Here is a 71,364-nt window from a genome sequence, read left to right as displayed (position 1 = left end):
TTTACTCTGTATCCAACCCGTGCTGTACCTGCCCTGGTAGTGTTTGATGGGATAGTGTCGAGGGAGCTTTACTCTGTATCTATTCCATATTCTGTATCTAATCCATGCTGTACCTGCCCTGGGAATGTTTCATGGGACAGTGTAGAGGCAGCTTTAATCGGTATCTGACTCATGCTGTACCTGCCCTGGGAGTGTTATATGGGACAGTGTAGAGGGAGCTTTACTCTGTATCTAACCCGTGCTGTACCTGCCCTGGGAGTGTTTGATGGGACATTGTAGGGGGAGCTTTACTCTGTATCTGACCCGTGCTGTACCTGCCCTGGGAGTGTTTGATGGGACAGTGTAGGGGGAGCTTTACTCTGTATCTGACCCGTGCTGTACCTGCCCAGGGAGTGTTTGATGGGACAGTGTGGAGGCAGCTTTAATCGTTATCTGACCCATGCTGTACCTGCCCTGGGAGTGTTTGATGCCACATTGTAGAGGGAGCTTTACTCTGCATCTAACCCGTGCTGTCCCTGCCCTGGGAGTGTTTGATGGGACAGTGTGGAGGGAGCTTTACTCTGCATTTAACCCACAATGTACCTGCTCTGGGAATGTTTGACGGGACATTGTAGAGAGAGCTTTAGTCTGTATCTGACCCGTGCTGTACCTGCCCTGGGAGTGTTTGATGGGATAGTGTCGAGGGAGCTTTACTCTGTATCTATTCCATATTCTGGATCTAATCCATGCTGTACCTGCCCTGGGAATGTTTGATGGGACAGTGTAGAGGGAGATTTACTCTGTATCCAACCCGTGCTGTACCTGCCCTGGTAGTGTTTGATGGGATAGTGTCGAGGGAGCTTTACTCTGTATCTATTCCATATTCTGTATCTAATCCATGCTGTACCTGCCCTGGGAATGTTTCATGGGACAGTGTAGAGGCAGCTTTAATCGGTATCTGACTCATGCTGTACCTGCCCTGGGAATGTTTGATGGGACAGTGCAGAGGCAGCTTTAATCGGTATCTGACCCATGCTGTACCTGCCCTGGGAGTGTTTGATGACACATTGTAGAGGGAGCTTTACTCTGAATCTTACTTGGGTTGCACCTGCCCTGGGAGTGTTTGATGGGACGGTGCAGATGGAGCTTTACTCTGCATCTAACCCACACTGTACCTGCTCTGTGAATGTTTGACAGGACAGTGTAGAGAGAGCTTTAGTCTGTATCTGACCCGTGCTGTACCTGCCCTGGGAGTGATTGATGGGACAGTGTAGAGGGAGCTTTACTCTGTATCCAACCTGTGCTGTACCTGCCCTGGCAGTGTTTGATGGGACAGTGTACAGAGAGCTATACTCTGTATCTAACCCATGCTGTACCTGCCCTGGGAGTGTTTGATGGGTCGGTGTAGAGGGAGCTTTACTCTGTATCTGACACATGCTTTACCTGCCCTGGGAGTGTTTGATGGGATAGTGTAGGGGGAGCTTTACTCTGTATCTAATCCATGCTGTACATGCCGCGGGAGTGTTTGATGGGACAGTGTAGAGGGAGCTTTACTCTGTATCTAACCCGTGCTGTATCTGCCCTGGGAGTGTTTGATGGGACAGCGTAGAGGGAGCATTGCTCTGCATCAAAGCTATGCTGTACCTGCCCTGGGAGTGTTTGATGGGACAGTGTAGGGGGAAATTGAGGAGCAAATATGTAAGGAGATTACAGACAGCTGCAAGAAAAATAGGGTGGTAATAGTAGGGGACTTTAACTTTCCCAACATTGACTGGGACAGCCATAGCATTAGGGGCTTGGATGGAGAGAAATTTGTTGAGTGTATTCAGGAGGAATTTCTCATTCAGTATGTGGATGGCCCGACTAGAGAGGGGGCAAAACTTGACCTCCTCTTGGGAAATAAGGAAGGGCAGGTGACAGAAGTGTTAGTGAGGGATCACTTTGGGACCAGTGATCATAATTCCATTAGTTTTAAGATAGCTATGGAGAAGGATAGGTCTGGCCCAAAAGTTAAAATTCTAAATTGGGGAAAGGCCAATTTTCATGGTATTAGACAGGAACTTTCAGAAGTTGATTGGGAGAGTCTGTTGGCAGGCAAAGGGACGTCTGGTAAGTGGGAGGCTTTCAAAAGTGTGTTAACCAGGGTTCAGGGTAAGCACATTCCTTATAAAGTGAAGGGCAAGGCTGGTAGAAGTAGGGAACCTTGGATGACTCGGGAGATTGAGGCACTAGTCAAAAAGAAGAAGGAGGCATATGACATGCATAGGCAGCTGGGATCAAGTGGATCCCTTGAAGAGTATAGAGATTGCCGGAGTAGAGTTAAGAGAGAAATCAGGAGGGCAAAAAGGGGATATGAGATTGCTTTGGCAGATCAGGCAAAGGTGAATCCAAAGAGCTTCTACAAATACATAAAGGGCAAAAGGGTAACTAGGGAGAGAGTAGGGCCTCTTAAGGATCAACAAGGTCATCTATGTGCGGAACCACAAGAGATGGGTGAGATCCTGAATGAATATTTCACATCGGTATTTACGGTTGAGAAAGGCATGGATGTTAGGGAACTTGGGGAAATAAATAGTGATGTCTTGAGGAGTGTACATATTACAGAGAGGGAGGTGCTGGAAGTCTTAACGCGCATCAAGGTAGATAAATCTCCGGGACCTGATGAAATGTATCCCAGGACGTTATGGGAGGTTAGGGAGGAAATTGCGGGTCCCCTAGCAGAGATATTTGAATCATCCACCGCTACAGGTGAGGTGCCTGAAGATTGGAGGGTCGCAAATGTTGTGCCTTTGTTTAAGAAGGGCGGCAAGGAAAAGCCTGGGAATTACAGACCAGTGAGCCTGACATCTGTAGTGGGTAAGTTGTTAGAGGGTATTCTGAGGGACAGGATCTACAGGCATTTGGAGAGGCAGGGACTAATTAGGAACAGTCAGCATGGTTTTGTGAGAGGAAAATCATGTCTCACGAATTTGATTGAGTTTTTCGAAGGGGTAACCAAGAAGATAGATGAGGGCTGTGCAGTAGACGTGGTCTACATGGACTTCAGCAAAGCATTTGACAAGGTACCGCATGGTATTGTTGTTACATAAGGTTAAATCTCATGGGATCCAAGGTGAGGGAGCCAATTGGATACAAAATTGGCTTGACGACAGAAGACAGAGGGTGGTTGTGGAGGGTTGTTTTTCAAACTGGATGCCTGTGTCCAGCGGTGTGCCTCAGGGATCGGTGCTGGGTCCGCTGTTATTTGTTATTTATATTAATGATTTGGATGAGAATTTAGGAGGCATGGTTAGTAAGTTTGCAGATGACACCAAGATTGGTGGCATTGTGGACAGTGAAGAAGGTTATCTAGGATTGCAATGGGATCTTGATAAATTGGGCCAGTGGGCCGATGAATGGCAGATGGAGTTTAATTTAGATAAATGTGAGGTGATGCATTTTGGTAGATCGAATCGGGCCAGGACATACTCCGTTAATGGTAGGGCGTTGGGGAGAGTTATAGAACAAAGAGATCTGGGAGTACAGATTCATAGCTCCTTGAAAGTGGAGTCACAGGTGGATAGGGTAGTGAAGAAGGCATTCAGCATGCTTGGTTTCATTGGTCAGAACATTGAATGCAGGAGTTGGGATGTCTTGTTGAAGTTGTACAGGGCATTGGTGAGGCCACACTTGGAGTACTGTGTACAGTTCTGGTCACCCTATTACAGAAAGGATATTATTAAACTAGAAAGAGTGCAGAAAAGATTTACTAGGATGCTACCGGGACTTGATGGTTTGACTTACAGGGAGAGGTTAGACAGACTGGGACTTTTTTCCCTGGAGAGCAGGAGGTTAAGGGGTGATCTTATCGAAGTCTATAAAATAATGAGGGGCATAGATAAGGTCGATAGTCAAAATCTTTTCCCAAAGGTAGGGGAGTCTATAACGAGGGGGCATAGATTTAAGGTGAGAGGGGAGAGATACAAAAGGGTCCAGAGGGGCAATTTTTTCACTCAAAGGGTGGTGAGTGTCTGGAACGAGCTGCCAGAGGCAGTAGTAGAGGCGGGTACAATTTTGTCTTTTAAAAAGCATTTGGACAGTTACATGGGTAAGATGGGTATGGAGGGATATGGGCCAAGTGCAGGCAATTGGGACTAGCTTAGTGGTATAAACTGGGCGACATGGACATGTTGGGCCGAAGGGCCTGTTTCCATGTTGTAACTTCTATGATTCTATGATTCTATGTATCTAATCCATGCTGTATCTGCCCTGGGAGTGTTTGATGGGACAGTGTGGAGGGAGCTTTAATCTGAATCTGACCCATGCTGTACCTGCGCTGGGAGTGATTGATGGGACAGTGTAGAGGGAGCTTTACTCTGTACATAACCCGTGCTGTACCTGCCCTGGGAGCGCTTGATGGGACAGTGCAGAGGGAGCTTTATTCTGTATCTAAACCCGTGCTGTACCTGCCGTGGGAGTGTTTGATCGAATAGTGCAGGGGGAGCATTACTCTGCATCTGACCCGTGCTGCACCTGCCCTGCGAGTGTTTGATGGGACGGTGTAGATGGAGCTTTATTCTGCATCTAACCCATGCTGTACCTGCCCTGGGAATGTTTGATGGGACAGTGTAGAGGGAGCTTTACTCTGTATCTAACCCGTGCTGTACCTGCCCTGGGAATGTTTGTTGGGACAGTGCAGAGGGAGATTTACTCTGTATCCAACCCGTGCTGTACCTGCCCTGGTAGTGTTTGATGGGATAGTGTTGAGGGAGCTTTACTCTGTATCTATTCCATATTCTGTATCTAATCCATGCTGTACCTGCCCTGGGAATGTTTCATGGGACAGTGTGGAGGCAGCTTTAATCGGTATCTGACTCATGCTGTACCTGCCCTGGGAATGTTTGATGGGACCGTGCAGAGGCAGCTTTAATCGGTATCTGACCCATGCTGTACCTGCCCTGGGAGTGTTTGATGACACATTGTAGAGGAAGCTTTACTCTGAATCTTACCTGGGTTGCACCTGCCCTGGGAGTGTTTGATGGGACGGTGCAGATGGAGCTTTACTCTGCATCTAACCCACACTGTACCTGCTCTGCGAATGTTTGACGGGACATTGCAGAGAGAGCTTTAGTCTGCATCTGACCCGTGCTGTACCTGCCCTGGACGTGATTGATGGGACAGTGTACAGAGAGCTATACTCTGTATCTAACAAATGCTGTACCTGCGCTGGGAGTGTTTGATGGGTCGGTGTAGAGGGAGCTTTACTCTGTATCTGACACATGCTTTACCTGCCCTGGGAGTATTTGATGGGATCGTGTAGGGGTAGCTTTACTCTGTATCTAATCCATGCTGTACATACCGCGGGAGTGTTTGATGGGACAGTGTAGAGGGAGCTTTACTCTGTATCTAATCCGTGCTGTATCTGCCCTGGGAGTGTTTGATGGGACAGCGTAGAGGGAGCATTGCTCTGCATCAAAGCTATGCTGTACCTGCCCTGGGAGTGTTTGATGGGACAGTGTGGAGGGAGATTTAATCTGAATCTGACCCATGCTGTACCTGCGCTGGGAGTGATTGATGGGACAGTGTAGAGGGAGCTTTACTCTGTACAGAACCCGTGCTGTACCTGCCCTGGGAGCGTTTGATGGGACAGTGCAGAGGGAGCTTTATACTGTATCTAAACCCGTGCTGTACCTGCCGTGGGAGTGTTTGATCGAATAGTGTAGGGGGAGCATTACTCTGCGTCTGACCCGTGCTGCACCTGCCCTGCGAGTGTTTGATGGGACGGTGTAGATGGAGCTTTATTCTGCATCTAACCCACGCTGTACCTGCCCTGGGAGTGTTTGATGAGACATTGTAGACGGAGCTTTACTTTGTATCTAACCCGTGTTGTACCTGCCCTGGGAGTGTTTGATGAGACAGTGTAGGGAGAGCTTTACTCTGTATCTATTCCATATTCTGTATCTAATCCATGCTGCACCTGCCCTGGGAGTGTTAGATGGGACAGTGTAGGGGGAGCTTTACTCTGTATCTGACCCGTGCTGTACCTGCCCAGGGAGTGTTTGATGGGACAGTGTGGAGGCATCTTTCATCGTTATCTGACCCATGCTGTACCCGCCCTGGGAGTGTTTGATGCCACATTGTAGAGGGAGCTTTACACTGTATCTAACCTGGGTTGCACCCGCCCTGGGAGTGTTTGATGGGACAGCGTAGAGGAAGCATTGCTCTGCATCAAAGCTATGCTGTACCTGCCCTGGGAGTGTTTGATGGGACAGTGTGGAGGGAGCTTTACTCTGCATTTAACCCACAATGTACCTGCTCTGGGAATGTTTGACGGGACAATGTAGAGAGAGCTTTAGTCTGTATCTGACCCGTGCAGTACCTGCCCTGGGAGTGTTTGATGGGACAGTGTACAGGGAACTTTACTCTGCATCTGAGCCGTGCTGTACCTGCCCTGGGAGTGTTTGATGGGATAGTGTAGGGGGAGCTTTACTCTGTTTCTGACACGTGCTGTACCTGCCCTGGGAGTGTTTGATGGGACGGTTAAAATGGAGCATTACTCTGCATCCAACCCACACTGTACCTGCTCTGCGAATGTTTGACGGGACAGTGCAGAGAGAGCTTTAGTCTGCATCTGACCCGTGCTGTACCTGCCCTGGGAGTGTTTGATGGGACAGTGTACAGGGAACTTTACTCTGCATCTGAGCCGTGCTGTATCTGCCCTGGTAGTGTTTGATGGGACAGCATCGAGGGAGCATTGCTCTGCATCTAAGCTGTGCTGTACATGCCCTGGGAGTGTTTGATGGGACGGTGTAGATGGAGCTTTATTCTGCATCTAACCCACGCTGTACCAGCCCTGGGCGTGTTTGATGGGACAGTGTAGACGGAGCTTTACTCTGTCTCTAAACCGTGCTGTACCTGCCCTGGGAGTGTTTGATGGGACAGTGTAGACGGAGCTTTACTCTGTCTCTAAACCGTGCTGTACCTGCCCTGGGAGTGTTTGATGGGACAGTGTAGGGGGAGATTTACTCTGTTTCTGACACGTGCTGTACCTGCCCTGGGAGTGTTTGATGGGACGGTTAAAATGGAGCATTACTCTGCATCTAACCCACGCTGAACCTGCCCTGGGAGTGTTTGATGGGACAGTGTAGAGGGAGCTTTATTCTGAATCTGACCCGTGCTGTTCCTGGCCTGGGAGTGTTTGATGGGACAGTGTAGAGGGAGCTTTATTCTGAATCTGACCCGTGCTGTTCCTGGCCTGGGAGTGTTTGATGGGACAGTGTAGAGGGAGCTTTATTCTGAATCTGACCCGTGCTGTTCCTGGCCTGGGAGTGTTTGATGGGACAGTGTAGAGGGAGCTTTATTCTGTATCTAACCCGTGCTGTACCTGCCGTGGGAGTGTTTGATGGGACAGTGTAGAGGAAGCTTTACTCTGTATCTAATCCATTCTGCCCCTGCCCTGAGAGTGTTTGATGGGACAGTGTAGAGGGAGCTTTACTCTGTATCTAACCCGTGCTGTACCTGGCCTGGTAGTGTTTGATGGGATAGTGTCGAGGGAGCTTTACTCTGTATCTAACCCGTGCTGTACCTGCCCTGGGAGTGTTTGATGGGACTGTGTAGAGGGAGCTTTACTCTGTATCTAATCCGTGATGCACCTGCCCTGGGATTGTTTGATGGGACAGTGTAGATGGAGCTTTACTCTGTACCTAACCGGGGCTGCACCTGCCCTGGGAGTGTTTGATGGGATGGTGTAAATGGAGCTTTACTCTGCATCTAAACCACGCTGAACCTGCCCTGAGAGTGTTTGATGGGACAGTTTAGAGGGAGCTTTACTCTGTATCTGACTCGTGCTCTACCTGCCCTGGAAGTGTTTGATGGGACAGTGTGGTGGGAAGTTTACTCTGTATCTAACCCGTGCTGTGCCTTACCTGGGAGTGTTTGATGGGACAGTGTAGAGAGAGCTTTACTCTGTATCTAACCTGTGCTGTACCTGCACTGGGAGTGTTTGAAGAGACATTGTAGAGGGAGCTACACTCTGTATCAAACTGGGGCTGCAACTGCCATGGGAGTGTTTGATGGGACATTGTAGAGGGAGCTTATATTCTGTATCTAACCCGTGCTGTCGCTACCCTGGATGTGTTTGATGGGACTGTGTCGATGCAGCTTTACTCTGCATCTAACCCACACTGAACCTGCCCTGGGAGTGTTTGATGGGACAGTGTAGAGGGAGCTTTGCTCTGCATCTTACCCACACTGTACTTGCCCTGGGAATGTTTGATGGGACAGTGCAGAGAGAGCTTCAGTGTGTACCTGACCCGTGCTGTACCTGCCCTGGGAGTGAGTGAAGGGACAGTGTAGAGGGATCTTTACGCTGTGTCTAACCCGTGCTGGACATGCCCTGGGAGTGTTTGATGTGACAGTGCAGAGGGAGCTTTATTCTGCTTCGAACCTGTGCTGTACCTGCCCCAGGATTGTTTGATGGGACAGTGTAGAGGGAGCTTTACTCTGTATCTAACCTGTGCTGTACCTGCCCTGGGAGTGTTTGATGGGACAGTGTAGAGGGAGCTTTTCTCTGTATCTCACCCGTGCTGTTCCTGGCCTGGGAGTGTTTGATGGGACAGTGTAGAGGGAGCTTTATTCTGTATCTAACCCGTGCTGTACCTGCCGTGGGAGTGTTTGATGGGACAGTGTGGAGCGAGCTTTACTCTGTATCTAATCCATTCTGCCCCTGCCCTGAGAGTGTTTGATGGGACAGTGTAGAGGGAGCTTTACTCTGTATCTAACCCGTGCTGTACCTAGCCTGGTAGTGTTTGATGGGATAGTGTCGAGGGAGCTTTACTCTGTATCTAACCCGTGCTGTACCTGCCCTGGGAGTGTTTGATGGGACTGTGTAGAGGGAGCTTTACTCTGTATCTAATCCGTGATGCACCTGCCCTGGGATTGTTTGATGGGACAGTGTAGATGGAGCTTTACTCTGTACCTAACCGGGGCTGCACCTGCCCTGGGAGTGTTTGATGGGATGGTGTAAATGGAGCTTTACTCTGCATCTAAACCACGCTGAACCTGCCCTGAGAGTGTTTGATGGGACAGTTTAGAGGGAGCTTTACTCTGTATCTGACTCGTGCTCTACCTGCCCTGGAAGTGTTTGATGGGACAGTGTGGTGGGAAGTTTACTCTGTATCTAACCCGTGCTGTGCCTTACCTGGGAGTGTTTGATGGGACAGTGTAGAGAGAGCTTTACTCTGTATCTAACCTGTGCTGTACCTGCACTGGGAGTGTTTGAAGAGACATTGTAGAGGGAGCTATACTCTGTATCAAACTGGGGCTGCAACTGCCATGGGAGTGTTTGATGGGACATTGTAGAGGGAGCTTATATTCTGTATCTAACCCGTGCTGTCGCTACCCTGGATGTGTTTGATGGGACTGTGTAGATGCAGCTTTACTCTGCATCTAACCCACACTGAACCTGCCCTGGGAGTGTTTGATGGGACAGTGTAGAGGGAGCTTTGCTCTGCATCTTACCCACACTGTACTTGCCCTGGGAATGTTTGATGGGACAGTGCAGAGAGAGCTTCAGTGTGTACCTGACCCGTGCTGTACCTGCCCTGGGAGTGAGTGAAGGGACAGTGTAGAGGGATCTTTACGCTGTGTCTAACCCGTGCTGGACATGCCCTGGGAGTGTTTGATGTGACAGTGCAGAGGGAGCTTTATTCTGCTTCTAACCTGTGCTGTACCTGCCCCAGGATTGTTTGATGGGACAGTGTAGAGGGAGCTTTACTCTGTATCTAACCTGTGCTGTACCTGCCCTGGGAGTGTTTGATGGGACAGTGTAGAGGGAGCTTTTCTCTGTATCTCACCCGTGCTGTACCTGCCCTGGGAGTGTTTGATGGGACAGTGTAGAGGGAGCTTTACTCTGTATCTAACCCGTGCTGTACCTGCCCTGGGAGTGTTTGATGGGATAGTGTAGAGGAAGCTTTACTCTGTATCTAACCCGTGCTGTACCTGCCCTTTGAGTGTTTGATGGGACAGTGTAGAGGGAGCTTTAGTCTGTATCTGACCCGTTGTGTACCTGCCCTGGGAGTGATTGATGGGACAGTTTAGAGGGAGCTTTACTCTGTATCTAACCTGTGCTGGACCTGCCCTGGGAGTGTTTGATGGGACAGTGTACAGGGAGCTTTACTCTGCATCTAATCCATGCTGTACCTGCCCTGGGATTGTTTGGTGGGACAGTGTTGAGGGAGCTTTACTCTGTATCTAACCCGTGCTGTATCTGCCCAGGGAGTGTTTGATGGGACAGCGCAGAGGGAGCATTGCTCTCCATCTAAGCTGTGCTGTACCTGCCCTGGGAGTGTTTGATGGGACGGTGTAGATGGAACTTTATTCTGCATCTAACCCACGCTGTACATGCCCTGGGAGTGTTTGATGTGACAGTGCAGAGGGAGCTTTACTCTGTATCTAACCCGTGCTGTACCTGCCCCGGGATTGTTTGATGGGACAGTGTAGATGGAGCTTCACTCTGTATCTAACCTGTGCTGTACCTGCCCTGGGAGTGTTTGAAGAGACATTGTCGAGGGAGCTATACTCTGTATCTTGCCAGGGCTGTACCTGCCCTGGGAGTGTTTGATGGGACAGTGAAGAGGGAGCATTGCTCTGCATCTAAGCTGTGCTGCACCTGCCCTGGGAGTGTTTGATGTGACAGTGCAGAGAGAGCTTTCCTCTGTCTCTAATCCGTGCTGTACCTTCCTGGGACTGTTGATGGGACAGTGTAGGGGGAGATTTACTCTGTATCTAATCCATACTCTGTATCTAATCCATGCTGTACCTGCCCTGGGAGTGTTTGATGGGACAGTGTGGAGGGAACTTTACCCTCTATCTGACCCGTGCTGTGCCTGCCCTGTGAGTGTTTGATGGGACAGTGTAGAGGGAGCTTTACTCTGCATCTGACCCGTGCTATACCTGCCCTGGGAGTTTTTGATGGGATAGTGTAGGGGGAGCTTTACTCTGCATCTAATCCATGCTGCACCTGCCCTGGGAGTGTTTGATGGGACAGTGCGGTGGGAACTTTACCCTGTATCTGACCCGTGCTGTGCCTGCCCTGTGATTGTTTGATGGGACAGTGTCGAGGGAGCTTTACTCTGTATCTAACCCGTGCTGTACCTGTCCTGGGAGTGTTTGATGGGACAGTATCGAGGGAGCTTTACTCTGCATCTGACCCGTGCTGCATCTGCCCTTGGAGTGTTCGATGAGACAGTGTAGAGGGAGCTTTACTCTGTCTCTAATCCGTGATGTACCTGCCCTGGGAGTGTTTGATGGGACAGTGTGGTGGGAACTTTACCCTGTATCTGACCCGTGCTGTGCCTGCCCTCTGAGTGATTGATGGGACAGTGTAGAGGGAGCTTTCCTCTGTATGTAACCCACACTGTACCTGCCCTGGGAGTGATTGATGGGACAGTGTAGAGGCAGCTTTACTCTGTATGTAACCAGTGCAATACCTGCCCAGGGATTGTTTGATGGGACAGTGTCGATGGAGCTTTCCTCTGCATCAAACCCACACTCTATCTGCTCTGGGAATGTTTGATGGGACAGTGTAGAGAGAGCTTTAGTCGGTATCTGACCCGTGCTGTACCTGCCCTGGGAGTGTTTGGTGGTGGATGGAGCTTTACTCTATATCGAACCCATGCTGTATCTGCCCTGGGAGTGTTTGATGACACAGCGTAGAGGGAGCATTGCTCTGCATCTGAGCTGTGCTGTACCTGCCCTGGGAGTGTTTAATGGGACGGTGTAGATGGAGCTTTATTCTGCATCTAACCCACGCTGTACCTGCTCTGGGACTGTTTGATGGGACAGTGTCGAGGGAGCTTTAATCTGTATCTGACCCGTGCTGCACCTGCCCTGGGAGTGTTTGATGGGACAGTGTGGAGGGAGCATTGCTCTGCATCTAAACTGTGCTGCACCTGCCCTGGGACTGTTTGATGGGACAGTGTAGAGGGAGCTTTACTCTGTATCTAATCCATGCTGTACCTGCTCTGGGAGTGTTTGATGGGACAGTGTAGAGGGAGCTTTAATCTGCATCTAACCCGTGCTGTCCCTGCCCTGGGACTGTTTGATGGGACAGTGTCGAGGGAGCTTTAATCTGTATCTGACCCGTGCTGCACCTGCCCTGGGAGTGTTTGATGGGACAGTGTGGAGGGAGCATTGCTCTGCATCTAAACTGTGCTGCACCTGCCCTGGGACTGTTTGATGGGACAGTGTAGAGGGAGCTTTAATCTGCATCTAACCCGTGCTGTACCTGCCCTGGGAGTATTTGATGGGACGGTGTAGATGGAGCTTTATTCTGCATCTAACCCACGCTGTACCTGCCCTGGGAGTGTTTGATGTGACAGTGCAGAGAGAGCTTTCCTCTGTCTCTAATCTGTGCTGCACCTTCCTGGGACTGTTGATGGGACAGTCTAGGGGGAGATTTTCTCTGTATCTAATCCATACTCTGTATCGAATCCATGCTGTACCTGCCCTGGGAGTGTTTGATGGGACAGTGTGGTGGGAACTTTACCCTGTATCTGACCCGTGCTGTGCCTGCCCTGTGAGTGTTTGATGGGACAGTGTAGAGGGAGCTTTACTCTGTATCTAACCCGTGCTGCATCTGCCCTGGGAGTGTTTGATGGGACAGTGTAGAGGCAGCTTTACTCTGTCTCTAATCCGTGATGTACCTGCCCTGGGAGTGTTTGATGGGACAGTGTGGTGGGAACTTGACCCTGTATCTGACCCGTGCTGTGCCTGCCCTGTGAGTCATAGATGGGACAGTGTAGAGGGAGCTTTACTCTGCATCTAACCCACACTGTACCTGCCCTGGGAGTGTTTGTTGGGACAGTGTAGAGGCAGCTTTACTCTGTATGTAACCCACACTGTACCTGCCCTGGGAGTGATTGATGGGACAGTGTAGAGGCAGCTTTACTCTGTCTGTAACCAGTGCAGTACCTGCCCAGGGATTGTTTGATGGGACAGTGTCGAGGGAGCTTTTCTCTGCATCGAATCCATGCTGAACCTGCCCTGGGAGTGTTTGGTGGGACAGTGCAGAGGGAGCTTTACTCTGTATCTGACCCGTGCTATATCTGCCCTGGGAGTGTTTGATGGGACAGTGTAGAGGGAGCTTTACTCTGTATCTGACCCGTGCTGTACCTGCACTGGGAGTGTTTGATGAGGCATTGTCGAGGGAGGTTTACTCTGTATTGAACCGCAGCTGCACCTGCCCTGTGAGTGTTTGATGGGACATTGTAGAGGGAGCTAATACTCTGTATCTCACCTGGGTTGCACCTGCCCTGGGAGTGTTTGATGGGACAGTCTAGAGGGAGCTTTACTCTGTATCTAACCCATGCTGTACCTTCCCTGCAAGTGTTTGATGGGACAGTGTGGAGGGAGCTTTACTCTGCATCAAACCCAAACTGTACCTGCTCTGGGAATGTTTGATGGGACAGTGTGGAGAGAGCTTTACTTTGCATCTAACCCGTGCTGTACCTGCCCTGGGAGTGTTTGATGGGACAGTGTCGAGTGAGCTTTACTCTGCATCTGAGCCCTGCTGTACCTGCCCTGGGAGTGTTTGATGGGACAGTCTAGAGGGAGCTTTACTCTGCATCAAACCCACACTGTACCTGCTCTGGGAATGTTTGATGGTTTAGTGTAGGGGGAGCTTTACTCTGTATCTAACCCGTGCTGTATTTGCCCTGGGAGTGTTTGATGGGACAGTGTAGAGGGAGCATTGCTCTGCATCTCACCTGGGTTGCACCTGCCCTGGGAGTGTTCGATGAGACAGTGTGGAGGGAACATTGCTCTGCATCTAAGCTGTGCTGCACCTGCGCTGGGAGTGTTTGATGGGACGGTGTAGATGGAGCTTTACTCTGTCTCTAATCCGTGCTGTACCTTCCTGGGACTGTTGATGGGACAGTGTCGGGGGAGATTTACTCTGTATATAATCCATACTCTGTATCTAATCCATGCTGTACCTGCCCTGGGAGTGTTTGATGGGACAGTGTGGAGGGAACTTTACCCTGTATCTGACCCGTGCTGTGCCTGCCCTGTGAGTGTTTGATGGGACAGTGTAGAGGGAGCTTTACTCTGCATCTGACCCGTGCTATACCTGCCCTGGGAGTTTTTGATGGGATAGTGTAGGGGGAGCTTTACTCTGCATCTAATCCATGCTGCACCTGCCCTGGGAGTGTTTGATGGGACAGTGCGGTGGGAACTTTACCCTGTATCTGACCCGTGCTGTGCCTGCCCTGTGATTGTTTGATGGGACAGTGTCGAGGGAGCTTTACTCTGTATCTAACCCGTGCTGTACCTGTCCTGGGAGTGTTTGATGGGACAGTATCGAGGGAGCTTTACTCTGCATCTGACCCGTGCTGCATCTGCCCTTGGAGTGTTCGATGAGACAGTGTAGAGGGAGCTTTACTCTGTCTCTAATCCGTGATGTACCTGCCCTGGGAGTGTTTGATTGGACAGTGTGGTGGGAACTTTACCCTGTATCTGACCCGTGCTGTGCCTGCCCTCTGAGTGATTGATGGGACAGTGTAGAGGGAGCTTTCCTCTGTATGTAACCCACACTGTACCTGCCCTGGGAGTGATTGATGGGACAGTGTAGAGGCAGCTTTACTCTGTATGTAACCAGTGCAATACCTGCCCAGGGGTTGTTTGATGGGACAGTGTCGATGGAGCTTTCCTCTGCATCAAACCCACACTCTATCTGCTCTGGGAATGTTTGATGGGACAGTGTAGAGAGAGCTTTAGTCGGTATCTGACCCGTGCTGTACCTGCCCTGGGAGTGTTTGGTGGTGGATGGAGCTTTACTCTATATCGAACCCATGCTGTATCTGCCCTGGGAGTGTTTGATGACACAGCGTAGAGGGAGCATTGCTCTGCATCTGAGCTGTGCTGTACCTGCCCTGGGAGTGTTTAATGGGACGGTGTAGATGGAGCTTTATTCTGCATCTAACCCACGCTGTACCTGCTCTGGGACTGTTTGATGGGACAGTGTCGAGGGAGCTTTAATCTGTATCTGACCCGTGCTGCACCTGCCCTGGGAGTGTTTGATGGGACAGTGTGGAGGGAGCATTGCTCTGCATCTAAACTGTGCTGCACCTGCCCTGGGACTGTTTGATGGGACAGTGTAGAGGGAGCTTTACTCTGTATCTAATCCATGCTGTACCTGCTCTGGGAGTGTTTGATGGGACAGTGTAGAGGGAGCTTTAATCTGCATCTAACCCGTGCTGTCCCTGCCCTGGGACTGTTTGATGGGACAGTGTCGAGGGAGCTTTAATCTGTATCTGACCCGTGCTGCACCTGCCCTGGGAGTGTTTGATGGGACAGTGTGGAGGGAGCATTGCTCTGCATCTAAACTGTGCTGCACCTGCCCTGGGACTGTTTGATGGGACAGTGTAGAGGGAGCTTTAATCTGCATCTAACCCGTGCTGTACCTGCCCTGGGAGTATTTGATGGGACGGTGTAGATGGAGCTTTATTCTGCATCTAACCCACGCTGTACCTGCCCTGGGAGTGTTTGATGTGACAGTGCAGAGAGAGCTTTCCTCTGTCTCTAATCCGTGCTGCACCTTCCTGGGACTGTTGATGGGACAGTCTAGGGGGAGATTTTCTCTGTATCTAATCCATACTCTGTATCGAATCCATGCTGTACCTGCCCTGGGAGTGTTTGATGGGACAGTGTGGTGGGAACTTTACCCTGTATCTGACCCGTGCTGTGCCTGCCCTGTGAGTGTTTGATGGGACAGTGTAGAGGGAGCTTTACTCTGTATCTAACCCGTGCTGCATCTGCCCTGGGAGTGTTTGATGGGACAGTGTAGAGGCAGCTTTACTCTGTCTCTAATCCGTGATGTACCTGCCCTGGGAGTGTTTGATGGGACAGTGTGGTGGGAACTTTACCCTGTATCTGACCCGTGCTGTGCCTGCCCTGTGAGTCATAGATGGGACAGTGTAGAGGGAGCTTTACTCTGCATCTAACCCACACTGTACCTGCCCTGGGAGTGTTTGTTGGGACAGTGTAGAGGCAGCTTTACTCTGTATGTAACCCACACTGTACCTGCCCTGGGAGTGATTGATGGGACAGTGTAGAGGCAGCTTTACTCTGTCTGTAACCAGTGCAGTACCTGCCCAGGGATTGTTTGATGGGACAGTGTCGAGGGAGCTTTTCTCTGCATCGAATCCATGCTGAACCTGCCCTGGGAGTGTTTGGTGGGACAGTGCAGAGGGAGCTTTACTCTGTATCTGACCCGTGCTATATCTGCCCTGGGAGTGTTTGATGGGACAGTGTAGAGGGAGCTTTACTCTGTATCTGACCCGTGCTGTACCTGCACTGGGAGTGTTTGATGAGGCATTGTCGAGGGAGGTTTACTCTGTATTGAACCGCAGCTGCACCTGCCCTGTGAGTGTTTGATGGGACATTGTAGAGGGAGCTAATACTCTGTATCTCACCTGGGTTGCACCTGCCCTGGGAGTGTTTGATGGGACAGTCTAGAGGGAGCTTTACTCTGTATCTAACCCATGCTGTACCTTCCCTGCAAGTGTTTGATGGGACAGTGTGGAGGGAGCTTTACTCTGCATCAAACCCAAACTGTACCTGCTCTGGGAATGTTTGATGGGACAGTGTGGAGAGAGCTTTACTTTGCATCTAACCCGTGCTGTACCTGCCCTGGGAGTGTTTGATGGGACAGTGTCGAGTGAGCTTTACTCTGCATCTGAGCCCTGCTGTACCTGCCCTGGGAGTGTTTGATGGGACAGTCTAGAGGGAGCTTTACTCTGCATCAAACCCACACTGTACCTGCTCTGGGAATGTTTGATGGTTTAGTGTAGGGGGAGCTTTACTCTGTATCTAACCCGTGCTGTATTTGCCCTGGGAGTGTTTGATGGGACAGTGTAGAGGGAGCATTGCTCTGCATCTCACCTGGGTTGCACCTGCCCTGGGAGTGTTCGATGAGACAGTGTGGAGGGAACATTGCTCTGCATCTAAGCTGTGCTGCACCTGCCCTGGGAGTGTTTGATGGGACGGTGTAGATGGAGCTTTACTCTGTCTCTAATCCGTGCTGTACCTTCCTGGGACTGTTGATGGGACAGTGTCGGGGGAGATTTACTCTGTATATAATCCATACTCTGTATCTAATCCATGCTGTGCCTGCCCTGTGAGTGTTTGATGGGACAGTGTAGAGGGAGCTTTACTCTGTATCTAACCCGTGCTGTACCTGCCCTGGGAGTGTTTGATGGGACAGTGTAGAGGGAGCATTGCTCTGCATCTAAGCTGTGCTGTACCTGCCCTGGGAGTCTTTGATGGGACAGTGTGGTGGGAACTTTACCCTGTATCTGACCCGTGCTGTGCCTGCCCTGGGAGTGATTGATGGGACAGTGCAGAGTGAGCTTTACTCTGCATCTAACCCACACTGTACCTGCCCTGGGAGTGTTTGGTGGGACCGTGTAGAGGGAGCTTTACTCTGTATCTAACCCGTGCTGTATCTGCCCTGGGAGTGTTTGATGTGACAGTGTAGAGGGAGCTTTAATCTGTATCTGACCCGTGCTGTACCTGCGCTGGGAGTGTTTGATGAGGCATTGTTGAGGGAGGTTTACTCTGTATTGAACCGCGGCTGTACCTGCCCTGGGATTGTTTGATGGGACGGTATAGATGGAGCTTTATTCTGCATCAAACCAACCTGTACCTGCACTGGGAGTGTTTGATGTCACAGTGTGGAGGGAGCTTTACTCTGTATCTAATCCGTGCTGGACCTGCCTGGGAGTGTTGATGGGACAGTGTAGAGGGATCTTTACTCTGTATCTAACCCGTGCTGTACCTGCCCTGGGACTGTTTGATGGGACAGTGTAGAGGGAGCTTTACTCTGTATCTGACCCGTGCTGTCCCTGCCCTGGGAGTGTTTGATGACACAGCGTAGAGGGAGCATTGCTCTGCATCTAAGCTGTGCTGTACCTGCCCTGGGAGTGTTTGATGGTACAGTGTAGGGGGAGCTTTACTCTGTATCTTACCCGTGCTGCATCTGCCCTGGGAGTGTTCGATGAGACAGCGCAGAGGGAGCATTGCTCTGCATCTAAGCTGTGCTGTACCTGCCCTGGGAGTGTTTGATGTGACAGTGTAGAGCAAGCATTACTCTGTCTCTAATCCGTGCTGTACCTGCATGGGAGTGTTGATGGGACCCTATCGGGGGAGATTTACTCTGTATCGAATCCATACTCTGTATCAAATCCATGCTGTACCTGCCCTGGGAGTGTTTGATGGGACAGTGTAGAGGCAGCTTTACTCTGGATGTAACCAGTGCAGTACCTGCCCAGGGATTGTTTGATGGGACAGTGTCGAGGGAGCTTTTCTCTGTATCTAACCCGTGCTGTACCTGCCCTGGGAGTGTTGGATGGGGCAGTGTATAGGGAGCTTTACTCTGTATCTGACACGTGCTGTACCTGCCCTGGGAGTGTTTGATGGGACAGTGTGGAGGGAGCTTTACTCTGCATCTAACCCACACTGTTCCTGCTCTGGGAATGTTTGATGGTTCAGTGTAGAGGGAGCATTGCTCTGCATCTAAGCTGTGCTGTATCTGCATGGGAGTGTTGATTGGACAGTGTAGAGGGAGCTTTACCCTGTATCTAATCCATGCTGTACCTGCCCTGGGAGTGTTTGATGGGAAAGTGTAGGGGTAGCTTTACTCTGTATCTAACCCATGCGATACCTGCCCTGGGAGTGTTTGATGGGACAGTGTAGGGGGAGCTTTACTCTGTATCTAACCCGTGCTGTACCTGCCCTGGGAGTGCTTGATGGGACAGTGTAGGGGGAGCTTTACTCTGTATCTAACCCGTGCTGTACCTGCCCTGGGAGTGCTTGATGGGACAGTGTAGGGGGAGCTTTACTCTGTATCTAACCCGTGCTGTACCTGCCCTGGGAGTGCTTGATGGGACAGTGTAGGGGGAGCTTTACTCTGTATCTAACCCGTGCTGTACCTGCCCTGGGAGTGTTTGATGGGACGGTGCAGATGGAGCTTTATTCTGCATCTAACCCATGCTGTACCTGCCCTGGGAGTGTTTGATGTGACAGTGTGGAGGGAGCTTTACTCTGTATCTAACCCGTGCTGCATCTGCCCTGGGAGTGTTTGATGGGACAGTGTAGAGGGAGCTTTACTCTGTATCTAACCCGTGCTGCATCTGCCCTGGGAGTGTTTGATGGGACAGTGTAGAGGGAGCTTTACTCTGTATCTAACCAGTGCTGTACCTGCCCTGGGAGTGTTTGATGGGACGGTGCAGATGGAGCTTTATTCTGCATCTAACCCATGCTGTACCTGCCCTGGGAGTGTTTGATGTGACAGTGTGGAGGGAGCTTTACTCTGTATCTAACCCGTGCTGTACCTGCCCTGGGAGTGTTTGATGGTGTAGTGTCGGGGGAGCTTTACTCTGTATCTAACCCGTGCTGCACCTACCCTGGGAGTGTTCGCTGAGACAGTGTGGAGGGAGCATTGCTCTGCATCTGAGCTGTGCTGTACCTGCCCTTGGAGTGTTTGATGTGACAGTGCAGAGGAAGCTTTACTCTGTCTCTAATCCGTGCTGTACCTGCATGGGAGTGTTTGATGGGACAGTGCAGAGGGAGCTTTACTCTGAATCTAACCAGGGCTGCACCGACCCTGTGAGTGTTTGATGGGACATTGTAGAGGGAGCTTATACTCTGTATCTCAACTTGGTTGCACCTGCCCTGGGAGTGTTTGATGGGATAGTGTAGAGGGAGCTTTACTCTGTATCTAACCCGTGCTGTACCTGCACTGGAAGTGTTTGATGGGACAGTGTAGAGGGAACTTTACTCTGCATCTAACCCACACTGTACCTGCCCTGGGAGTGATTGATGGGACAGTGTAGAAGCAGCTTTACTCTGTATGTAACCAGTGCAGTACCTGCCCAGGGATTGTTTGATGGGACAGTGTCGAGGGAGCTTTTCTCTGTAACTAACCCATGCTGTACCTGCCCTGGGAGTGTTTGATGGGGTAGTGTAGAGGGAGCTTTACTCTGTATCTAACCCTTGCTGTATCTGCCCTGGGAGTGTTTGATGGGACAGTGTGGAGGGAGCTTTACTCTGCATCTGACCCGTGCTGTACCTGCCCTGGGAGTGTTTGATGGGATAGCGTAGAGGGAGCATTGCTCTGCATCGAAGCTGTGCTGTACCTGCCCTGGGAATGTTTGATGGGACGTTGTCGATGGAGCTTTATTCTGCTTCTGATCCACGCTGTACCTGCCCTGGGAGTGTTTGATGTGACAGTGTAGAGGGAGCTTTACTCTGTATCTAATCTGTGCTGCACCTGCCCTGGGAGTGTTTGGTGGGATAGTGTAGAGGGAGCTTTACTCTGTATCTAACCCGTGCTGTTCCTGGCCTGGGAGTGTTTGATGGGATAGTGTCCAGTGGGCTTTACTCTGTATCCAACCCGTGCTGTACCTGCCCTGGGAGTGTTTGATGGGATAGTGTAGAGGGAGCTTTACTCTGTATCTAACCCATGCTGTACCTGCCCTGGGAGAGATTGAAGGGACAGTGTAGAGGGAACTTTACTCTGTATCTGACCCGTGCTGTACCTGCCCTGGGAGTGTTTGATGGGATAGTGTAGAGTGAGCTTTACTCTGTATCTAACCCGTGCTGTACCTGCCCTGGGAGAGATTGAAGGGACAGTGTAGAGGGAACTTTACTCCGCATCTAACCCACACTGTACCTGCCCTGGGAGTGATTGATGGGACAGTGTAGAAGCAGCTTTACTCTGTCTCTAATCCGTGCTGTACCTTCCTGGGACTGTTGATGGGACAGTGTAGAGGGAGCTTTACTCTGTATCTAACCTGTGCTGTGCCTGCCCTGTGAGTGTTTGATGGGACAGTGTCGAGGGAGCATTGCTCTGCATCTAAGCTGTGCTGTACCTTCCCTGGGAGTCTTTGATGGGACAGTGTGGTGGGAACTTTACCCTGTATCTGACCCGTGCTGTGCCTGCCCTGGGAGTGTTTGATGGGACAGTGCAGAGTGAGCTTTACTCTGCATCTAACCCACACTGTACCTGCCCTGGGAGTGTTTGGTGGGACCGTGTAGAGGGAGCTTTACTCTGTATCTAACCCGTGCTGTATCTGCCCTGGGAGTGTTTGATGTGACAGTGTAGAGGGAGCTTTAATCTGTATCTGACCCGTGCTGTACCTGCGCTGGGAGTGTTTGATGAGGCATTGTTGAGGGAGGTTTACTCTGTATTGAACCGCGGCTGTACCTGCCCTGGGATTGTTTGATGGGACGGTATAGATGGAGCTTTATTCTGCATCAAACCAACCTGTACCTGCACTGGGAGTGTTTGATGTCACAGTGTGGAGGGAGCTTTACTCTGTATCTAATCCGTGCTGGACCTGCCTGGGAGTGTTGATGGGACAGTGTAGAGGGATCTTTACTCTGTATCTAACCCGTGCTGTACCTGCCCTGGGACTGTTTGATGGGACAGTGTAGAGGGAGCTTTACTCTGTATCTGACCCGTGCTGTCCCTGCCCTGGGAGTGTTTGATGAGGCATTGTAGAGGGAGCTTTACTCTGTACCTAACCGGGGCTGCACCTGCCACGTGAGTGTTTGATGGGACATTGTGGAGGGAGTTTCTTCTCTGTATCTCACCTGGGTTGCACCTGCCGTGGGAGTGTTTGATGGGACAGTGTAGAGGGAGCTTTACTCTGTATCTAACCCATGCTGTACCCGCACTGGGAGTGTTTGATTGGACAGTGTAGAGGGAGCTTTACTCTGCATCTGACCCACACTGTACCTGCTCTGGGAATGTTTGATGGGACAATGCAGACAGAGCTTTACTCTGTATCTAACCCGTGCTGGACCTGCCCTGGGAGTGTTTGGTGGGACAGTGTAGATGGAGCTTTACTCTGTATGTAACCCGTGCTGTATCTGCCCTGGGAGTGTTTGATGACACAGCGTAGAGGGAGCATTGCTCTGCATCTAAGCTGTGCTGTACCTGCCCTGGGAGTGTTTGATGGTACAGTGTAGGGGGAGCTTTACTCTGTATCTTACCCGTGCTGCATCTGCCCTGGGAGTGTTCGATGAGACAGCGCAGAGGGAGCATTGCTCTGCATCTAAGCTGTGCTGTACCTGCCCTGGGAGTGTTTGATGTGACAGTGTAGAGCAAGCATTACTCTGTCTCTAATCCGTGCTGTACCTGCATGGGAGTGTTGATGGGACACTATCGGGGGAGATTTACTCTGTATCGAATCCATACTCTGTATCAAATCCATGCTGTACCTGCCCTGGGAGTGTTTGATGGGACAGTGTAGAGGCAGCTTTACTCTGGATGTAACCAGTGCAGTACCTGCCCAGGGATTGTTTGATGGGACAGTGTCGAGGGAGCTTTTCTCTGTGACTAACCCGTGCTGTACCTGCCCTGGGAGTGTTTGATGGGAAGGTGTAGAGGGAGCTTTACCCTGTATCTAATCCATGCGATACCTGCCCTGGGAGTGCTTGATGGGACCGTGTAGAGGGAGCTTTACTCTGTATCTAACCCGTGCTGCATCTGCCCTGGGAGTGCTTGATGGGACAGTGTAGGGGGAGCTTTACTCTGTATCTAACCCGTGCTGCATCTGCCCTGGGAGTGTTTGATGGGACGGTGCAGATGGAGCTTTATTCTGCATCTAACCCATGCTGTACCTGCCCTGGGAGTGTTTGATGTGACAGTGTGGAGGGAGCTTTACTCTGTATCTGACCCGTGCTGTCCCTGCCCTGGGAGTGTTTGATGAGGCATTGTAGAGGGAGCTTTACTCTGTACCTAACCGGGGCTGCACCTGCCACGTGAGTGTTTGATGGGACATTGTGGAGGGAGTTTCTTCTCTGTATCTCACCTGGGTTGCACCTGCCGTGGGAGTGTTTGATGGGACAGTGTAGAGGGAGCTTTACTCTGTATCTAACCCATGCTGTACCCGCACTGGGAGTGTTTGATTGGACAGTGTAGAGGGAGCTTTACTCTGCATCTGACCCACACTGTACCTGCTCTGGGAATGTTTGATGGGACAATGCAGACAGAGCTTTACTCTGTATCTAACCCGTGCTGGACCTGCCCTGGGAGTGTTTGGTGGGACAGTGTAGATGGAGCTTTACTCTGTATGTAACCCGTGCTGTATCTGCCCTGGGAGTGTTTGATGACACAGCGTAGAGGGAGCATTGCTCTGCATCTAAGCTGTGCTGTACCTGCCCTGGGAGTGTTTGATGGTACAGTGTAGGGGGAGCTTTACTCTGTATCTTACCCGTGCTGCATCTGCCCTGGGAGTGTTTGATGGGACAGTGTAGAGGGAGCTTTACTCTGTATCTAACCAGTGCTGTACCTGCCCTGGGAGTGTTTGATGGGACGGTGCAGATGGAGCTTTATTCTGCATCTAACCCATGCTGTACCTGCCCTGGGAGTGTTTGATGTGACAGTGTGGAGGGAGCTTTACTCTGTATCTAACCCGTGCTGTACCTGCCCTGGGAGTGTTTGATGGTGTAGTGTCGGGGGAGCTTTACTCTGTATCTAACCCGTGCTGCACCTACCCTGGGAGTGTTCGCTGAGACAGTGTGGAGGGAGCATTGCTCTGCATCTGAGCTGTGCTGCACCTGCCCTTGGAGTGTTTGATGTGACAGTGCAGAGGAAGCTTTACTCTGTCTCTAATCCGTGCTGTACCTGCATGGGAGTGTTTGATGGGACAGTGCAGAGGGAGCTTTACTCTGAATCTAACCAGGGCTGCACCGACCCTGTGAGTGTTTGATGGGACATTGTAGAGGGAGCTTATACTCTGTATCTCAACTTGGTTGCACCTGCCCTGGGAGTGTTTGATGGGATAGTGTAGAGGGAGCTTTACTCTGTATCTAACCCGTGCTGTACCTGCACTGGAAGTGTTTGATGGGACAGTGTAGAGGGAACTTTACTCTGCATCTAACCCACACTGTACCTGCCCTGGGAGTGATTGATGGGACAGTGTAGAAGCAGCTTTACTCTGTATGTAACCAGTGCAGTACCTGCCCAGGGATTGTTTGATGGGACAGTGTCGAGGGAGCTTTTCTCTGTAACTAACCCATGCTGTACCTGCCCTGGGAGTGTTTGATGGGGTAGTGTAGAGGGAGCTTTACTCTGTATCTAACCCTTGCTGTATCTGCCCTGGGAGTGTTTGATGGGACAGTGTGGAGGGAGCTTTACTCTGCATCTGACCCGTGCTGTACCTGCCCTGGGAGTGTTTGATGGGATAGCGTAGAGGGAGCATTGCTCTGCATCGAAGCTGTGCTGTACCTGCCCTGGGAATGTTTGATGGGACGTTGTAGATGGAGCTTTATTCTGCTTCTGATCCATGCTGTACCTGCCCTGGGAGTGTTTGATGTGACAGTGTAGAGGGAGCTTTACTCTGTATCTAATCTGTGCTGCACCTGCCCTGGGAGTGTTTGGTGGGATAGTGTAGAGGGAGCTTTACTCTGTATCTAACCCGTGCTGTTCCTGGCCTGGGAGTGTTTGATGGGATAGTGTCCAGTGGGCTTTACTCTGTATCCAACCCGTGCTGTACCTGCCCTGGGAGTGTTTGATGGGATAGTGTAGAGGGAGCTTTACTCTGTATCTAACCCATGCTGTACCTGCCCTGGGAGAGATTGAAGGGACAGTGTAGAGGGAACTTTACTCTGTATCTGACCCGTGCTGTACCTGCCCTGGGAGTGTTTGATGGGATAGTGTAGAGTGAGCTTTACTCTGTATCTAACCCGTGCTGTACCTGCCCTGGGAGAGATTGAAGGGACAGTGTAGAGGGAACTTTACTCCGCATCTAACCCACACTGTACCTGCCCTGGGAGTGATTGATGGGACAGTGTAGAAGCAGCTTTACTCTGTCTCTAATCCGTGCTGTACCTTCCTGGGACTGTTGATGGGACAGTGTAGAGGGAGCTTTACTCTGTATCTAACCTGTGCTGTGCCTGCCCTGTGAGTGTTTGATGGGACAGTGTCGAGGGAGCATTGCTCTGCATCTAAGCTGTGCTGTACCTTCCCTGGGAGTCTTTGATGGGACAGTGTGGTGGGAACTTTACCCTGTATCTGACCCGTGCTGTGCCTGCCCTGGGAGTGTTTGATGGGACAGTGCAGAGTGAGCTTTACTCTGCATCTAACCCACACTGTACCTGCCCTGGGAGTGTTTGGTGGGACCGTGTAGAGGGAGCTTTACTCTGTATCTAACCCGTGCTGTATCTGCCCTGGGAGTGTTTGATGTGACAGTGTAGAGGGAGCTTTAATCTGTATCTGACCCGTGCTGTACCTGCGCTGGGAGTGTTTGATGAGGCATTGTTGAGGGAGGTTTACTCTGTATTGAACCGCGGCTGTACCTGCCCTGGGATTGTTTGATGGGACGGTATAGATGGAGCTTTATTCTGCATCAAACCAACCTGTACCTGCACTGGGAGTGTTTGATGTCACAGTGTGGAGGGAGCTTTACTCTGTATCTAATCCGTGCTGGACCTGCCTGGGAGTGTTGATGGGACAGTGTAGAGGGATCTTTACTCTGTATCTAACCCGTGCTGTACCTGCCCTGGGACTGTTTGATGGGACAGTGTAGAGGGAGCTTTACTCTGTATCTGACCCGTGCTGTCCCTGCCCTGGGAGTGTTTGATGAGGCATTGTAGAGGGAGCTTTACTCTGTACCTAACCGGGGCTGCACCTGCCACGTGAGTGTTTGATGGGACATTGTGGAGGGAGTTTCTTCTCTGTATCTCACCTGGGTTGCACCTGCCGTGGGAGTGTTTGATGGGACAGTGTAGAGGGAGCTTTACTCTGTATCTAACCCATGCTGTACCCGCACTGGGAGTGTTTGATTGGACAGTGTAGAGGGAGCTTTACTCTGCATCTGACCCACACTGTACCTGCTCTGGGAATGTTTGATGGGACAATGCAGACAGAGCTTTACTCTGTATCTAACCCGTGCTGGACCTGCCCTGGGAGTGTTTGGTGGGACAGTGTAGATGGAGCTTTACTCTGTATGTAACCCGTGCTGTATCTGCCCTGGGAGTGTTTGATGACACAGCGTAGAGGGAGCATTGCTCTGCATCTAAGCTGTGCTGTACCTGCCCTGGGAGTGTTTGATGGTACAGTGTAGGGGGAGCTTTACTCTGTATCTTACCCGTGCTGCATCTGCCCTGGGAGTGTTCGATGAGACAGCGCAGAGGGAGCATTGCTCTGCATCTAAGCTGTGCTGTACCTGCCCTGGGAGTGTTTGATGTGACAGTGTAGAGCAAGCATTACTCTGTCTCTAATCCGTGCTGTACCTGCATGGGAGTGTTGATGGGACACTATCGGGGGAGATTTACTCTGTATCGAATCCATACTCTGTATCAAATCCATGCTGTACCTGCCCTGGGAGTGTTTGATGGGACAGTGTAGAGGCAGCTTTACTCTGGATGTAACCAGTGCAGTACCTGCCCAGGGATTGTTTGATGGGACAGTGTCGAGGGAGCTTTTCTCTGTGACTAACCCGTGCTGTACCTGCCCTGGGAGTGTTTGATGGGAAGGTGTAGAGGGAGCTTTACCCTGTATCTAATCCATGCGATACCTGCCCTGGGAGTGCTTGATGGGACCGTGTAGAGGGAGCTTTACTCTGTATCTAACCCGTGCTGCATCTGCCCTGGGAGTGCTTGATGGGACAGTGTAGGGGGAGCTTTACTCTGTATCTAACCCGTGCTGCATCTGCCCTGGGAGTGTTTGATGGGACGGTGCAGATGGAGCTTTATTCTGCATCTAACCCATGCTGTACCTGCCCTGGGAGTGTTTGATGTGACAGTGTGGAGGGAGCTTTACTCTGTATCTAACCCGTGCTGTACCTGCCCTGGGAGTGTTTGATGGTGTAGTGTCGGGGGAGCTTTACTCTGTATCTAACCCGTGCTGCACCTACCCTGGGAGTGTTCGCTGAGACAGTGTAGAGGGAGCATTGCTCTGCATCTGAGCTGTGCTGTACCTGCCCTTGGAGTGTTTGATGGGACGGTGTAGAGGGAGCTTTACTCTGTCTCGAATCCGTGCTGTACCGGCCCTGGGAGTGTTTGATGTGACAGTGCAGAGGAAGCTTTACTCTGTCTCTAATCCGTGCTGTACCTGCATGGGAGTGTTTGATGGGACAGTGCAGAGGGAGCTTTACTCTGAATCTAACCAGGGCTGCACCGACCCTGTGAGTGTTTGATGGGACATTGTAGAGGGAGCTTATACTCTGTATCTCACCTTGGTTGCACCTGCCCTGGGAGTGTTTGATGGGACAGTGTAGAGGGAGCTTTACTCTGTATCTAACCCGTGCTGTACCTGCACTGGAAGTGTTTGATGGGACAGTGTAGAGGGAGCTTTACTCTGTATCTGACCCGTGCTGTCCCTGCCCTGGGAGTGTTTGATGAGGCATTGTAGAGGGAGCTTTACTCTGTACCTAACCGGGGCTGCACCTGCCACGTGAGTGTTTGATGGGACATTGTGGAGGGAGTTTCTTCTCTGTATCTCACCTGGGTTGCACCTGCCGTGGGAGTGTTTGATGGGACAGTGTAGAGGGAGCTTTACTCTGTATCTAACCCATGCTGTACCCGCACTGGGAGTGTTTGATTGGACAGTGTAGAGGGAGCTTTACTCTGCATCTGACCCACACTGTACCTGCTCTGGGAATGTTTGATGGGACAATGCAGACAGAGCTTTACTCTGTATCTAACCCGTGCTGGACCTGCCCTGGGAGTGTTTGGTGGGACAGTGTAGATGGAGCTTTACTCTGTATGTAACCCGTGCTGTATCTGCCCTGGGAGTGTTTGATGACACAGCGTAGAGGGAGCATTGCTCTGCATCTAAGCTGTGCTGTACCTGCCCTGGGAGTGTTTGATGGTACAGTGTAGGGGGAGCTTTACTCTGTATCTTACCCGTGCTGCATCTGCCCTGGGAGTGTTTGATGGGACAGTGTAGAGGGAGCTTTACTCTGTATCTAACCAGTGCTGTACCTGCCCTGGGAGTGTTTGATGGGACGGTGCAGATGGAGCTTTATTCTGCATCTAACCCATGCTGTACCTGCCCTGGGAGTGTTTGATGTGACAGTGTGGAGGGAGCTTTACTCTGTATCTAACCCGTGCTGTACCTGCCCTGGGAGTGTTTGATGGTGTAGTGTCGGGGGAGCTTTACTCTGTATCTAACCCGTGCTGCACCTACCCTGGGAGTGTTCGCTGAGACAGTGTGGAGGGAGCATTGCTCTGCATCTGAGCTGTGCTGTACCTGCCCTTGGAGTGTTTGATGTGACAGTGCAGAGGAAGCTTTACTCTGTCTCTAATCCGTGCTGTACCTGCATGGGAGTGTTTGATGGGACAGTGCAGAGGGAGCTTTACTCTGAATCTAACCAGGGCTGCACCGACCCTGTGAGTGTTTGATGGGACATTGTAGAGGGAGCTTATACTCTGTATCTCAACTTGGTTGCACCTGCCCTGGGAGTGTTTGATGGGATAGTGTAGAGGGAGCTTTACTCTGTATCTAACCCGTGCTGTACCTGCACTGGAAGTGTTTGATGGGACAGTGTAGAGGGAACTTTACTCTGCATCTAACCCACACTGTACCTGCCCTGGGAGTGATTGATGGGACAGTGTAGAAGCAGCTTTACTCTGTATGTAACCAGTGCAGTACCTGCCCTGGGAGTGTTTGATGGGGTAGTGTAGAGGGAGCTTTACTCTGTATCTAACCCTTGCTGTATCTGCCCTGGGAGTGTTTGATGGGACAGTGTGGAGGGAGCTTTACTCTGCATCTGACCCGTGCTGTACCTGCCCTGGGAGTGTTTGATGGGATAGCGTAGAGGGAGCATTGCTCTGCATCGAAGCTGTGCTGTACCTGCCCTGGGAATGTTTGATGGGACGTTGTAGATGGAGCTTTATTCTGCTTCTGATCCACGCTGTACCTGCCCTGGGAGTGTTTGATGTGACAGTGTAGAGGGAGCTTTACTCTGTATCTAATCTGTGCTGCACCTGCCCTGGGAGTGTTTGGTGGGATAGTGTAGAGGGAGCTTTACTCTGTATCTAACCCGTGCTGTTCCTGGCCTGGGAGTGTTTGATGGGATAGTGTCCAGTGGGCTTTACTCTGTATCCAACCCGTGCTGTACCTGCCCTGGGAGTGTTTGATGGGATAGTGTAGAGGGAGCTTTACTCTGTATCTAACCCATGCTGTACCTGCCCTGGGAGAGATTGAAGGGACAGTGTAGAGGGAACTTTACTCTGTATCTGACCCGTGCTGTACCTGCCCTGGGAGTGTTTGATGGGATAGTGTAGAGTGAGCTTTACTCTGTATCTAACCCGTGCTGTACCTGCCCTGGGAGAGATTGAAGGGACAGTGTAGAGGGAACTTTACTCCACATCTAACCCACACTGTACCTGCCCTGGGAGTGATTGATGGGACAGTGTAGAAGCAGCTTTACTCTGTCTCTAATCCGTGCTGTACCTTCCTGGGACTGTTGATGGGACAGTGTAGAGGGAGCTTTACTCTGTATCTAACCTGTGCTGTGCCTGCCCTGTGAGTGTTTGATGGGACAGTGTCGAGGGAGCATTGCTCTGCATCTAAGCTGTGCTGTACCTTCCCTGGGAGTCTTTGATGGGACAGTGTGGTGGGAACTTTACCCTGTATCTGACCCGTGCTGTGCCTGCCCTGGGAGTGTTTGATGGGACAGTGCAGAGTGAGCTTTACTCTGCATCTAACCCACACTGTACCTGCCCTGGGAGTGTTTGGTGGGACCGTGTAGAGGGAGCTTTACTCTGTATCTAACCCGTGCTGTATCTGCCCTGGGAGTGTTTGATGTGACAGTGTAGAGGGAGCTTTAATCTGTATCTGACCCGTGCTGTACCTGCGCTGGGAGTGTTTGATGAGGCATTGTTGAGGGAGGTTTACTCTGTATTGAACCGCGGCTGTACCTGCCCTGGGATTGTTTGATGGGACGGTATAGATGGAGCTTTATTCTGCATCAAACCAACCTGTACCTGCACTGGGAGTGTTTGATGTCACAGTGTGGAGGGAGCTTTACTCTGTATCTAATCCGTGCTGGACCTGCCTGGGAGTGTTGATGGGACAGTGTAGAGGGATCTTTACTCTGTATCTAACCCGTGCTGTACCTGCCCTGGGACTGTTTGATGGGACAGTGTAGAGGGAGCTTTACTCTGTATCTGACCCGTGCTGTCCCTGCCCTGGGAGTGTTTGATGAGGCATTGTAGAGGGAGCTTTACTCTGTACCTAACCGGGGCTGCACCTGCCACGTGAGTGTTTGATGGGACATTGTGGAGGGAGTTTCTTCTCTGTATCTCACCTGGGTTGCACCTGCCGTGGGAGTGTTTGATGGGACAGTGTAGAGGGAGCTTTACTCTGTATCTAACCCATGCTGTACCCGCACTGGGAGTGTTTGATTGGACAGTGTAGAGGGAGCTTTACTCTGCATCTGACCCACACTGTACCTGCTCTGGGAATGTTTGATGGGACAATGCAGACAGAGCTTTACTCTGTATCTAACCCGTGCTGGACCTGCCCTGGGAGTGTTTGGTGGGACAGTGTAGATGGAGCTTTACTCTGTATGTAACCCGTGCTGTATCTGCCCTGGGAGTGTTTGATGACACAGCGTAGAGGGAGCATTGCTCTGCATCTAAGCTGTGCTGTACCTGCCCTGGGAGTGTTTGATGGTACAGTGTAGGGGGAGCTTTACTCTGTATCTTACCCGTGCTGCATCTGCCCTGGGAGTGTTCGATGAGACAGCGCAGAGGGAGCATTGCTCTGCATCTAAGCTGTGCTGTACCTGCCCTGGGAGTGTTTGATGTGACAGTGTAGAGCAAGCATTACTCTGTCTCTAATCCGTGCTGTACCTGCATGGGAGTGTTGATGGGACACTATCGGGGGAGATTTACTCTGTATCGAATCCATACTCTGTATCAAATCCATGCTGTACCTGCCCTGGGAGTGTTTGATGGGACAGTGTAGAGGCAGCTTTACTCTGGATGTAACCAGTGCAGTACCTGCCCAGGGATTGTTTGATGGGACAGTGTCGAGGGAGCTTTTCTCTGTGACTAACCCGTGCTGTACCTGCCCTGGGAGTGTTTGATGGGAAGGTGTAGAGGGAGCTTTACCCTGTATCTAATCCATGCGATACCTGCCCTGGGAGTGCTTGATGGGACCGTGTAGAGGGAGCTTTACTCTGTATCTAACCCGTGCTGCATCTGCCCTGGGAGTGCTTGATGGGACAGTGTAGGGGGAGCTTTACTCTGTATCTAACCCGTGCTGCATCTGCCCTGGGAGTGTTTGATGGGACGGTGCAGATGGAGCTTTATTCTGCATCTAACCCATGCTGTACCTGCCCTGGGAGTGTTTGATGTGACAGTGTGGAGGGAGCTTTACTCTGTATCTAACCCGTGCTGTACCTGCCCTGGGAGTGTTTGATGGTGTAGTGTCGGGGGAGCTTTACTCTGTATCTAACCCGTGCTGCACCTACCCTGGGAGTGTTCGCTGAGACAGTGTAGAGGGAGCATTGCTCTGCATCTGAGCTGTGCTGTACCTGCCCTTGGAGTGTTTGATGGGACGGTGTAGAGGGAGCTTTACTCTGTCTCGAATCCGTGCTGTACCGGCCCTGGGAGTGTTTGATGTGACAGTGCAGAGGAAGCTTTACTCTGTCTCTAATCCGTGCTGTACCTGCATGGGAGTGTTTGATGGGACAGTGCAGAGGGAGCTTTACTCTGAATCTAACCAGGGCTGCACCGACCCTGTGAGTGTTTGATGGGACATTGTAGAGGGAGCTTATACTCTGTATCTCACCTTGGTTGCACCTGCCCTGGGAGTGTTTGATGGGACAGTGTAGAGGGAGCTTTACTCTGTATCTAACCCGTGCTGTACCTGCACTGGAAGTGTTTGATGGGACAGTGTAGAGGGAGCTTTACTCTGCATCTAACCCACACTGTACCTGCCCTGGGAGTGATTGATGGGACAGTGTAGAAGCAGCTTTACTCTGTATGTAACCAGTGCAGTACCTGCCCAGGGATTGTTTGATGGGACAGTGTCGAGGGAGCTTTTCTCTGTAACTAACCCATGCTGTACCTGCCCTGGGAGTGTTTGATGGGGTAGTGTAGAGGGAGCTTTACTCTGCATCTGACCCGTGCTGTACCTGCCCTGGGAGTGTTTGATGGGATAGCGTAGAGGGTGCATTGCTCTGCATCGAAGCTGTGCTGTACCTGCCCTGGGAGTGTTTGATGGGACGTTGTAGATGGAGCTTTATTCTGCTTCTGATCCACGCTGTACCTGCCCTGGGAGTGTTTGATGTGACAGTGTAGAGGGAGTTTTACTCTGTATCTAATCTGTGCTGCACCTGCCCTGGGAGTGTTTGGTGGGATAGTGTAGAGGGAGCTTTACTCTGTATCTAACCCGTGCTGTTCCTGGCCTGGGAATGTTTGATGGGACAGTGTAGAGAGAGCTTTACTCTGCATCTGACCCGTGCTGTACCTGCCCTGGGAGTGTTTGATAGGACAGTGTAGAGGGTGCTTTACTCTATATCTAACCCGTGCTGTGCCTGCCCTGGGAGTCTTTGATGGGACAGTGTAGAGGGAGCTTTCTCTGTATCTAACCCGTGCTGTACCTGGCCTGGGAGTGTTTGATGGGATAGTGTCCAGGGAGCTTTACTCTGTATCTAACTCGTGCTGTACCTGCCCTGGGAGTGTTTGATGGGATAGTGTAGAGGGAGCTTTACTCTGTATCTAACCCGTGCTGTACCTGCCCTGGGAGAGATTGAAGGGACAGTGTAGAGGGAACTTTACTCTGTATCTGACCCGTGCTGTCCCTGCCCTGGGAGTGTTTGATGGGATAGTGCAGAGGGAGCTTTACTCTGTATCTAACCCGTGCTGTACCTGGCCTGGGAGTGTTTGATGGGATAGTGTCAAGGTAGCTTTACTCTGTATCTAACCCGTGCTGTACCTGCCCTGGGAGTGTTTGATGGGACAGTGTAGAGGGAGCTTTACTCTGTATCTAATCCGTGCTGCACCTGCCCTGGGAGTGTTTGATGGGACAGTGTCGAGGGAGCTTTACTCTGTGTCTAACCTGTGCTGTACCTGCCTTGGGAGTGTTTGAGGAGACATTGTAGAGGGAGCTTTACTCTGTATCTAACCGGGGCTGCATCTGCCCTGGGAGTGTTTGAAGGGACATTGTAGAAGGAGCTTATACACTGTATCTAACCTGGTTTGCACCTGCCCTGGGAGTGTTTTGATGGGATAGTGCAGAAGGAGCTTTGCTCTGTATCTCACCCGTGCTGTTGCTGCCCTGCAACTGTTTGATGGGACGGTGCAGATGGAGCTGTACTCTGCATCTAACCCACGCTGAACCTGCCCTGGGAGTGTTTGATGGGCCAGTGTAGAGTGGGCTTTACTCTGTAACAATCCCGTGCTGTATCTGCCCTGGGAGCGTTTGATGGGACGGTGCAGATGGAACTTTATTCTGCATCTAACCCACGCTGTACCTGACCTGGGAGAGTTTGATGGGACAGTGTCGAGGGAGCTTTAATCTGTATCTGTCCCGTGCTGCACCTGCCCTGGGCGTGTTTGATGAGACATTGTAGAGGGAGCTTTACTCTGTATCTAATCTGTGCTGTACCTGCCTGGGAGTGTTTGATGGGACAGTGTAGGGGGAGATTTACTCTGTATCTAATCCATACTCTGTATCTAATCCATGCTGTACCTGCCCTTGGAGTGTTTGATGGGACAGTGTAGAGGGAGCTTTAATCTGTATCTTACCCGTGCTGTACCTGCCCTGGGAGTGTTTGATGGGACAGTGTGGTGGGAACTTTACTCTGTATCTAACCCGTGCTGAACCTGCCCTGGGAGTGTTTGATGGGACAGTGAAGAGGGAGCTTTACTCTGCATCTAACCCACACTGTACCTGCCCTGGGAGTGTTTGATGGGACCGTGTAGAGGGAGCTTTACTCTGTATCTAACCCATGCTGCACCTGCCCTGGGAGTGTTTGATAGGACAGTGTAGAGGGAGCTTTACTCTGTATCTAACCCATGCTGCACCTGCCCTGGGAGTGTTTGATAGGACAGTGTAGAGGGAGCTTTACTCTGTATCTAACCGGTGCTGTACCTGCCCTGGGAGTGTTTGATGGGACAGTGTGATGGGAACTTTACTCTGTATCTAACCCGTGCTGTGCCTGCCCTGGGAGTCTTTGATGGGACAGTGTAGAGGGAGCTTTACTCTGTATCTAACCCACACTGCACCTACTCTGGGAATGTTTGATGGGACAGTGTAGAGAGAGCTTTAGTTTGTATCTGACCCGTGCTGTACCTGCCCTGGGAGTGATTGATGGGACAGTGAAGAGGGAGCTTTACTCTGTATCTAACCCGTGCTGTACCTGCCCAGGGAGTGTTTGATATGTCGGTGTAGAGGGAGCTTTACTCTGTTTCTGACCCGTGCTGTACCTGCCCAGGGAGTTTTGAATGGGACAGCGTTGAGGGAGCTTTACTCTGTATCTAACCCGTGCTGTACCTGCCCTGTGAGTGTTTGATGGGACAGTGTGGATGGAGCTTTACTCTGTATCTAATCCATGCTGTACCTGCCCTTGGAGTGTTTGATGGGACAGTGTAGAGGGAGCTTTAATCTGTATCTTACCCGTGCTGTACCTGCCCTGGGAGTGTTTGATGGGACGGTGTAGCTGGAGCTTTACTCTGCATCTAACCGACACTGTAGTTGTCCTGGGATTGTTTGATGGGACAGTGTCGATAGAGCTTTAATCTGTTAATGACCTGTGCTGTACCTGCCCTGGGAGTGGTTGATGAGACAGTTTTGAGGGAACTTTACTCTGTATCTAACCCGTGCTCTACCTGCCCTGGGAGTGTTTGATGGGACAGTGTAGTGGGAGCTTTAGTCCGTATCTGACCTGTGCTGTACCTGCCCTGGGAGTGTTTGATGGGACAGTGTAGCGGGAGATTTAACCCGTGCTGTACCTGCCCTGGGTGTGTTTGATGGGATAATGTCGGGGGAGCTTTACTCTGTATCTCATCCATGCTTTACCTGCCCTGAGAGTGTTTGATGGGACAGTGTAGAGAGAGCTTTGCACTGTATCTAACCCGTGCTGTACCTGCCCTGGGAGTGTTTGATGAGACAGTGTCGCGGGAGGTTTACTCTGTATCTGACCCGTGCTGTACCTGCCCTTGGAGTGTTTGATGGGACAGTGTAGAGGGAGGTTTACTTCGTATCTAACCCGTGCTGTACCTGCCCTGGGAGTGTTTGATGGGACAGTGTAGTGGGAGCTTTAGTCTGTATCTGACCTGTGCTGTACCTGCCCTGGGAGTGATTGATGGGACAGTGTCGAGGGAGCTTTACTCTGTGTCTAACCTGTGCTGTACCTGCCCTGGGAGTTTTTGATGGGACAGTGTAGAGGGAGCTCTGCACTGTATCTAACCCGTGCTGTACCTGCCCTGGAGTGTTTGATGGGACGGTGTAGATGGAGCTTTACTCTGCATCTAACCCACGCTGTACCTGCCCTTGGAGTATTTGATGGGACAGTGTAGAGAGAGCTTTAGTCTGTATCTGACCCGTGCTGTACCTGTTCAGGGAGTGATTGATGGGACAGTGTAGAGGGAGTGTTACTCTGCATCTAACCCACACTGTCCCTGCCCTTGGAGTGTTTGATGGGACAGTGTAGAGAGAGCTTTAGTCTGTATCTGACCCGTGCTGTACCTGTCCTGGGAGTGATTGATGGGACAGTGTAGAGGGAGCTTTACTCTGTATGTCACCTGTGCTGTACCTGCCCTGGAAGTGTTTGATGGGACAGTGTAGAGGGAGCTTTACTCTGTATCTAACCCGTGCTGTACCCGCCCTTGGAATGTTTGATGGGACAGTGTAGAGAGAGCTTTAATCTCTATCTGACCCGTGCTATACCTGCCCTGGGAGTGTTTGATGGGACAGTGTACAGGGAGCTTTACTCTGTATCTAACCCGTGCTTAAGTATAAGAAATAGGAGCAGGAGTCGGCCTTACGGCTGTGCTGTACCTGTTAGGAATGTTTGACGGGGACACTGGTGTCCGCAATATTTTCCAACCACAGCAACAATAAAGAGAAACGGAGAAAATAAAACACAAAGAAAGTTTATTAAATTATAATTAAACAAAGAGCCCCAGACTGGGGCCAAGTCTGTTACACCTGAAGGAACAAGATGAATATCATCCTGGAATTCACTGAATCCCGTTCAGGGTGTGTGAGACCAGAAACCTCTGTAAAAAGCACGGTTGCATTTTTGCACCAATAACACACAGGTGACATGAGCTGAGGTGCGACATTTGGCCCATTGAGCCCAGAGCAGGGATTGCACACCAGACATCCCTGGCTTGTTTGGCTCAGTACCGAATCACTCACTGAATTCACTGATTGAGCGGTGAACATTACAGTTTGAAAGAATTAATTTACGAAATATGTATGACCTGTGGGCGGGGTTCCCAATCAGTGGGCGGGGCTCCCAGTCGGTGGGCGGGGCTCCCAGTCGGTGGGCGGGGCTCCTTGCTGGCGGCATAGGCTCTAAATATTTCCCCCAAAGTGTGCTGTTTGTAATAAAATCCCCAGAAACACTGAAAAGTTCAGCATTGTTGTGAAATTCAGCCTCTCACCCCTACCCTCTCCCCCACTCCCACCCTTCTCCCCCACCCTCTCAAACAACCCTCACTCCCACCCTCTCCCCCACCGCTCACTTTCACCCCTCTCCCGCACCCCTCACTCCCACCCTCTCCCCACCCTCTCCCCCACCTCTCACTCTCACCCCTCACTCCCACCCTCTCCTCCACCCCTCACTCTCACCCCTCTCCCGCACTCCTCCCCCACCCCTCCTCCATCCTCTCCCCACCCCTCACTTCCACCCTCTCCCCCACCGCTCACTCTCACCCTTCTCCCCCACCCCTCTCCCCACCCCTCACTGCCACCCTCTCCCCTATCCTCTCCCCCACCCCTCACTCCCACCCTCACCCCACCCTCTCCCCCCACTCACTCCCACCCTCTCCCCCACCTCTCACTCTCACCCCTCTCCTGCACTCCTCCCCCACCCCTCCTCCATCCTCTCCCCACCCCTCACTTCCACCCTCTCCCCTATCCTCTCCCCCACCCCTCACTCCCAACTTCTCCCCCCCAACATCTCCCCAACCCTCACTCCCACCCCTCTTCCCTCCCCTCACTCCCACCCTCTCCCCTACCTCTCCCCCCTCTCCCCCACCATTTTCCCTCCCCTTACTCACACCCTCTCCCCATCCTCACCCTCACCGCTCACTCCCACCCTCTCTCTACCCTCTCTCTCCACCCCTCATCCCCATCCTCTCCCCACCCCTCATCCCCATCCTCTCCCCACCCCTCACTCCCACCCTCTCTCTACCCTCTCTCCCCACCCCTCATCCCCATCCTCTCCCCACTCCTCACTTCCACCCTCTCCCCACCCCTCATCTCCATCCTCTCCCCACCCCTCACTCCCACCCTCTCTCCACCCCTCATCCCCATCCTCTCCCCATCCCTCATTTCCACCCTCTCCCCACCCCTCATCCCCATCCTCTCCCCACCCCTCACTCCCACCCTCTCCCCACCTCTCCCCACCCTCTCCCCCCACCCTCTCCACACCCTCTCCCCACCCCTCACTCCCACCCTCTCTCCCCCACCCTCACTCCCTGTATCACACACAGGGGTAGATACCTTTCGCTCAGCACCTCAGCCCATTCCCTATTGGGCCTCTGTTGTGTTGAACACCCAGGCCCTGATTGGGTCAATGCTGTGCCAACATCCTACCAGTTGGCGGTGGTGGAGTTTACATACGGCCAACACCTCACGCCCTCCTTGGACTGAAAGCTTAATCTCAGTGGGGTCGAGCAGCGTCTTCTAAACACATTAAATAACATCAATCTTCGATGGTCAGATACACTTCCCCCAAAAGATTCAAAGGGTGTGTGTGAGATACTGAGAGATTAAGCAGTATATCTGGAGAATTCTGTGAACGCTGCAGAATCCCAGGATAGAATTCAACTCCAGCACGACAGTGCGTGTTCTCCGAATAATGAACGGTATTGTGAGAGGAGTCGTTACATCAGACTGTCGGACTGCAGCTGATTGGAGTGGCTGTTCTGGAGACAGTCGAAATCTCCTGGTGAGCAGACCGATGTCAGAGAGATGGGGAGCATCCTGTCGGTGGTGGAGGTGCACTGGTGGAGGTGCACTGGTGGAGGTGCACTGGTGGAGGTGCACTGGTGGAGGTGCACTGCCCAGTATTTATGACGAAGATTCTGTTCGGACTCACAATCTGTCGGTCTGAGGCGGAGCTCCACCAGGAAAAAAGATTCTTAAAAATGTGTATCTTGCTCTCTCTTCCACTCTTTTTTTCTCTCTCTCTCGTTTTTCTCTATCTCTTCCTCTCTCTCTCCCCCTCTCTCTCTTCCACTCATTCTTCCCCTCCTTCTCTCTCTTCCTTTCACTTCCTCTCTCTCTTCCTCTCTCTCTCTGTCTCCCTCTCTCTGCATCTCTCTGTCTCTCTCTCTCTGTTTCTCTCTCTCTCTGTCTCTGTCTCTCTCTGCCTATCTGTCTCTCTCTATCTCTCTTCCCCCTCTCTCTCTCTTCCTCTGTCTCTCTCTCTCTCACTGTCTCTCTCTGTCTCCCTCTCTCTGCATCTCTCTGTCTCTCTCCCTCTGTCTCTATCCCTCTCTGTCTCTTTCTCTCTGTCTCTCTCACTCTCTGTCTCCCTCTCTCTCTGTCTCCCTCTCTCTCTGTCTCTCTCTCTGTCTCTATCTGTCTCTCTCTCTCTCTCTGTCAGTCTCTCACTCTCTCTCTGTCTCTCTCTGTCTCTCTCTCTGTCTTTACCTCTCTCTGTCTTTACCTCTCTCTGTCTCTGTCTGTCTGTCTGTCTCTCTCTGTCACTATCTCTCTCTCTTTCTGTCTCTCTCTCCCTCCCTCTCCCTCTCTGTCTCTTTCTTTCTGTCTCTCTTCCTCTCTCTCTCTATCTCTCTCTCTGTCTCTTCCTCTCGCTATCTCTCTCTCTCTTCCTTTCTCTCCCTCTCTATCTCTCTCTCTCTTCCTCTCCCTGTCTCTCTCTCTTCCTCTCTCTCTCTGTTTCTCTCTCTCTCTATCTCTCTCTGTCTGTCTGTTTCTCTCTCTCTCTGTCTCTGTCTCTCTCTGCCTATCTGTCTCTCTCTATCTATCTCTCTTCCCCTCTCTCTCTCTTCCTCTGTCTCTCTCTCTCACTGTCTCTCTCTGTCTCCCTCTCTCTGCATCTCTCTGTCTCTCTCCCTCTGTCTCTATCCCTCTCTGTCTCTCTCTCTCTCACTCTCTGTCTCCCTCTCTCTCTCTCTATCTGTCTCTCTCTCTCTCTCTGTCTATCTCTCGCTCTCTCTCTCTCTGTCTTTACCTCTCTCTGTCTTTCTCTCTATCTCTGTCTCTTTCTCTCTGTCTGTCTGTCTGTCTCTCTCTGTCACTATCTCTCTCTCTTTCTGTCTCTCTCTCGCCCTCCCTCTCCCTCTCTCTCTGTCTCTCTCTCCCTCTCTATCTCTTTCTTTCTGTCTCTCTTCCTCTCTCTATCTCTCTCTCTGTCTCTTCCTCTGTCTATCTCTCTCTCTCTTCCTCTCCCTGTCTCTCTCTCTCTGTCTTTCTCTCTCTTCCTCTCTCTCTCTGTTTCTCTCTCTCTCTATCTCTCTCTCTCTCTCTCTGTTTCTCTCTCTGTCTCTGTCTCTGTCTCTCGCTTCCTCTCTCTCTCTATCTCTCTCTCTCTCTTCCCCTCTCTCTCTCTCTTCCTCTGTCTCTCTCTCTCTTCCTTTCTCTCTCTCTCTTCCTTTCTCTCTCTCTCTGTCTCTCTCTCCATCTCTCTCTCTTCCTCTCTCTCTCTGTTTCTCTCTCTCTCTGTCTGTCTCTCTCTGTCTCTGTCTCTCTCTGCCTATCTGTCTCTCTCTATCTATCTCTCTTCCCCCCCTCTCTCTCTCTTCCTCTCTATCTCGCTCTTCCTCTCTATCTCTCTCTTCCTCTCTATCTCTCTATCTCTATCTCTCTCTCTCTCTTCCCCTCTTTCTCTCTCTTCCTCTGTCTCTCTCTCTCTTCCTTTCTCTCTCTCTCTCTCTCTTCCTTTCTCTCTCTCTCTCTCTCTCCATCTCTCTCTCTCTTCCTCTCTCTCTCTGTTTCTCTCTCTCTCTCTCTCTGTCTCTCTCTGTCTCTGTCTCTCTCTGCCTATCTGTCTCTCTCTATCTATCTCTCTTCCCCCTCTCTCTCTCTCTTCCTCTCTATCTCGCTCTTCCTCTCTATCTCTCTATCTCTCTCTCTCGATCTCTCTTTCTCTCTTTTCCTCTCTCTCTCTCTGTCTCTCTTCCTCTCTCTCTCTTCCTCTCTCTCTCTCTCTCTCTCTTCCTCTCTCTCGATCTCTCTTCCTTTCTCTCTGTCTCTCTTCCTCTCTATCTCTCTCTTCCTCTCTATCTCTCTCTCTCGATCTCTCTCTCTCTCTTTTCCTCTCTCTGTCTCTGTCTCTCTTCCTCTGTCTCTCTTCCTCTCTCTCTCTCTCTCTCTTCCTCTCTCTCGATCTCTCTTCCTTTCTCTCTGTCTCTCTTCCTCTCTATCTCTGTCTCTCTTCCTCTCTCTCTCTCTCTCTCTGTCTGTCTGCCTCTCTCTTCCTCATTCTAGCACGAGGGACGTGGTGATGATGTCAGTGAGGATGATTTTCTGCAGCCTGAATCTCCATTATAAACATGGTAAGGCCCCTCCCACCGCAGCGTAAACTCACCCTGTGCTGTTTTAAGATTCGGTATATACGTTTTTTTAAAAAAAGCACATTTGTAAATGCAGGCGACAAATCTCCCCAGTGTTCATTTCACTTTTTAAAGGTTTTTTTTAAAATTTCAGTTGTGTCCACTTGGTCAGGGTGTGAATTTCCTCCACTTCCTGCTTCTTACCCCGTGCTTGCACATTGAGTAAGGACAGTTTCATGTAGGGTGTCACATCGCCCAGGCCCGACTCACCGTTCTCTGGGACTATGATGTAATTCATTTGCTTTTTATTCACTGTGGGACTCGGAGTGCCCGGCTCCGCCCAAACCACATCTCCCTCGTCCGGTGCAGCCAACTCATGCGCCAGCTTCAGGCAGAAGTCATCTGAGGGAATGGGGTCGTCTGAGGGCATGGGGTCATCTGAGGGCATGGGGTCGTCTGAGGGCATGGGGTCTGAGCCCAGGACGGAATCTGTGGGGTGCACTTCAGGGTCAGTCAGCCCGTGGTTGGAGGGGAGCTGCCCGTGCCCTGGCTCTCCCTGTGTGCTCAAAGGGAAGGCCAAGGACTGAAAGCTTCCATGGAACATTGGGATGGGATCCATCGGAAAGTCAGTACCAGTGCCCGGCCTCTGTGCTGTCGGAGTGAAATCCAAACACGTGTTGTGAGCTTTACCCATCCATGCCCAATCTGACTGAGGTGCTGGCATCGCCTCCCGGTTTGATTTGAATGTCAGTTTATCAGAAGACATGTAGTCAGATGACTTGAGTCCCTCAGACACCAGGTGTGTCCGCATTTCCTCCGAGCTGTGGCCTTCTGTGTCCGGCCCACTTCCAGCCATTTTGGCCCAAGTCGCAGATACACATGTGCCAAAAGCCTGATAACCTGCTTCTGCAGAAGGTCCGGGGAGAGGGATTGTCTGACCAGCTGCCTTACTCTGAGCACTTGGGCTCAGTGAATAGGTGCTTAATGTGAGAGGCGAGTCTCGATCTTCCTTGACCATGAATGGGTGGTACCCATCTTCCTCTTCTCTTGCCCCAATCACTGTTGCCAGGCTCCGGTGGTCTTTGGCAACACTGTTGAATAAGGAGTAACCCTGACCATCTGAGGCATCTCCTGGTGTCCCCATGTGCTCCTGGACGAAGGGAAGGATTCTTCTATCCTCATCCAGAGCCAAATCCTCAAAGAACAGCGGGAAAGGGGACAAGGAGTCCGCCACCAATGGGAAATTGAAGCTTGGAAAATGAAGGAAGGGGCAGCGTTGAAACGGAAGGGTTGGGAAGTTGGTAGCCTCTGCGCTGGGTGGGTTATCAACATCTTCAAACCTGTCCTTCTCCCTGAGAATAGATTGAATAGATGAGCAAAAAGTTATAATTTCTAATCCAAAACTTCATTTGAACATTGAACTGTTCAGATTAATTTCCTAGATTACGAAATAAGCCCTGTCCCCATATCCGGTAGCTATGGGGACGACTGCGCAGTCCAGTGTGGTAATGGTCCACTCGGGCCAGGATGGTGTAGGGCCCGATGTTTCTTTTTATTCATTCATGGGATGTGGGCATTGCTGGCAGGGCCAGCATTTATTGCCCATCCCTAATTACCATTGAGAAGGTGGTGGTGAGCCGCCTTCTTGAACCGCTGCAGTCCGTGTGGTGAAGGTTCTCCCACAGTGCTGTTAGGTAGGGAGTTCCAGGATTTTGACCCAGCAACGATAAAGGAACGGCGATATAGTTCCAAGTCGGGATGGTGTGTGACTTGGAGGGGAACGTGCAGGTGGTGTTGTTCCCATGTACCTGCTGCCCTTGTCCTTCTAGGTGATAGAGGTCGCAGGTTTGGGAGATGCTGTCGAAGAAGCCTTGGCGAGTTGCTGCAGTGCATCCTGTGGATGGTACACACTGCAGCCACAGTGCGCTGGTGGTGGAGGGAGTGAATGTTTAGGGTGCTGGATGGGGTGCCAATCAAGCGGGCTGCTTTGTCCTGGATGGTGTCGAGCTTCTTGAGTGTTGTTTGAGCTGCACTAATCCAGGCAAGTAGAGAGTATTCCATCACAATCCTGACTTGTGCCTTGTAGATAATGGAAAGGCTTTGGGGAGTCAGAAGGTGAGTCACTCGCCGCAGAATACCCAGCCTCTGACCTGCTCTTGTGGCCACAGTATTTATATGGCTGGTCGAATTAAGTTTCCGGTCAATGGCGACCCCCAGGATGTTGATGGTGGGGGATTCGGCGATGGTAATGCCATTGAATGTCAAGGGGGGGTGGTTGGACTCTCTCTTGTTGGAGATGGTCATTGCCTGGCACTTGTCTGGCACGAATGTTACTTGCCACTTATGAGCCCAAGCCTGGATGTTGTCCAGGTCTTGCTGCATGCGGGCATGGACTGCTTCATTATCTGATGGGTTGTGAATAGAACTGAACATTGTGCAATCATCAGTGAACATCCCCATTTCTGACCTTATGATGGAGGGAAGGTCATTGATGAAGCACCTGAAGATGGTTGGGCCTAGGACACTGCCCTGAGGAACTCCTGCAGCAATGCCCTGGGGCTGAGATGATTGGCCTCCAACAACCACTATCATCTTCCTTTGTGCTAGGTATGACTCCAGCCACTGGAGAGTTTTCCACCTGATTCCCATTGACTTCAATTTTACTAGGGTTCCTTGGTGCCACACTCGGTCAAATGCTGCCTTGATGTCAAGGGCAGTCACTCTCACCTCACCTCTGGAATTCAGCTCTTTTGTCCATGTTTGGACCAAAGCTGTAATGAGGTCTGGAGCCGAGTGTGGTAATGACCCACTCAGGCCAGGATGGTGTAGGGCCCGATGTCCAATGTGGTAATGACCCACTCAGGCCAGGATGGTGTAGGGCCCGATGTCCAATGTGGTAATGAGCAACTCAGGCCAGGATGGTGTAGGGCCCGATGTCCAGTGTGGTAATGACCCACTCAGGCCAGGATGGTGTAGGGCCCGATGTCCAATGTGGTAATGACCCACTCAGGCCAGGATGGTGTAGGGCCCGATGTCCAATGTGGTAATGACCCACTCAGGCCAGGATGGTGTAGGGCCCGATGTCCAGTGTGGTAATGACCCACTCAGGCCAGGATGGTGTAGGGCCCGATGTCCAGTGTGGTAATGGCCCACTCAGGCCAGGATGGTGTAGGGCCCGATGTCCTGTGTGGTAATGACCCACTCAGGCCAGGATGGTGTAGGGCCCGATGTCCAGTGTGGTAATGACCCACTCAGGCCAGGATGGTGTAGGGCCAGATGTCCAGTGTGGTAATGACCCACTCAGGCCAGGATGGTGTAGGACCCGATGTCCAGTGTGGTAATGACCCACTCAGGCCAGGATGGTGTAGGGCCCGATGCCCAGTGTGGTAATGACCCACTCAGGCCAGGATGGTGTAGGGCCCGATGTCCAGTGTGGTAATGACCCACTCAGGCCAGGATGGTGTAGGGCCCGATGTCCAGTGTGGTAATGACCCACTCAGGCCAGGATGGTGTAGGGCCCGATGTCCAGTGTGGTAATGACCCACTCAGGCCAGGATGGTGTAGGGCCCGATGTCCAGTGTGGTAATGACCCACTCAGGCCAGGATGGTGTAGGGCCCGATGTCCAGTGTGGTAATGACCCACTCAGGCCAGGACACACAACTTAATGTCTAAAACACCTCTCACACCAGGGACCTCCACGACCTCGAAGGATATGGGCAGAAGGTGATAAGAACAGCACCACCTCCGAGTTCCTCTATTTAATTCACACACCATTCCGACTTGGAAATATATCGCCGTTCCTTCATCGTCACTGGGTCAAAATCCTCAAACTCCCAACCGAACAGCACTGTTGGAGAACATTCACCACACGGACTACAGCGGTTCAAGAAGAAAACGGCTCACCACCACCTTCTCAAGGGGCAACTAGGGATGGGCAATAAATGCCAGCCTCGCCAGCGATGCCCACATCCCGAGGATGAATTTTAAAAAGCAGCACCGTGAGATGGGAGCCTCTACCTTCAGCTCTGCTCCTCCCCCACAGCTCCCAAACAAACCAAGTTCGAACAAAAAGCATTTCCATGAAGACAATGTCCCTTTAACTATTGAGCACCTGTTATGCAAAGCTTGGTGATTTCTGATTGCACTCAGAGCTGTATTCAACCACAGTGAGGGTGGGCCGTGGGCAAGGTCAGCTCGACCCAAACACACACACTGCACAAACCGAGCTTAGCTAAAAGCGGAACTGAGGTCTCAGATCCTAGTTTTATATTTTGAGAAGGGCCAAGGGCGAGAAAGAAAGACTTACATTTATACAGCACATTTCACAACCTCAGGACGTCCCAAAGCATTTTACAGCTAATTAAGTACTTTCTGAAGCACAATCACTGTTATAATGTAGGAAATACAGCAGGTAATTTACACACAGCAATGAGATAACCTATTTTAGTGATGTTGGCCCAGGACAACTCCTCTGCAGCACCATAAAATCCTTTACATCTATCTGAGAGGGAAGGCATCTCATCCAAAGGACAGCACCTCTGACTATACAGCACTGAGCATATCAGCCTGAATATTGTGATCAAGTCTCTGGAGTGGGGCTTGAACCCACAACCTTCCAAGTCAGAGGTGAGAGTGCTGCTCAGTGAGCCACAGCTAAGACCTATAGTGGAAGACAGCACCAAACCTGAACAGAGTATGAGGGAAGTCCAACTAAGTCACCAAGCTTGTGTTTTAAAAGGCTCTGGATTGTAGTTTAAAGGAATGTCCGAATGAGGGGAAGATATTCATGGGTTCTGACATCCTGGGAAAGTTTGAGTTCGAGTCGGAGACGCTGCGATGAGTCTTGATTTCAACACAGTGAGGATGCAGAGAGGAAGGAGAGTGTGTAGGACGGGGGAATTTGGACTTTAGAGGAACATTAAATGAAAGTTCCGAGGAGCAATGACAATAATAGGATTGATAAAATAGGGGGAAAAAGCAAGTGTGAGATTAGAGAGTAAGAGCAAAGGTGAGAAAGGGATTACTTATTGGGTGAAAAGCTTTTTCTTGTTTCCTGGGTCGTCTAATCCAGGTTAATTCAGTTCAAGGTTACTTTGATGAGTTAAGTGATGTAAATCAGGTAGAGTTTTATAAATAGGTTCTATTGGTGCAATTTGAATGAGTGCAGGCTCACTGGGGATCGGATTTGATTCATCGTTTAAGGAGCTAACGCTACTCACCATGGCACTTCGTGCTTACATGAAATCTTCTCCACTTTGCAGTTGTCAAACTTCCATCCACTAAAAACAGGTTCAGAGTTCTAGTTCAGGAAAACAAATTCTTTTTAGTCTCAAAGTTTGGGTTAATCAGGCAAAATACAAACCCCAACTTTATTAAATTTATTTCCGATGTTGTTACTGCGAACACTTCTCGTCTCTCAATTTTAGCTATTGTACTGTGGCCAGAGGTCCACTATGTATTTCTCTCATTGCTCCTAAGCTCTAGACATCCCATCCTGCTCACTCTCTGCTCTTTCCCGTTTTCTCACCATTGAATTCAAAGCAATGTTACAGATAAAGGAACTGAGAGTGGGACAGACTGTGTGTGGGTGATGGAGGAGCTGGTATCTGAGAGTGGGACAGACTGTGTGTGGGTGATGGAGGAGCTGGTATCTGAGAGTGGGGCAGACTGTGTGTGGGTGATGGAGGAGCTGGTATCAGAGAGAGGGACAGACTGTGTGGGGGTGATGGAGGAGCTGGTATCTGCGAGTTGGACAGTCTGTGTGGGGGTGATGGAGGAGCTGGTATCTGCGAGTGGGACAGTCTGTGTGGGGGTGATGGAGGAGCTGGTATCTGAGAGTGGGGCAGACTGTGTGTGGGTGATGGAGGAGCTGGTATCAGAGAGAGGGACAGACTGTGTGGGGGTGATGGAGGAGCTGGTATCTGAGAGTGGGGCAGACTGTGTGTGGGTGATGGAGGAGCTGGTATCAGAGAGAGGGACAGACTGTGTGGGGGTGATGGAGGAGCTGGTATCAGAGAGTGGGACAGTCTGTGTGGGGGTGATGGAGGAGCTGGTATCTGAGAGTGGGACAGACTGTGTGGGGGTGATGGAGGAGCTGGTATCTGAGAGTTGGACAGTCTGTGTGGGGGTGATGGAGGAGCTGGTATCTGAGAGTGGGACAGACTGTGTGGGGGTGATGGAAGAGCTGGTATCTGAGAGTGGGACAGTCTGTGTGGGGGTGATGGAGGAGCTGGTATCTGAGAGTGGGACAGACTGTGTGGGGGTGATGGAGGAGCTGGTATCAGAGAGAGGGACAGACTGTGTGGGGGTGATGGAGGAGCTGGTATCAGAGAGTGGGACAGTCTGTGTGGGGGTGATGGAGGAGCTGGTATCTGAGAGTGGGACAGTCTGTGTGGGGGTGATGGAGGAGCTGGTATCAGAGAGAGGGACAGACTGTGTGGGGGTGATGGAGGAGCTGGTATCTGGGATTGGGACAGACTGTGTGTGGGTGATGGAGGAGCTGGTATCTGAGAGTGGGACAGTCTGTGTGGGGGTGATGGAGGAGCTGGTATCTGAGAGTGGGACAGACTGTGTGGGGGTGATGGAAGAGCTGGTATCTGAGAGTGGGACAGTCTGTGTGGGGGTGATGGAGGAGCTGGTATCTGAGAGTGGGACAGACTGTGTGTGGGTGATGGAGGAGCTGGTATCTGAGAGTGGGACAGACTGTGTGTGGGTGATGGAGGAGCTGGTATCTGAGAGTGGGACAGTCTGTGTGGGGGTGATGGAGGAGCTGGTATCTGAGAGTGGGACAGACTGTGTGGGGGTGATGGAGGAGCTGGTATCAGAGAGAGGGACAGACTGTGTGGGGGTGATGGAGGAGCTGGTATCAGAGAGTGGGACAGTCTGTGTGGGGGTGATGGAGGAGCTGGTATCTGAGAGTGGGACAGTCTGTGTGGGGGTGATGGAGGAGCTGGTATCAGAGAGAGGGACAGACTGTGTGGGGGTGATGGAGGAGCTGGTATCTGAGAGTGGGACAGTCTGTGTGGGGGTGATGGAGGAGCTGGTATCTGAGAGTGGGACAGTCTGTGTGTGGGTGATGGAGGAGCTGGTATCTGGGATTGGGACAGACTGTGTGTGGGTGATGGAGGAGCTGGTATCTGAGAGTGGGACAGTCTGTGTGGGGGTGATGGAGGAGCTGGTATCTGAGAGTGGGACAGACTGTGTGTGGGTGATGGAGGAGCTGGTATCTGAGAGTGGGACAGTCTGTGTGGGGGTGATGGAGGAGCTGGTATCAGAGAGAGGGACAGTCTGTGTGTGGGTGATGGAGGAGCTGGTATCTGGGATTGGGACAGACTGTGTGTGGGTGATGGAGGAGCTGGTATCTGGGATTGGGACAGACTGTGTGGGGGTGATGGAGGAGCTGGTATCTGAGAGTGGGACAGTCTGTGTGGGGGTGATGGAGGAGCTGGTATCTGAGAGTGGGACAGTCTGTGTGGGGGTGATGGAGGAGCTGGTATCTGAGAGTGGGACAGTCTGTGTGGGGGTGATGGAGGAGCTGGTATCTGAGAGTGGGACAGACCATCAGGCACTTGTGTAGAAAATGGGACAGGAAATTCCATAAAAGTGCACATAAATTTTTGAAGTTAAACAGATTTGAAAAATAAACAAACTAATTTGATACCTGGGACTTGTTAAAGATGTGCTTGGACAGGTCACTCTTCTGAGGTGAGGGAATATTCTCCCACCAGCTCTTCTTCAGTCTGTGAAAAAGAGAGAAGACATTTCATTCAGGACAATCTATGCGGTAGCGTTGACCTCCCGCTCCCCCGCACAGGCTTGGTCTCAATCTCAGACATTACTGCAGAGGAAACGGAGGGAGCACAGGGAATGAGGGACGAGTCAATGCTGTCCTTCTCATGGGCACATCCAGGTGACCAGTTCTGGAGCTGCATTGGTGGAGGCTGTGAGTAAGTAACAACCAAACCTTGTGCTTTCTAATCACAGGACATCAGCAACAGGGAGCTGAAACGAGGATTTTTTTTTCCTAATTTTTCCTTATACCCATATATTTTCCACCAGGGGACACTGGGCGGGGATAGGGAGGTGTGATTGATTTTCCCACCTTTCCCTAGTTTTGCACTGAGGCCAATTGCAGTACCACCTGCTTGAGAAGAGCTAACTCAACACAGACTGGGCCTGGAACCTTGTGCACTTTAGGGCTCACTGGGACAGTGTAGAGGGAGCTTTACTCTGTATCTAACCTGTGCTGTACCTGCCCTGGGAATGTTTGATGGGACAGTGTAGAGGGAGCTTTACTCTGTATCTAACCCGTGCTGTACCTGCCCTGGGAATGTTTGATGGGACAGTGTAGAGGGAGCTTTACTCTGTATCTAACCCGTGCTGTACCTGCCCTGGGAATGTTTGATGGGACAGTGTAGAGGGAGCTTCATTCTGTATCTACAGTTTGAAAAACACTTACAACTTGAAAAAGAAGAAGCAGACAGCCACTGGTAGAGGAACGAAGATGCAGACAAGGACGATTAATGTGGGTGAAATGAAGTCAGAGGACTCTAAAAGGAAAAGAGAAGAAATTGAAATATATTGAAATTAATCACTGTGAGGGTCTGTCGGTGACCCCACTTGAACAGATCCTGAGGATTAACGTATATATAAATACCTGAGAATGAGTCACTAAAGAACCAAGTTTGAACAGCCTGGGCAGGGGGAGAGAACACTGCAGCCCCTGTCTGACAGCCAACCTGGTTCTGAGAACCAGTGATGCATGGAAATAGGGGCATAGAGCCAGTCGTGCCCCCTCCAGTTCCACCACTGTTAAGAAGACTTTTTAAAGAGGTTACTTGTTGGATCTTGTTTATTTTTCCAACTGGCAAAACAGGAAAAGTCATCTCCCACCTGCTGCAGCTAAATCTCTCAAAGAGTTGGCAGTAGGTGTTGGAAGTGTTCCACTAACATCCCTGTACGCAGGTAATCGCACAGTGATTCTCAAACAGGTTTAGACATGTCCGAAGATTTATCAGGTTTTAGAAAAAGTTCATTATCGACTTCGGGAAACGTTCAATTGAGAGAAAAGCTTTCTGAGCGTGTGTTTTACATAGTTACAATGTAAACCAGAGATTACAATATAGATACAGGCTGTTCGCCCACCCAGTCCACGTTGGTGTTTAAGCTCTACACAAGCCGTATCCTAATCCATGTGCTCACCCTCTTCCCATAGCCCTTTATCCCCCTTTCCTTCAACCCTCAATCTAACCTATTCTTAAATGTCGACACAGGTCCAGAATTTCCAGAGAGCCTCTGCTGTTTGGCTGTGAGGCCCTGATCTGGGGCCCTCTCAAAATTTACCTCAGTAAAGGCACCTTAAACTTGCCGAGTCATCCTTTTGGTGGTAACTTGCTTTAGCAAGTTTATTCAGACAGTGGCTGAGTCCTACAGGCCAGTGTGGTCCCAGTTTGATCCCCGGCCCGTGGAGAGTTAGCAGCAGGAGTGCTACAACTGGTCCCAGCACCGTGAGGTTAAGGAGGGAAAAAATCAGCCAGGATTCCTGCCACTGAATGCTACTCAGTGATCGTCCCTGCCGGAATGTGTATGGATCTCGGGAGAAGACCAGAACTGGGCTGGTCAGTGACCGCAGAGGTGGGGTACCGGAGTGGGGGGAATCTGTGTCCCTTTCAGGAGAGATGGTGGGTGGGGGGAATTGGGGAGACAGAAAGCAAAATCTGTACTTCCTTTGACCATTGCCGCTTACCGTAAGTCCACAAGTACTCAGCGCTCCAGTCACTCCACACCCCGCTGTAATCTGGGACCGGTTTCGAGCGGACCTTTGTGAGGTAGGAGTAGCCGGGCTCCAGCAGTGCTTGGAGGTGCAGCATTTTCTGGTTTGTCGTGTTAATCGTCTGTATCAAAAATCAAGAAACAACTGCAATTGAGCAAAACTCCTTCTCCGCCTCAGCAAATCAATCCATTTTCACGGTTAACAATTGTTCTTTTCCTTTCACACCCTATCTGATGCTTTCCCAGGATCTCAACCCTGTGGAACTCCTCCCATCCCTCAGTCTCCCCTTCCTCCTACGATCTACAGACTTATAAAATCCAAATTTGGTGCCACCAAATCACCCCTCTTTAATTTACCTTTGGCCGGTGAATTTCCTCAGGGGTACTCCCATGTGTAATCTGGGTTTCTGCCATACTTTGGCCAATCTTACATCAGTGAGCGGGGTCAGGCCTGAGGAAATTCACCTGTCCATCATTTTTTTACAGGGTGTCTTTGTGACTTGCCTCCGATAATAGCGATACATCCCGGAAATCACGGCCATTTCACTGGTGATTTTCTGTTGCATACCAGAGATTTCCCAGGATACATTCCCCCTCCTCCCTCGAGAGGGCAGGATCACTGAATTACCCCTTTTAATCTTTTCAACTTTTCTGGTCCCCCAAACTTTGGGCCTTTGTCTTCACCTGAGTTTCCAAATGTAAAAAGCAGCAGAAAGACTGAGAGAGGAAAAGAGTGTTTGCTTTTTTCCCTCTCGGTATTTTCCATGGGTTTAGACCTCTCCTTCACCTGCCCACCGGGTGGGTAATTTGTGTGAGCCCAGGGACTGAACAAACTCTCCGCCCCCCCTTACTATACGTTGGGTTGTTGGTTAAATCACACATCCTCACGTGTCCTTCTAGGACTTTGGAAGGCCGTGAACTCTCCAATGGATCATGGTTTAGAAGGGGGGGAATTCCACCAGGATTCTCCCATTCATCCGATGTAACTTCAGCGGAACATAATCCCCGGAAAAACGAACGGGAGAATCCCTGTGGAAATTCACCCTCAAAGACTAGAAACTGCCAAACCAATTTATTAAACAGTAAATACATCCGTGAACAATAGGGATTTTCAGTAGTTACGGCTTTATTTATTAAAAATAAGAAAACAGCTACACTGAACTGGAGAGGACACGAGGTCCCTGAATATTAACCTCACAAAGCGGGTCACTGGCCTAACTACATCTCTCTGATGGCTTCGGAAGGACAACTTATGGGGACAAGACAGGCTATGATATATTTTCAAAATACGAACATACATACATACGAATTAAGAGCAGGAGTAGGCCATTCGGCCCCTCGAGCCTGCTCTGTCATTTGATAAGATCATGGCTGATCTGATTGCGACCTCAACCCTACTTTCTCGTCTACCTACTTTGACCGGTACAAAGGAAATTTAAATACGTGGGCCTCAAACTTGAGTAGAGCCCCTAATCAAACAATTTGGGCCAAACGTTCGACGTTTGGTCCCTTCACATGGAAGTCCTGCAAAAGGTTCAGAGGAGGACCACTAGATTAATACCTAGTTCGAAGGCCCTTAGTTACCACGATGGGTTTAGAGAGCTGCAAATATGGAGACTTTGAGAAGATTTGATTGAGGACTAGTGAACAGATTTAAAATAGTCGAAGAGGAAGCAGACCTGAAGGTGGGACACAAACCTTCCAGTTTCCTCCTGTCTTCCTGTAAGTGACTTGATACTCCAGATATTTATCGATAAACGTGTCTACGTAATCATCATCCCAGGCCAGGAACAGCTCTTTACCTCTTGAGCTGTTTATGTTGAGATTGTGTGGTGCCAAGGGCTTGACTGGAAAAAATGTTTCAAGAATTTAGGAAATGTCACAATATTCTATTTACACAAGAAAAGCACGGGTCTTCAAAAACCATGGACTCTGAGGGAACTGTCATCCAAACTATGGACTCTACCCCACCCACCCCCCAATCTCCTGATACAATCTTGCAAACTATGGACTCTACCCCACCCACCCACCCAATCTCCTGATACAATCACCCAAACTATGGACTCTACCCCACCCACCCCCCAATCTCCTGATACAATCACCCAAACTATGGACTCTACCCCACCCACCCAATCTCCTGATACAATCACCCAAACTATGGACTCTACCCCACCCACCCCCCAATCTCCTGATACAATCACCCAAACTATGGACTCTACCCCACCCACCCCCCAATCTCCTGATACAATCACCCAAACTATGGACTCTACCCCACCCACCCAATCTCCTGATACAATCACCCAAACTATGGACTCTACCCCACCCACCCCCCAATCTCCTGATACAATCACCCAAACTATGGACTCTACCCCACCCACCCAATCTCCTGATACAATCACCCAAACTATGGACTCTACCCCACCCACCCCCCAATCTCCTGATACAATCACCCAAACTATGGACTCTACCCCACCCACCCAATCTCCTGATACAATCATCCAAACTATGGACTCTACCCCACCCACCCCCCAATCTCCTGATACAATCACCCAAACTACGGACTCTACCCCACCCACCCAATCTCCTGATATAATCACCCAAACTATGGACTCTACCCCACCCACCCAATCTCCTGATATAATCACCCAAACTACGGACTCTACCCCACCCCCCAATCTCCTGATACAATCACCCAAACTATGGACTCTACCCCACCCACCCAATCTCCTGATATAATCACCCAAACTACGGACTCTACCCCACCCACCCAATCTCCTGATATAATCACCCAAACTACGGACTCTACCCCACCCACCCAATCTCCTGATACAATCACCCAAACTACGGACTCTACCCCACCCACCCAATCTCCTGATACAATCACCCAAACTATGGACTCTACCCCACCCACCCAATCTCCTGATATAATCACCCAAACTACGGACTCTACCCCACCCACCCAATCTCCTGATACAATCACCCAAACTATGGACTCTACCCCACCCACCCAATCTCCTGATACAATCATCCAAACTACGGACTCTACCCCACTCACCCCCCAATCTCCTGATATAATCACCCAAACTATGGACTCTACCCCACCCACCCAATCTCCTGATACAATCACCCAAACTATGGACTCTGAGGAAATCGTCACCCAAATTATAGACCCTCCACCACCCACTCAATCACCCAAAGCAAGACTCTACCCAACCACTCAATTTCCAGTGCTTCTATACCCTGATTGCTCATTTAATCTCAGTGCTCTGGATTAAGGAGGGGAAAATCAGTCAGGGTCACAGCTCCTGATTACTATCCAGTGACCCCCTAATGGCAGCTGCAAGTGTGTGTGGTCATCGGGTGAAGACATTGGCTCCTCATGCCAAGTAGTCAGGTGACATGTGAATAATGTCTACTTACTGGAGGATGATTAGAACTACACTCTAACAAGGAACTGAAGCCCAGAGAGGAGTCAGTACCTTCAGCGACAGGAACCTGGGGGGAGTGGAAGGAAAAAAATCCAGGGCCCTGTAGTATCAAACCTCACCTTGATGAGAACAGAAATACACCCACCAACCATTTGTTTAAAGTTATTATCAAGAAACAATCAACCAGGTGCCCACTTACTGGTCTGTGATGGATTAATATCTCTGGAGAGGACCTCAGTTCCTTTGAAGAGGATCTTAATGTCATATTTGGCAGCAAATACCAAACTCTGTACCATGATCCTGCATTGACATGTTGATCCAGGAAGAGTATTAATATCTGTTACCCTGAAAAGCAAAAGGAAAGAGGCACTGATTTGAATTCTCAGCTCTCACTCTGCTAGGCCCAGAGGGTCTGCCTATTTCTGATCGCGTGGAGCTGTGCTAGTGCTGAAACAATTTGGAAATGTCTTCGGTGACTGATTTCTGGGAGGGGCTCGTCGAGGATGTGGATTTCATCTTCAGTGGGGGGGGGGGGAAGGTCTCACCTGTTACACAGGAACATACACTTCAAAAGTGGCCATCAAACAAGGGTTCTCCCTCACTTGCCCGCAGAGCCGTCCCTCCAGATTGGGTTTCTTTTCACATTATTTTTGCTTATCAATTCTTATTCCTCTCCCCCTTCAGCCTCGCCAACACTCAATTGTGCAGGGACGTACAGGTGAAAATACTGTACTTACTCAGTAAAGTTCGACGGTAAGGGCACCAACTGAAACCGCAGACTGTAATCAGTTGAACAGTTTGTGTCTGGGTCTATATCCCAGGTGCAGATCATTTCCTGGATATAGTCATTGTAACACGTAAGGTGTTTTGGTTGGCCATCATCTCCAGCTGTAAATCAGTAACATTGTGTCAGTCAGAGACTGTCCCCATTGGGCCATCAAGTCGCAAAAGTTAAGAATCAACAAGAATACAAATGTAGGTCAGGTGATACTAGGGAGGCCTCTGGGACACAGAGCAGCGCTAAACCAGGGAGTCACATCTTGCCCATGGCAAAAGCCAACAAGGGAAGGGTGGAGGTAGGGCTGGGTGGGGCTGGTCTCCAGAGTTTCTTACCCTGATGGCCCAGTTGGTAGGGTCACAGTTCAGTGTGGAACACATCCACACAGCAGGCAGTTAGCTGATCTCACTCAAGGCGACGGTTCAGGCCGCCAACTAAATGGTACATTTTTAGCTTTTAACTTAACTTGATGTGGAGCCAGGAGGAACAAGAGTGAGGGTATGGGGAGAGTGGGATTAGACTGGATGGGATATTAAAGGGCATGGGGAGTGAGCAGGAGAGTGGGATTAGACTGGGTGGGATATTAAAGGGCGTGGGGAGTGAGCAGGAGAGTGGGATTAGACTGGGTGGGATATTAAAGGGCGTGGGGAGTGAGCAGGAGAGTGGGATTAGACTGGGTGGGATATTAAAGGGCGTGGGGAGTGAGCAGGAGAGTGGGATTAGACTGGGTGGGATATTAAAGGGCGTGGGGAGTGAGCAGGAGAGTGGGATTAGACTGGGTGGGATATTAAAGGGTGTGGGGAGTGAGCAGGAGAGTGGGATTAGACTGGGTGGGATATTAAAGGGCGTGGGGAGTGAGCAGGAGAGTGGGATTAGACTGGGTGGGATATTAAAGGGCGTGGGGAGTGAGCAGGAGAGTGGGATTAGACTGGGTGGGATATTAAAGGGCGTGGGGAGTGAGCAGGAGAGTGGGATTAGACTGGGTGGGATATTAAAGGGCGTGGGGAGTGAGCAGGAGAGTGGGATTAGACTGGGTGGGATATTAAAGGGTGTGGGGAGTGAGCAGGAGAGTGGGATTAGACAGGGTGGAATATTAAAGGGTGTGGGGAGTGAGCAGGAGAGTGGGATTAGACAGGGTGGAATATTAAAGGGTATGGGGAGTGAGCAGGAGAGTGGGATTAGACTGGGTGGAATATTAAAGGGTATGGGGAGCGAGCAGGAGAGTGGGATTAGACTGGGTTGGATATTAAAGGGTGCGGGGAGTGAGCGGGAGAGTGGGATTAGACTGGGTGACTTATTTGGAGGATGATGCCACTATAGACTGGATGGGCCGAATGGCCTGTTTCTGTACTGGAATGTGCCTGCATGTGGAGGTTGGGCAAGGAAAGGATCAAGTTTGGTTGTGACACCTCCCGTGGTTCAATAGCCTGACAACACTCACTATCACTGGACATGTGATGAATGGACACCTGGCTGAGGTTGCCAGTGGCCAATGCCAATGTACCAGGGTGAAGAGTCAACAGCTTCAGCACAAGAAGGCAGAAAGTTGCAATCTCGCTTCGCAAACCAGATAACTGAGAGAGGTGAGGGACCCCATCATTCTGACACCCTGGGACAGAAGGGGTTAGAATAGGAGACGGTGCGGTCAGTCTTGATTGTGAAACAGTGAGGATACAGGGAGGAGGGAGAGTGTGCAGTACATTCTACTGAGGAACTTCCATTATTTGCACCCAATTATTGGATGCAGTATATTTGGATTTCGAAAAGGCATTCAATAAGGTGCCACATAAAAGATTACTGCACAAGATAAGAGCTCATGGTGTTGGGAGTAATATACTGGCATGGATAGAGGATTGGCTAACTAACAGAAAACAAAGAGTCGGGATAAAAGGGTCATTTTCAAAATGGCAATCTGTAACTAGTGGGGTGCCGCAGGGATCAGTGCTGGGGCCTCAACTATTTACAATATATATCAATGACTTGGATGAAGGAACAGTGTGTCTTGTGGCCAAATTTGCTGATGATACAAAGATAGGTGGAAAAGCAAGTTGCGATGAGGACACAAAGTGTCTGTAAAGGGATATTGACAGGTTAAACAAATGGGCATAAATTTGGCAGATGGAATATAATGTGGGAAAATGTGAAGTCATCCTCTTTGGGAGGAAAAATAAAAAAGCAAAATATTATTTGAATGGAGAAATTCTACAAAATGCTGCGGTGCAGAGGGATCTGGGTGTCCTCGTACATGAAACACAAAAAGTCAACATACAGGTGCAGCAGGTAATCCGGAAGGCAAACGGAATATTGGCCTTTATTTCTAGGGAGATGGAGCATAAAAGCAGGGAAGTCATGCTACAACTGTACAGGGGGCTGGTAAGACCACACCTGGAGTACTGCGTACAGTTCTGGTGCCCTTATTTAAGGAAGGACATACTTGCATTGGAGGCAGTTCAGAGAAGGTTCACTAGGTTGATTCCGGGTATGGAAGGGTTGTCTTGTGAGGAAAGATTGAACAGGTTGGGTCTATACTCATTGGAGTTTAGAAGAATGAGAGGAGATCTTATTGAAACATACAAGATTCTGAGGGGACTCGATAGGGTAGATGCTGAGAGGATGTTACCCCTCATGGGGAAATCTAAAACTAGGGGGCATAGTCTCAGAATAAGGGGTCGCCTGTTTAGGATGGAAATGAGGAGGAATTTCTTCTCCCAGAGGGTCGTGAATCTTTGGAATTCTTTACCCCAAAAAGCTGTGGAGACTGAGTCATTGAATACATTCAAGGCTGAATTAGACAAATTTTTGATCAGCAAGGGAGTCAAAGGATATGGGGAAAAGGCGGGAAAGTGGAGTTGAGGTAAAAATCAGATCAGCCATGATCTCATTAAATGACGGAGCAGGCTCGAGGGGCCGAATGGCCTACTCCTGCTCCTATCTCTTATGGTCTTATGGTCTTATTGACCTTCGTGTTTATCCATCAGGTTCTCCACTCGGTAAAACCTTGCATGGGATGTCGAACGCTTGTTATCTGTCCCAGGCTGGTCTCCAGCCGTCTACTGCGGGTTATTGCTGTACCAGGTTGGCAGGACTCTCGAATATCTGCCGGTCCCATTGCTAACTGGGAGGGGGAGGGGTCCCTCCGATATGGGGGAAACGGAGGGGTTACTTTATAGGGAACTGAGGATTTTGGTCTCACTGTAGTCTGCCGGGGGGGGGGACCAGAGTTATACTGACCACCCCCCCACTGAGTCACACAGGCCAACTGGGAAGGAAGCTTTGGCTATGGATAGGCACTGCTGCCGTCTGCTCACTTGGAGCTCGTTGAGGGGTGGGGGGGACGCATGGAGCCTGCAGCGGGGAAGACTGTGTTGGGAATTAATGATTCTTATTGGTACACTGTGGTCCTTAAAGAACATTGTCTTCATGAAAAAGTGTTTGGCAAACTGCTTTGGGATGAAAGAAATGTCATATTCCATTTCATTATGGTGATGTCATGTGCAGACGATGCAATGATATCTTTCGATGTGGCCTAGGTTACCACATTGTACACATTGTCCAATTAATAAAAGTCTGGTCAAACACATTTTCACAAAGACAATGTCCCTGTAAGACACGCAGAATCTTTAATTATGTTTTTTAAATATATGTAACCAATTAGACGATATCTAAATACAGTCACTCACCTTGACAAAGCCTGAAGCCAAGTATAAACAGACACCAAATCGCTGAAAGGCAGAGCATTCTGCAGCCACTCATGGTCTCCCAGCCTTTTGTGGCGTTAAAGTAACTCAGGCGATCTGCAGGGAACTGGTCATTCTGTAAGGAAGGGAACATTGTGTAAATGGCTGTCACTATCGTGAGAACATTGTGTAAATGGCCATCACTATCGTGAGAACATTGTGTAAATGGCCGTCTCCATCGTGAGAACATTGTGTAAATGGCCGTCACTATCGTGAGAACATTATGTAAATGGCCGTCACTATCGTGAGAACATTGTGTAAATGGCCATCTCTATCGTGAGAACATTGTGTAAATGGCCGTCTCCATCGTGAGAACATTGTGTAAATGGCCGTCACTATCGTGAGAACATTGTGTAAATGGCCATCTCTATCGTGAGAACATTGTGTAAATGGCCGTCACTTTCTTGAGAACATTGTGTAAATGGCCATCGCTATCGTGAGAACATTGTGTAAATGGCCGTCGCTATTGCGAGAACATTGTGTAAATGGCCATCACTATCGTGAGAACATTGTGTAAATGGCCGTCACTATCGTGAAAACATTGCGTAAATGGCCGTCACTATCGTGAGAACATTGCGTAAATGGCCGTCACTATCGTGAGAACATTGTGTAAATGGCCATCACTATCGTGAGAATATTGTGTAAATGGCCGTCACTATCGTAAGAACATTGCATAAATGGCCGTCACTATCGTGAGAACATTGTGTAAATGGCCATCACTATCGTGAGAACATTGTGTAAATGGCCGTCACTTTCTTGAGAACATTGTGTAAATGGCCATCGCTATCGTGAGAACATTGTGTAAATGGCCGTCGCTATTGCGAGAACATTGTGTAAATGGCCATCACTATCGTGAGAACATTGTGTAAATGGCCGTCACTATCGTGAAAACATTGCGTAAATGGCCGTCACTATCGTGAGAACATTGCGTAAATGGCCGTCACTATCGTGAGAACATTGTGTAAATGGCCATCACTATCGTGAGAATATTGTGTAAATGGCCGTCACTATCGTAAGAACATTGCATAAATGGCCGTCACTATCGTGAGAACATTGTGTAAATGGCCGTCACTATCGTGAGAACATTGTGTAAATGGCCGTCACTATCGTGAGAACATTGCGTAAATGGCCGTCACTATCGTGAGAACATTGTGTAAATGGCCATCACTATCGTGAGATCATTGTGTAAATGGCCGTCACTATCGTGAGAACATTGCGTAAATGGCCGTCACTATCGTGAGAACATTGTGTAAATGGCCATCACTATCGTGAGATCATTGTGTAAATGGCCGTCACTATCGTGAGAACATTGCGTAAATGGCCGTCACTATCGTGAGATCATTGTGTAAATGGCCGTCGCTATCATGAGAACATTGTGTAAATGGCCGTCACTATCGTGAGATCATTGTGTAAATGGCCGTCGCTATCGTAAGAACATTACGGGGGTTTAATTGGATTAAGCCAATAACTAATCGTGGGTACTGCGATCCGCGACTAACCCTCGCTGGTGCTTCCTATGCAGGCGGAACATTAACTTTTGCTGCCTGCTAATTGGAATGATATTTCCGTGCAGCCAGCGCTACTCGCGCTGCCGAGAGGCTACACGGAGATATCATTCCAATTAGCATGTCACAGGCAGCCTGCACCTCTTAAAGAGCAGGTGCACATTTTAAAGGGCAGGTGTGCAGTCTACTGGGAAGAGGGAAAGATGGCAGTATTGTGGGACCGGTGCGAGGGTCCCACGCTTCTCTGGAGATGCATGGGAGGCCCTGGTGGAGCGGGTGGATGAAAGGAGGGCCAACATGTACCCACAGGGTTTGAGGAGACCCTCCAGACTGCGGCTCCGCAGGCAGTGGGAGGCTGTGGCACAGGAAGTGAATGCCAGGAGCATTGAACCACGCACGTGGATGCAGTGCTGAAAGAAGTTCAATGATTTGACATGAGTGGTCAAGGTGAGTGAATGCAAGTGTCAAGTGGCACATCCAACCAACTGCACCACTGCTCCACACATCACACCCCCTGTCACCCACCCACCAACAAACATTGCTAATCCATACGCAATGCTGCACTCGGCATGCTGCATCTCACCCACACATAATACCACATTTGCAGGCCACATAGCCACCACTCACAGGTCACACACATTGGCAGCTATTCGACCACAACAGGCATATCACCCACACACTTTGCAGGATACTCACTGACACACTGTCCTCTGTCTTGCAGGAGAAGGTGGCGCATAACAGCCAGCAGCAGGAGAGACCTGAGGATGGACGGGGACGCTCACACGTCCTCAACCCACCTAGAGGAGACAGTGCTTCGGATCATTGGGCGGGCCATTGCTGCAGCTGTGACAACATGCCGTGCTGGAGATCCCGATGAAGTGGGGGGGGGTCTCTGCATATCCTTCTCGTTTCCCACATCTCCCTCCTCCCATAATCTTTTCTGACTCACGTGTTGCAGATGCTGTCAGCATGCACGTCTTACTTGCTCCTCTCTCCACTCCACAACTCAACCTGTTTCCCTTTGTCATTGCAGATATCCAAGAACACGTGGAGGCACCATCCGAGGAGGAGGAGGGGGAAGAGGAGGAGGGGGGCCACTGAAGCCACACCATCACTCGATCTGACACTTGCTTCCACCAGCTCAGAGACTGACACTGCACGTCGTTTAGAGGCTGGTTTAGAGGAGGGATCTACACTTGGTGAGACACCAGCAACAAGTGCGCAGGAGCTGGGGTGGGGGGAACGGATACCGCAGGTGCCAGCTCGCTGGAGGGCAAGGTCGCTCACTAGTTCTGTCGCAGAGGAATCAGATGAGGACTTTGATGGGCCAGGCAACAGAAGATGGCTGATGGGCACTGGAAAGCCTGACAGAAAGCCTACGCACAGTGACAAGGGGCCTGGAGGAGTCCAGCTCCAACTTGGCACCGAGCTTTGCGCAGAGCTTGGAGCCCATCATTTCCAACATGGAACAGGTGGTCATCTCCATCAGCACACCTGTGGAGCCCACCATGATGCAGCGTCTGATGGCCGATGTCACGGCTTCTACTGCAGCACGAACAGCTACCATTGCAGCACAAACCGACGTCATCAAAAGTCTGCAAGCTATGGTTGCTGCTCAGACTGCTGCAATGGAAGTTCAGACTGCTGCTATCATGGCTCTGGGGACCACTGTTGAACAGGGCTTCCAGGGCGTCACAGGACTCCAGCAATCCGTTCTCCAGCTGATCACCAGGATTGCTGAGGCGCCGCCCCGGGAGAGTGGCAGAGGTGCCATGGCAGTCGGACCTGCTGTCCTCTCTCAGGACGACAGAATTCCTGCTCCCATCCCTGCCACTCCGCCAGTGCCCTTGTTGTTGCCTATCGGCCAACCAGGCCGGACTGCTGCAGCCCATGCTGAGATGGTGCAGTCTGAAGCCGGGCCCTCCAGGCCCAGAGCTGCTCGAGGTCGTCCTCCAAGGCCATCTGCACGCTCCTCCATTGAAGGCCAGCAGCCTCCCACCACCCATGCTCCAGCTACTGGGTAAGCTCCTCATAGGAGCACTAGGACAGGTAAAGGCACAAGAACAACTGGCACTGAGGGAATGCACAAGGGTGAATGGTTCTGTTCTGTTTGAATAATTTCATTTACTCATTGATAAATGTGACTTTGAATTTGCATTTGGAGGTGGTTTTTATTTATGCAATGAGCTGAGAGGGAAACCAATGTGCAATCAGATGGAGGGCGATTTGATTGTCATGTGGGGGTGAAAAGATGGGGAGAGTAGGACTGTTGGTGAGGTGGGGAATGTAGTTGACATTACTGATAGCGGGCACGGATCAGGTGATCACGCAGAGCCCCTGCAGACAAGGCGTGTGTTCCCTGTTGCACCTTTGGGTCTTCCTCCACTTCCTCTTCTGGCTCCACCCCTCCTCCTCCTCAGCCTCTTCCTCCTCAACTTCTGGCTCAGGCTCTTGCTAGATCATCGGTGGCAAGGCCTGGCCCCCCATGATGGTGAGGTTGTGCAGCATGCAGCATTCCACCATGAATCTTCCCACCCACTCAGCGGAGTACTGCAGGGCTCCTCCAGACTGGTTCAGGTTGCGGAGGCGTTGCTTTAGGAGGCCTTTGGTGGGTCCACAACGTTGCATATGACAGCCTGGGTCTCACTGTAGGCCTGCTCTACATGTGTGTGCATGCCGCACTGGAGTCATGAGCCACCACGAGGGGATAGCTCTTGTCACCCAGTAGCCAACCTCTCACTTGCCGAGCCAAGTGAAAGATAGCTGGCACGTTGGACTGTCGCATAACAAAGGCGTCGTGACTGCTCCCAGGGTAGCGGGCATCGACCACCATGATTCAATGCACGTGGGCGCACACACCATGAAGGGTCTAGACAGGGTAGATAGAGAGAAACTCTTCCCATTGGCGGAAGGGTCGAGAACCAGAGGACATAAATTCAAGGCGCTTGGCAAAAGATCCAAAGGCGACATGAGGAAAAACCTTTTACGCAGCGAGTGGTTAGGATCTGGAATTCACTGCCCGAGGGGGTGGTGGAGGCAGATTCAATCGTGGCTTTCAAAAGGGAACTGGATAAATACTTGAAGGAAAAAAAATTGCAGGGCTACAAGTATAGGGTGGGGGAGTGGGACTTGCTGGATTGCTCTTGCAGAGAGCCGGCACGGACTCGACAGGCCAAATGGCCTCCTTCTGTGCTGTAACCATTCTATGATTCTACCCCCAGCTACACGTTCAGGGAGTGGAAGCTCTTTCGGTTGACGAAGACGGCCGAGTTGATATGTGGGGCACGCAGGGCAATGTGCGTACAGTCAATGGCCCCCTGCACCACGGGGAAGCCAGCAATGTGGGCGAACCCTCATGCTCACTCGTTCTGCTTGTCTCTGTGCAGAGGGAAGGTGATGAACCTGTTCCTCATGTGGTACAGTGCGTCTATGACCTCCGTTATGCAGCAATGCACTGCATACTGCGAGATGTTGCCCATTCGCCAGCAGAGGCCTGAAATGTTCCTGAACTGTAGAAATTTAGCGCCACGGTGACCTTCACAGTCACAGGCAATGCTGTCCTCGCCCCTCTGAGGCTGCAGTTGTGGCTGCAGCAGTTGACAAATCTCCGTCACGATCTTCTTGGTGAACCTCAGCCATGGGATGCACTGATCTTCGCTCATGTTGAGGTAAGGGTATTGTTCCCTAAAGGTCCTAATGGGATATGGCCTCTTTCTCAGTGCCTTGGGCCTCCTCCTCCCTCTCCTCGCATCTTGACCTGCTGTGCGTGGCCTCTCTGCATGCTCCCAGTCATGCTCAATGCCCAGCGGGAGCCCTAGCAGACCACCCATGGTTGCCAGGAATGTTGTTCAACCACGGTTGTAACTTTCTGGACCGTGAGGCCGTACCTGTCAAACCACTCTCAAATGTACTCTCGGAACTCTCAGTAAGTATAGGGAGCTTCAAAAAACACTTCCTATTCCACCAGCAGCCAGAAGCAATAATCCAGCAACTAACCTGTAAATCCTGCACAGTCCCTTTAAATAGCACTGTTGGAGGGTCCTCCAGGCACTCTAAGACACGCCCAGATGGTCAGGGCTAAGACTGTGCATTAAGTTGAATGTTAAGTTCCAAAATGGTGTCGATCACTTTAAATCAGCATTGCACACTGATTGCACGTATTTTCTCCCTACTTTACATGCGGCTGGTGTTTGCTCTCTGTGCCTGCGCTAATACCTATACCAAGATGGCGTCCGGTGCACATCACGCTGGGAGCCAAGATGCCATCTTGGCACTCCGGGAGGGCGGGTAGCGCTGAAACAATGGGCGCTAGACGGCCCAATTTCTAGCGCTGTGTAAATGGCCGGTCACTATCCTGAGAACATTGTGTAAGTGCTGGTCACTATCCTGGGAGCCCAGACAGTGTGTGCCCGCAAGCTATTCCAACGTGGAGGGCATCACAGCCAAGCCTGCCACCAAAATATCACTGGGCAGCGATCGGGAGCAGGAGCCCAGCTGTACTTTCTCCCTCACTCAAGTAGCAGCTCCAAGATCAAGTCTCCTGCCCTAGCTGAGATTGGCTGACTCAGCACAGACTGGACAGACTTCCTGGGCCCCATGTGGCATTGCACCATGTAACTGAAGCAAGGGGCAGGCAGGCCCTGACCTCGAGCACGTTTTCACAGTGTGAAACCGCTGCCCGTTTGGTGGGCAGGGCTGAAATTTCCCTGCACGTCCTGTCCTTTTCCCCCCCCCCGCTCCCCGGTTTCACCCCCCTATGTGTGAGATGCAGATACAGGCATCCGTTCCTCAGTCACAGTCAGAGCAGGAATGTGGCTCAAACACTGGAAAATCAGAAGCTGACAGTCAGTGGATCTGGCACACAGCTGCTACAGGCACTTCCGGCATTGATAGTAACACAGCCCCACCTGTAATAGTCTCTTAACAACCTCTCCCACAGACACCGATAGTAACACGGCCACCTGTAATTTTTTTTATTTGATCATTGGGATGTGGGCGTCGCTGGCAAGGCCAGCATTTATTGCCCATCCCTAATTGCCCTTGAGATAGTGGTGGTGAGCCGCCTTCTTGAACCGCTGCAGTCCGTGTGGTGACGATTCTCCCACAGTGCTGTTAGGAAGGGAGTTCCAGGATTTTGACCCAGCGATGATGAAGGAACGGCGATATATTTCCAAGTCGGGATGGTGTGTGACTTGGAGGGGAACGTGCAGGTGGTGTTGTTCCCATGTGCCTGCTGCTCTTGTCCTTCTAGGTAGAGGTCACGGGTTTGGGAGGTGCTGTCGAAGAAGCCTTGGCGAGACCTGTAATAGTCTCTTAACAACCTCTCCCACCTTGTTTTTGGTCCTCTCCCTTTAATTTCCATTTACTTGCTTGGTGGTCTTCGCTCTCCTGCCCCCCAAAGATCTCTTTCTACACGGGGGCTGCTATATAAATGCAGGCTTTAATTGAATAATAATCTTAGTACATTGCCTTAATAAACAGCACCTTATCATGCCTCACTGTACTTTGAGCCATTGAAATGCGTTGAATTGCACTGATTAATCATGGGCGTAACACTTGTCACACGTCACATGTGAAAGTGTCACGTATGGAAGCACACATATCACTGCCCCTCCCCCTCTCATCTGAGGTCAATAAACTCAGGACAGACCAGGAATTAAACCTTGGGCCTTCTAACCCTCACGACCTTCTCCCATTGGTGAGGAGAGATGAAGGGCGTACAGCGCACTCACCAATTGGGCCAATCACTAGCTGGAGCTGGAGGCCCGGCTGGTCGACCCTAAGTGTGTGAGGGAATCCCAGCGAAGATGCTTCTCCCCACTATCCACAGTAACCCAGGGATTGATGGAGGTGAGGGGGTCAGGGAGAGTCAGCAGCAACTCACAGTACCCACTCTGTGGCATCACAGGCTGGCATTGACCTCACTGGGTGAGCCTAGCCAATTCCCCATTGTGCCACTAGAAGGAGGTCTAGACCCCTGAGAATCATTAACACGTAGAAACATCTATCCCAGCGAGATGGGGGGGGGGCTCAAAATGACCATTAATGCAAAGGATTAATTGATGATTACAAACCAAAGTAAAATCCCCTCCTCCGAATTATATAGAATTTACAGCACAGAAACAGGCCATTCGGCCCAACTGGTCAATGCCGGTGTTTATGCTCCACATGAGCCTCCTCCCACTCCTCTTCATCTGACCCTATCAGCATTTCCTTCTATTCCTTTCTCCCTCATGTGTTTATCGAGCTTCCCCTTAAATATATCTACACTATTCCCCTCAACTACTCCTCGTGGTAGCGAGTTCCACATTCTAACCACTCTCTGGGTAAAGAAGTTTCTCCTGAATTCCCTATTGGATTTATGATTGACCAGTTTATATTAATGACCCCTAGTTTTGGACTCCCCCACAAGTGGAAACATTCTCTCTATTTCTACCCTATCGAACCCCTTGATAATTTTAAAGACCTCCATATCTGCTCATTCTGCAAAAGTCTGCTATGTGGTTTTCTGACTTTTTAAATACATTGAATAAACAGAATAACAATACTTAGGAGTGACCTACTCCTGTTCTATTCACATTACACGACAATGCTCCATAATGGCATCTTACTGCGTGTTTATTGGAGAGACCACTGTGCTTTCTAAAGGATTAGCTGATAAGCAGAGGAAGATGCAGGGCTGGGAGAAGGTAGCAGGGCAGTGGGATTAGTTTTGAATTGCTCTAGCAAGGAGCCGGCGCAGATGGGCCAAATGGCCTCCTCCTGTGCTGTAAACTGCTTTGGTTCCATTGTGGAACTGCTTCCACTGGATGTGTGGAAGGCCGGCTGCACATGACCAGTTGGTCAAAAACCATGCTGGTAACTACGTTTCCGACTGCAAATCTTCTCTGATGTAAACACCACATTGTTGGCCTGTAGGGGCGGACGGGGAGCTCAGCCCGCTGATGGCCAGGAAGACAGCAGCCAACACAAGCATTTATGTGGTCAGCCAGCAAAACCTAGTCTCCGGATGTATTCTTGGAAACTGCATGGCTTGTTGTGTTTAGCAACTGGATGTTTGGGAAGGAGGAGATCTATCATCTTAATGATGGAATTCCTCCTTCCCAAACATCCAGTTCCACTCTGCTGCATCTGCATCAGTGCACGACCACAACAGATGGTGAGTGTAAACTGTGCCAAAAATTTATTTTAGGAAAAATAAAAGCAGATGACACCATCTTGTTGTACTATGCCAGTCAAAAGGTAAATATAGATGAGGAAGGCCATTCAGCCCATCTAATTTCAATCCTACAATACACCCCCACCCCCTCATGCTACACTTAATTGTTTCTTAAATGATTCCAGGGTTTTCACTCCATCTGAATGTTTTATTTCATGTGTTGATCAATCTTTGTGGGAATAAGAGGAGAGCTTCTTATATCAATTCTAAATTTACCTTTTACCTTTTACCAGTTTGAACTTTTTTTCGCTTTGTTCTCAGGATGTGAGTGACACTGACAAGTTCACATTTACTCGTGTAATTTAAATTTAAAGCAATATTGCTAATCAACCTTTTTTAAAAAATTCGTTCATGGGATGTGGGCGTCGCTGGCGATGCCAGCATTTATTGCCCATCCCTTTTTCAGTTCCTTCACTGTGTTATATACCTCTGGTTGTTGACTCGGCTGGGGGACGGTTTCCACGAGTATCTCGAACAAGTGGTGTTTCCTTAAGTGAGTGTCGCCCGGATATCCAACCTTGGGAGGCATCACAGCCGAGCCCGATCCTTTCCCACACGCACACACATTTCAGGAGGGGGTCAGTGAATGGGGATCGAAGCGGAACTGTGCTGATGTTTTCCCTCGCTAGCCCTGGGTCAATGAAGTGAACTGTAGCAGAGACCAAACATGGGACCTTCTGAACTGTTGGCTTACTACTACACCAGTCTGGACCATCGGGGGAACACGGAGTAACAACAAAATTACACACAATCTGCCGACAGTAACCCTGTGGTAACAGCCAGTAGTGACAGAAGACCAGGAACAGCCGCCCCCGGCCCCTGTAGTGCGTCCTATAAGGACAGAAGCCGAGAGATTCAGTGGAGGTTCTGTTGGTTTTGGGCTGTAACTTGGTGGGAGACTGCAGAGCCCCAGGTGTGAATGGCAGGCCGTGTTTAGCCATGGACACTGGGGCTCTGCTGGGGTTACAGAGATCAGAGAACCCCAGACTGTGCCCTGTGCATATTCGAACCTTTACTTTATACTATAACATATAGTTTATATATGCTTAATGGATAAGATGATCTATACTCTATCATATAACCATAGTTTATATATATTATAATGTATAACGTGATCTACACTTTATCGTGCAACGTATAGTTTCTATATACGATGATGCACAACGCGATCTATACTCATATAAGGTATAGTTTCTATACATTAGAATACATAACACGATCTATACTCTATCATAACGTATAGTGCAGTTCTGTTCCAATGTACACGATTCCGACTGGTCACAAAAATATTTCACCAGTGCCTGAGTGGCTCAGTTGATAAATACACCGCCGTTGCGCCGATCGGGAAGATCCCGGCTCCCGTCATCAGTCTGTGTGGGGATGGCAGAGCTCAGCTGAGTCCGTGGTGTTGGTCAGCACTAAAACCGGCTTCAGCATCCCTGGGATAGGGAAGGGAATATCACCAGGGTCCTGCTCCTCATCACTATCCACAGCCCCTTCCCATATTGCCACCAGATCGTGAACATTGACACGAACAGGCATGATGTGGAGGCAGACTGTTGCCTCAGTTTAAGGTCTCATCTGAAAGACTGCGCTTGCAAGGTGTAGCACTCTCTATACTGCACCAGAGAACAGCCTCAGGTCCCTGGAGTGGGACCTGAACCTACAAGCCCTCGAACTCAGAGGCGAGAGTGCTCCCACTGAGCCACACTGGCACTATATACTTTCAGCACAGACTAATCTGGACTGGATTTAAGGAGGAAATGGCTCTCACAAACACAGAGACTGAAAACTACAAATCTGACATCAAACGAGAAAATGCTGGAAATGAACAGGTCCAGGAAGAAAAATAAGGGGGACTTTTTGTACCTCAGCATGGACCTGAGCTAAGTTACTCTGATATCGGAATGCTGTACATTAATTCAGCCCAATCCCCTCTGTTTAATCGTCGTGATTACAATAAGTGTAAAACTGCTGAAATTGCTTTCTCCAACAACCTTCAGCATCCCCCTGCCCCCGGGACCCCCTCCCTCAGACCCTGAGACCCAGAGATAGAGTTCAGTACCTGAGAGAGGCTCCAGCTGCCTCAGTCTCCAGGCGTGTCCGTGCGGAATCTGTCCTAGTTTCAGGAAGTTACAAAGTAAAAAAATATCTGGCTGAACTCGGGAGATTTGCATACTGACTTCCTCCATCAGCAGCCTTATCCCGTGCCAAGCCCGTCCTGACTATTCAATCAAAACATGGCATGCCTGCCAATAAATTCATATTTTGCCTTTCTCTATGACGGTCTCTGAGAACGTATTGGTTGTGCAATGGGACTATACAGTCAGAGGGGGAGGAGGCTGGTCCCCCGGGGGTTGGAGAGAAAAGGGGGGAGTTTCCCACATCAGTGGGTCACTTTCGCAGTTCACTCCTACTCTGACAGTTCAATGACTAATTTTCTGTGTGCGGAAATAAAGAAAGCACTGACTGGAAGCCGGAGACACACAAAAGACCTTCTTACCATAAAGCAGCTGAATTACTGCACAGCAAGACTTTCAGGTTTTCCTGAGTCCCTTAGTCATTTTTAAAATTCATTCTCGGGATGTGGGTATTGCTGGCAAGGCCGGCATTTATTGTGTGCTCCCTCTGAAATCACCAGTCCGATATCACACATCGACTGTCACATCAACTGTCACACAGGCTGTCACATTGACTGTCCCGTCGGGCTGTCACATCGACTGTCACACAGGCTGTCACATTGACTGTCCCGTCGGGCTGTCACATCGACTGTCCCGTCGGGCTGTCACATCAACTGTCACACAGGCTGTCACATCGACTGTCCTGTCGGGCTGTCACATCGACTGTCACACAGGCTGTCACATTGACTGTCCCGTCGGGCTGTCACATCGACTGTCACACAGGCTGTCACATTGACTGTCCCATCGGGCTGTCACATCGACTGTCACACAGGCTGTCACATTGACTGTCCCGTCGGGCTGTCACATTGACTGTCCCGTCGGGCTGTCACATCGACTGTCACACAGGCTGTCACATTGACTGTCCCGTCCGGCTGTCACATCGACTGTCACACAGGCTGTCACATTGACTGTCCCGTCGGGCTGTCACATTGACTGTCCCGTCGGGCTGTCACATCGACTGTCACACAGGCTGTCACATTGACTGTCCCGTCGGGCTGTCACATCGACTGTCACACAGGCTGTCACATTGACTGTCCCGTCGGGCTGTCACATCGACTGTCCCGTCGGGCTGTCACACAGGCTGTCACATTGACTGTCCCGTCGGGCTGTCACATCGACTGTCCCGTCGGGCTGTCACATTGACTGTCACACAGGCTGTCACATTGACTGTCCCGTCGGGCTGTCACATCGACTGTCACACAGGCTGTCACATTGACTGTTCCGTCGGGCTGTCACATTGACTGTCACACAGGCTGTCACATTGACTGTCCCGTCGGGCTGTCACATCGACTGTCACACAGGCTGTCACATTGACTGTCACATCGACTGTCACGTCGGGCTGTCACACAGGCTGTCACATCGACTGTCACACAGGCTGTCACATTGACTGTCCCGTCGGGCTGTCACAATAACTGTCACACAGGCTGTCACATTGACTGTTCCGTCGGGCTGTCACATCGACTGTCACACAGGCTGTCACATCGACTGTCACGTCGGGCTGTCACACTGACTGTCCCGTCGGGCTGTCACATTGACTGTCCCGTCGGGCTGTCACATCGACTGTCACACAGGCTGTCACATTGACTGTCACATCGACTGTCACGTCGGGCTGTCACACAGGCTGTCACATCGACTGTCACACAGGCTGTCACATTGACTGTCCCGTCGGGCTGTCACATCGACTGTCACACAGGCTGTCACATTGACTGTTCCGTCGGGCTGTCACATTGACTGTCACACAGGCTGTCACATTGACTGTCCCGTCGGGCTGTCACATCGACTGTCACACAGGCTGTCACATCGACTGTCACGTCGGGCTGTCACATTGACTGTCCCGTCGGGCTGTCACATCGACTGTCACACAGGCTGTCACATTGACTGTCACATCGACTGTCACGTCGGGCTGTCACACAGGCTGTCACATCGACTGTCACACAGGCTGTCACACAGATGGTTAAAGGTGACAATGTGTGCCGGTTACATGACACGCAGCAGATGGGCGATGACAGGAATGTATTCTCTCCATATCTCTTCTTTTCCCCATCATCCTCCCGTTCCCCTGGAT

The 71,364-nt window shown here is 50.6% G+C and overlaps 1 protein-coding gene across 2 annotated transcripts; it reads right to left on the bottom strand.

The window, feature by feature from the left end:
- Nucleotides 1-37,616: 37,616 nt before the first annotated feature.
- Nucleotides 37,617-69,378, bottom strand: LOC137340533 (interleukin-4 receptor subunit alpha-like). 2 transcript variants are annotated; one of them, XM_068003053.1, is made up of 10 exons: nt 69,185-69,257; nt 58,339-58,471; nt 54,618-54,768; nt 54,080-54,225; nt 52,151-52,299; nt 50,427-50,574; nt 49,140-49,230; nt 48,342-48,420; nt 45,901-45,980; nt 37,617-42,032 (listed from the first exon to the last, which is right to left on the bottom strand). In XM_068003053.1, the coding sequence occupies exons 2-10, from the start codon at nt 58,409-58,411 to the stop codon at nt 40,823-40,825; spliced, it is 2,127 nt and encodes a 708-aa protein (XP_067859154.1). In that variant the 5' UTR covers nt 58,412-58,471; nt 69,185-69,257; the 3' UTR covers nt 37,617-40,822. The 2 variants fall into 2 exon arrangements, with proteins under 2 accessions (XP_067859154.1, XP_067859153.1); XM_068003052.1 differs by lacking the exon at nt 58,339-58,471 and having other exon boundaries at nt 69,185-69,378.
- Between the last annotated feature and the right edge of the window lie 1,986 nt (nt 69,379-71,364).

Source organism: Heptranchias perlo, chromosome 22 (genome assembly GCF_035084215.1).
Source record: "Heptranchias perlo isolate sHepPer1 chromosome 22, sHepPer1.hap1, whole genome shotgun sequence".
NCBI lineage: Eukaryota > Metazoa > Chordata > Chondrichthyes > Hexanchiformes > Hexanchidae > Heptranchias > Heptranchias perlo.
The sequence above is the reverse complement of the archived record's forward strand: the minus strand, read 5'-3'. Positions and strand labels throughout refer to the sequence as shown.

Bases quoted from the DNA above. Each gene is read 5' to 3' on its own strand.
- LOC137340533 (XM_068003052.1), bottom strand. From the start codon at position 69,311: ATGGAGGAAGTCAGTATGCAAATCTCCCGAGTTCAGCCAGATATTTTT. The intron at 45,981-48,341 runs GTATCAAATTAG...TTCCTGAACTAG, and splicing joins ACATCTTTAACAAGTCCCAG to AACTCTGAACCTGTTTTTAG. The intron at 42,033-45,900 runs GTGAGTAGCGTT...ATCTATTCTCAG, and splicing joins TGTAAGCACGAAGTGCCATG to GGAGAAGGACAGGTTTGAAG.